The 72,089-nt window shown below is 41.3% G+C and overlaps 4 protein-coding genes across 4 annotated transcripts; 3 read left to right on the forward strand and 1 right to left on the reverse strand.

The window, feature by feature from the left end:
- The first annotated feature begins 8,462 nt into the window (after positions 1-8,462).
- vcana (versican a) lies at positions 8,463-22,279 on the forward strand. Its single transcript, XM_084729197.1, has 8 exons — positions 8,463-8,702; positions 10,268-10,331; positions 12,799-13,182; positions 14,343-14,517; positions 14,686-14,813; positions 17,396-17,689; positions 21,568-22,096; positions 22,225-22,279. The coding sequence occupies exons 2-8, from the start codon at positions 10,268-10,270 to the stop codon at positions 22,277-22,279; spliced, it is 1,629 nt and encodes a 542-aa protein (XP_084585323.1). The 5' UTR covers positions 8,463-8,702.
- A 5-nt stretch (positions 22,280-22,284) lies between these two features.
- Positions 22,285-36,269, forward strand: LOC146320677 (uncharacterized). Its single transcript, XM_084729198.1, has 8 exons — positions 22,285-22,785; positions 26,894-28,755; positions 29,569-30,794; positions 30,912-31,654; positions 31,772-34,870; positions 35,588-35,806; positions 35,972-36,084; positions 36,237-36,269. Exons 1-8 carry the CDS (start codon positions 22,371-22,373, stop codon positions 36,267-36,269), a joined length of 7,710 nt encoding a protein of 2,569 aa, XP_084585324.1. The 5' UTR covers positions 22,285-22,370.
- A 6,604-nt stretch (positions 36,270-42,873) lies between these two features.
- On the forward strand, positions 42,874-56,453 carry LOC146320678 (uncharacterized). Its single transcript, XM_084729199.1, has 9 exons — positions 42,874-47,425; positions 47,771-48,679; positions 48,784-48,897; positions 49,009-49,122; positions 50,402-50,560; positions 51,166-51,248; positions 53,860-54,004; positions 54,147-54,329; positions 54,440-56,453. Exons 1-9 carry the CDS (start codon positions 42,874-42,876, stop codon positions 54,598-54,600), a joined length of 6,420 nt encoding a protein of 2,139 aa, XP_084585325.1. The 3' UTR covers positions 54,601-56,453.
- Positions 56,454-61,153: 4,700 nt separating this feature from the next.
- On the reverse strand, positions 61,154-72,055 carry hapln1a (hyaluronan and proteoglycan link protein 1a). The gene is made up of 4 exons (XM_084729006.1): positions 71,738-72,055; positions 65,731-66,075; positions 63,810-64,109; positions 61,154-63,111 (listed from the first exon to the last, which is right to left on the reverse strand). The coding sequence occupies exons 1-4, from the start codon at positions 71,826-71,828 to the stop codon at positions 62,822-62,824; spliced, it is 1,026 nt and encodes a 341-aa protein (XP_084585132.1). The 5' UTR covers positions 71,829-72,055; the 3' UTR covers positions 61,154-62,821.
- Positions 72,056-72,089: the final 34 nt, after the last annotated feature.

The raw sequence follows: 72,089 nt of genomic DNA on the forward strand, positions 1-72,089 counted from the left end.
ACATCTTATGTGTGAATATATCATCAAATACAGAGTAATGAGTAACAGTTTACTCACCCTTCAGTCATACTGAACCACTTCCACTTCTGATTATTGCACTTACAGTCCTCCTAATTTGGCTTTTCAGTAAAATTTTATTGTGTTTTTAAACATGTAAACATTTTCAACACTACTTCATCTGTTGACTTTTTTTCTCTGACTGTAGAAATCGAATCATTCTTATTGGACCAGTTGTGTCAGACTGCATCACCTGTTACTCCTTTTTCTCAGAGTGGGCAGTACTGCTGGGGTACTTTCTGCTGGGAGCGGCACACATGGAGGAAAAGCGGTGGGCAAAACAAAACCAGCAGTGAGCCCTCCTGCTGAACCACTTTGAAATGTTTGATTTTTCATGGGTGTATGAAAACTTGAAAGAGATTATATTTCTTAAAGTGTAGGTTATTATATAAGATATAAAATTTATTACAGGATAAGGGGACGGTGAAGACCTGAAGACAAGCTTCACTCTCCAAACAGCCTCATCTTGCATTAGAAAAGTACACAGTTAAAACAACAGTGTCAGGGAGAAGCCTATTAAGTCTGTATGATTGTTAGAAATTTCAAAAGCTACATAATAAAAAACGGGTAAAATGTAAGAATCTTGCTGCTGAACCAAACAAAGATCTCCACACCAAACATTTAGTGCTGACCTCTCTTCCAGTTATAGAGTCTTTCCTGCAGTGGTCTATGAGTTTTGCCGGTGGCAAAGACCATTTGCTTTGTTTCACCCTGCTCATTAAAACAGCCTTTTGATCGTTACAAATAACGAGTGGTTCCTCTTTGAGATGCTGGTGTGAACTGATTGGTCTCATTATTGGAATTAAACTAAATGTTCTGCAGCTTGTAAGAGGATGGTAGTTGAACATTAAGTGTGTGATAATGACAACCTGCTGCAGAGTGTGCCGGAGGGAGACTATATTATTCATGTGTTCATAAAATTGTTCGACTAAGCGTTCTACTAATTGTATTTAGCTTGTAAGTATGAGAAATTTGAGATCTGAGTCACATTTGTGCTTGTTAAGATGAGCTGTTACGTGGGCTTGTGTCACCATCATGTTTTTTCATGTTTTTGCATGACCGCTTGCTACTATAGGAATGTACAGTAATGTACAGTAACCACAAAGCAATTCTTACTGCAGTACGTGCCACCCAAGCATTTTGATGGATAACCAAAATTGATTTTCATTGCAGTTTTACCAAAACATCCTTTAAAATGGTAATTGGAACCAAAGAAACCAAAATGACTTTCTACAGTTGGCTTGATTTTCTCTCATGGCTGGGAATGCATTATGTGATTATCTTGACTTCCTCTTGGTCAGAGACCAAAGGATCGACGAGCTGTCCACATTGCCTTCTCTCGTGTAGGCCTAATTGCTGACTGACTTAATAACTGACTGTCTCACACACCCATTTTTTCTGTGGTTAAAGTACAGTGAGAAGCATGACTCCACCAGGATTTCTACCATATGGGACACAATAATTTTTCACATAGTCTGCGCAAATGTCATAGATCACACATTTTTAAATACCTTGGTGATAAGTTGTCAAATATAACACTTACCGAATTTGAAATATTGTAAACCCGAGTTCCCAGAGGTCATGTATAGGCAGATTTCAGCAGAAGGGGTGAGGTTGGACAATTAAATGTTTCCCACAATCCTGCATTATGTTAACTGCAATAGGCAAAGACGTGACGTGGGAACGGTCTGTTTCTGGTTACCAACCCCCACCACCTTCCAGTGGTTTCCTAAAAGGTGGCAGATGCAGTGATTCATAAAGTTTCAGTCTGCTGGGCCTCTCAAACAGTCACTGTTAGAGCTTGATCCTATCACAGGGGCTTTGACACTGAGATTTGCATTGGTTGGTTGAATCACAACCTGATGAAATCTTGTAATCAGTAGGTACACACTCGAGTTTTGCAGAGAACCATCTGTGTGTGTGTTACATTTAGAAAAACAGACAGACATTGTTGTCATAGTGATTCAGCCTCACCATAGCACCTGTGCTGTGATTTTGCCAGTCATGCCTCAGGTGATGAGTAAAGTAGTTACTGAGTAGTTAAAAACATCTGCGTTACATATTATCTTTGCTTACCTGAACAGATTGAATTGACTATGAGGGACAGGGAGAGACACAAGGATCCAGTCTCTTTCGTAAAACTGGATTAGCACAGACCAGCCTGGTCTCATTCCCCCAACGTTTTGTTCCCACCCATCAGCAGCGCATATGTACGGCACACGGTAGAAGATGCACCAGGCTTCCAATGTAGTATAATGGCTTGATTTTCACCAGACACGGCTGTGTCACATTACGGCTGCACCATGTCTGCTGGAGCTGATTGCTTCTGTTCTGCACATTGCCTGTGATTTTACCAGCAGTGCTGCAGTTTATCTCAGAAGCGACTCTCTGCTCTGCTCCACTTCAAATATGCTCCAAGTCAATTTTTGATAGATGCCGTGTCAATCAGCACTGAGCAGATAGAGCTGGCAGCAAGTCAGACATAGAACCGCTATAGAGAATTCTGGCAATTTTCAAAATAAAATTCCCTGTGCTCTGCTTGTAAAGACATATGAAATCGTACAGACATAAGTGTGGGGAAAAGTGGAGCACCTGATGAATAAAGAAACAAAAGGTAGAGCGGGTCAGTGGCTCTCACTACAGGCATCAATTAGTAGACAACAGAGCAAACATGCATATTTCTGTTACACCCCTCAAACCACTTGACAGTCCACCAGCTGTCACCACCATGACTGACTCCTGCCTGCTGATTGACACCTGGTGCCTACCTGATTGACATCTGGTACAGAGGACTCCAGACAGTTGTGCCACTTGTGCAGTCGTCCTCACAATAGTCGTGTGCAGCTTTTTTCTTTTTTCTTTTCCTTTCAATTATATTTTATGTTGTTCGGAAGTCGTAGAAACGAGTGGGTGTGGTTGGCTGGGAAGAAGAGTGGCATTCTGCTGCTGTCTGCTTATGTTTCTGTTAAAACACAGTTCATAGATATCTGTAATATTTCTTCTATTGACCTGGCTAGCAAACTTTGATACTACCTGCTTTGTTTATATGTGGCCGACATTTTCCTTTGTAGTATGACTGAAGCAACATTTTATGGACAGTTTCATAGACCAGTACAGTACAGTAGTAGCCTGTGTGAAAACCTGAACAATAATTTGATATATAACATAACATATAAGCAGTTCTATCAATTTTTAATGTGAAAATTGAACATTCCCAGACAACATATAAATATGTGAACCTAATTCATTCATTCACTTACTTATATTTTACAAGACTCTCATCTTCCATGTTGTTGGACTTCAATGGACCTCAATACAGAGGACCATGCAGGAACAATCTACCTCTATCACTATGATTAACTTAAAATCAGAAATTGTAATTGTCAAAACATATCTGAAAAGGTCTCTAATTGGCAATGGCTGGCTGTACCTCTTTGATCTCATTGTAACGCATCTCAACTTGCTTAGTCGTGACACTTTGATTAAGTATTACTATTGTTTTTTATATAGGTGAGATATCTTTCCAGGCCAATTTTGGCTTCCACCTTCTCCTGAATGTTCTAACTTTGTTTCTTAGTCTTAGTGTCTTTTATATATGTATGTGCAAATAAGCTAATAAAAACACACCAAAATGACTTATCACAGGTATATAAATATTGATCTCTATGTTGGCGCATATTACAGTAGAGGAAGTTTTTATAGTATGTACTTTTGACAACCTTTTTCCTAATTCAAGTTAAATATTTAATATCATTGTATTTAGGTTTTAACTTATGATTATTGGTTTATTGTTACAATGTACACTCACCTTCCTGTTAATGTCATGTTTCTTATTAAAGTCTCTTTGTAAACTGTAACATCCTTCCTCACTACACGACTTTGTCATAGTTTTATGACTAGAAGAGGTCAGTGGAGTGTAGGCAACCAGAGAATAATATTCAGATGTAAGCCCTTTGTAATCATCAACATTTTGATTAATGACCGTAATTTAATTCCACGTTTTTTAACTGTAATGAATTACATGGAATTAAATTATAAAATGAATGTAATGGTAGCTAGTTAGATGCAAGTAGTTATTCTCCAGCACTGCTAGTATCATCTTTGACATTTGTGTGAAATTCTGTCATAATTAGGGTATGAATTGTTGAGTTATGGCAAAAAACATCTTTTCTGAGCTCACAGTGACCTTTGTACACCGTACTCTATTCAGTTTATCCTTGAGTCCAAGTAGACGTTTGCACTGAATTTGACTAAATTCCCTCCGGGCGTTCCTGAGATATTGTGAGTGGGATGGACGTGAGGTTATAGTGATCTTTGACCTTTGACATCCAAAATGTAATCAGTATATCCTTGAGTCCAAGTGGACATTTTTGTCAGGTTTGAAGAAATTCCCCCTTGGCGTTCTCAAGATATTGCGTTCACAAGACTGGGATGACCCAAAAAGCACACAGCTGAACACAACTGTGTTCGGTGTGATCTTGAAAGTTTTTCAAAAGTTGTGAATCACAGAAGTCCTGTAGTTTACAGTCATAAATTTGCTCCAAATTTGGTTGGTCCAGTAGTGTTCCAGGTTACAAGATCCAGGTTCATTGACCACACACGTACACATGCACAAAAATTTCCAATCAGTCAGACTCTAGCCCATCTCCCCAATTATTTTTTTTTATCATGTTTCCCTCATAGTACTCTTTGCTTGAACAATATGGCTAAATAAGTTACATTAAATAGTCATATCACCATTTGATGAGTTTTAAATTGAACGCCTGCCTTCATTGCACCATACACCCTGATGAAGACCCTGAGTGGAAACCATATCCATGATTTAATAAAAGTGCCTCTGATTCCTTATAAGCTGCCGGCCAATACCATGGACTTCCTTCCCTGTCCTTGAAGAGAACCTGATTTTCTTCTTCGGTATTGTTGACCCAGTGACCCAGTGACCCAGTGCGGCGCTCCCTATGTATAAATACATTTTTTCATCACTAAATATGGTTTCAGTAAAACAAACAAAACATACATTGCCCTGATTTTTTTCTGAGGAAACATGATTAAAATCAGCTCCTGTGCTGTTGCTCACCTCTCTCAGCCTCTCACTAAAGCTGAAGGGATCAACCTCGGTGGTCTGGGGCTCCACACTTGGCTCCAAAGGATCAGGGTTCACGTCTGTCCAGAGGCAACTTCATTTTCCCACATCTTCTGCTCTAAATAGGGGGTTCACTCACAAAACACGCACACCACAAGCTTGTTTCCTGCTACCCTGGGAAATCACAGAAAGCTGTTTTTTTCTGTGTGTGTTACAGGTCTGGCTTTTGTTTGACACTTAAATTGTAGAGCTTGTTTCATGCTGTTATTTATTAATTATTTTTTTCTTCTAGCAATACCCAGAAGAGTAATTTTGTAATACTGATGTGTTGTTGGATGTTTTTGGTTAGTTTATTTATACAGGAGCAAACATTGTCAAACACATCAGGTGACATTGCAGTGATTCCCGCCTTTCTATATTCCACATATGCTTGTAGATATTGGATGATTTCCTTTTACAGAACAACAAAAACATCGTGATCTGGGGGAAACTGTCCACTGTATGTAATCAATAAAGTGCATTAAAAAAAGAGGAGCTTGGCCTACAAAATTGGAGTTTCAGAAGGACAGAACCCTTGGGGTCAGAGAAATTTAACGCCCCTTTTATCCTGTCTGAGGTGGCATGGGGCCGGAGGTAGACCACCTTTATAGGTCATGTGATATGTGGGTCATCTTGGGGCCCGCACAGCAGATCGCCAGGATCAAACACTCCTTGACTGGCTCTTTGACTCATTGATTTATGGGCACTGAAAGGCAACAGGACATCTACGGTTACACATACAGTACAGACGTTTTACACGGCAGTAAGGGACTTGCGACTTTTAACTTAAAGATGACTCAGTTAAGAAGGCAAAGCAGTAAAATGATTAAATGATTCCCATAACTCTAAAAGTGAGTAGTTAATTAAGCTGGGGTCAGGTGGCAAATTCCGCCCAGAATCAGGTCAGTTTGAGCTCTTTGTCAAGTTGTTTGGTCAAATTATGAAACCTGTTTCCTAGAGCTTTGACATCAGAATGCAATGTGTCTTTGTCAGGGACTATTATTGATTGCGGTACTCACATATTTGTTTCCTCTGTACACTCAGAGTTCAAACATGTCTCAAACTTTAACGCTGAAAATGTGTTTGTGTCATTTCCTAAATTTGTATATATTTACTGCCTAATAGAGGCTTAATGCTGCAATAAATTGTAGGTTGTGCATGTCAGATCGGAAGTAAGTTAAGATTGACAGCCTGTTAACTCCAGCCTTCCCGTTCTACCTCATTCAGTGCTTCCCTCGCCTCCTCTCTTTCTCAGAGTCCGGCTGTCCAGACCAGTCCAGCCTTGCAGGGGAAAGATGTGCTGTGGCTAACTGGTGTTGAGACGCAAGATGATTACAATGCACGCAGGTATGGAAAAGGCACCTACGACTTTTTACAAGGGCCCCTGGGCTTCAGGGGCAATCTTCTCTGTCAAAGGCTTATCACCTCTGCTCCCGCTCTCAGAGGGCAGCACCATGATTTTGAACAATTAGTCCACCCAGCAACCAGACCTACCTGTCAGTTCTGATTCACGTGCAGAAGCCAATATGTCTGCTCAGGCTGTCATTAACACTATGAGCATTTTACTATTGTGTAAACCTCTGTCGAAGCTATAAGCAAGCCCACACCATCCTGCTGCCTCTCACCATGGGCAACTCCAGAGTAGAAAAGAGTCCAGCCTGGCATTGTTCTCTGTGAGTTGGGTTCCAGAGTCCCGACTGTATGTGGAGGTGAGCCCGACTATCTCTAGCCAGGACCGCTCAACCTCCCGCACTAGCTCAGGCTCCTTCTCCCCAGCGAGGTGACATTCCATGTCCCCACTGTGAGATTCCATGTCCTGGGACTGGGTCGTCGGGGCTCCCGCCCACGACTGCCACCCAAACCACAATGCATCGGCCCCTTCTGAACCCTCCTGTGGGTGATGGGCCTACAGGAAGGCGGGCCCATGTCACTCATTCGGGCTGGGCCCGGCCGGGTCCCGTGAGCAAAGACCTGGCCACCAGGCGCTCGCCTGCAAGCCCCAACCCCAGGCCTGGCTCCAGGGTGGGGCCCCAGTAACGCCAATCCAGGCAACGTAGACATCCCTGATCTTAGACTATTCATTTGTGGCAACGAATAAACAAAACAACATTTAACATAATATATAAACAATACTGATATTTGCATTGAGCAGAGTTCTGGTTTTACCACAGACAGACAACAAACTGGACTAGTGTGTGTGTTGTCACACTATGAATGCACACTTTTTATTCATTCAATATCAGACATATTAACAATACCTGCTGTTCTGTTAAGACAAAGTGGAAGATACATGTCCAATCCCACAATGCTGGGAGGTATAGTCACTGCCACACAGAAGATTACCTACCCCACCACACACACACACACACACACACACACACACACACACACACACACACACACACACAAGCTCAGCTCACTCAGCTAAGCCCTCCCACCTATCTAACAGTAGCCAATTGTGGTGATTATTAGTCAAAGAACTGATAAAGTGTGGTCCAGCCTCTCCCCCGTGTGGAAAAGCCAAGCACAGATGTTACAGTTAACCCTCTGCATCAGTCAGGGAGTGGTGTTAATCATCATCTATTTCCAATTCAGATTATTCACTTCAATAAGCTGTTCTGTAGACAAACTCTCATTTCTAACTTCATAATGTAAATATACAAACCTCATCCCAATTAAACTTGGGTCTGAAATTAAATTAATTATTAATTATTATTAATTTCCAACTGTTGTAGAGACTTGTGACTTCGAAAACTGGTCTAAAGTTGCTCATTGGGGTGGAGGGAGAACACCCTCATAATATTGACAGAAATATGCTTCTGGAATAAACAGGCTGTGACTCAGTTTCAACCAGAGACATGTCTGCACCACCCCGTTTCCACTGCGCACTCTTCAATATGCGCACTACTCAGGGCATCATCTTAATTGATCAATCAAAGGTAGTTGATTAAATCCGTTACTGATTCGGCAAGTGATATGAACATAAAATAGCTGTGATAAATATTTGAATTTGGTGTAAGTTATGTCTCATTTAATTCACTTTAGACTATAAATAATCAGATTTGAAAGTCTAAAGTGAAGATGCACTCTCTTTAAAATGACAGAGGTGTTACCTCCACAAATGATCCGCGTGCTTTCGGAGCAGTCTGATTGGATGAGGATGTATCTCTCAGGCACAGGGCCAAATTAAGTTTTGTTTCCCCTCCCCAAGGTGTCTCATTCACTTTTCGGATGGGCACTCTGCCCCTCCTCTCTGACACTGACGAAATAACAGTGTGTGTTAGGCAAAATTGAACTTGTTGCTTGCCAGCACTTCACGGTTTGAGTCGCTCTGTTCAGAACCTGCAACTCTGGAGCATCAAGAAGAAGAAAAGGGCGCACCGGGGAGATAAGTGCTGCTGCGCCGACTTGGAGTGGACATACTTGGGCACTTTTTACGCACGCATGTTACACACTGGGACTAACTGGATTTAAGGACATATATCAATATTTGTACATTTTATGGAATAAAACACCTTTAAACGTAAGTATTTTTCTGTTGATTGTTTGAACTGAAGTTTTAATTAAGACTGTTCCTCTTGATCAGCAAACTGGATATCTGTGCAATATTATGCACATGTTGGCTTGATCTTTTCTCCATTTGTAACATTTAATTCTCAAATAAAATGCATCAGTCTTTTAAAGTTAACTTTTCAGTCTGCAAGTGACTGAACACGAATGCACCCAGTGATGCAGCGTTGTCCTCAGATAACCCACACTGGTGCTTCTGCAGAGTGAAGCAAGTGAATTTCCTAAATCAGCGCTGCGGATTGGCGATTACTCCACAGTTTCTTAACTTAATACTTTACCGTTTGAAATTAGTATAATAAATACAATGCAATCCTGTCACAATTTCTATCGAGCATCCACAAGCAACAGGTGTCTGCGGAGGAAAAAAGAAACGGCACCAAAATAGAAAGTCAAAGTCTCAATAAACTCTTGGCTACTGGATGAATACTTAAATTTACAGTAGTTGATAATTTTGTTTCACAGCAGGTAACATCTCCGAGCTGCACACGAGCTGACAAATGGATCCAGAAATCTACTATCAGTCAAACGTCTGTGTGATGCTCAAGAGCTGATCTTCCATGAAATGACTTTTTTCGATTTCCTAGAAATCTTTCTGCGAGTGCATGTCGTTTACGCACATCTTCGTACAAATGTATATACTCCAGATAGTTTTAAAACATGTTCCGTGGGATATGTAGCATTATTAGTCCCGTAAATCTTTATCTTATTGTCCCCCTAAAGTCTCATTACATTTAGTTTCCATTAGGGTGGGTCTGTTGACTCGGGATAGACTTGTGGGAGTGCTGGCATTAAGTCACAGTCATACCCACCCTGAAATATTTTAGATGGTCTTTTATCACTGCCAGTTGCCATTAGGCTATATGAGTGTCTCGTTTTAATAGAGAACAGCTCCCACTGCGACCCACCACTTGTGTTTACACAGTGGGGTTTAAATGAGGACGGTGGGCTCATTGCTTCTGTCTCCAAAACTCTGTAGTTCAAGGAATTCAGGAAGTTTTACTTCTCAGCCTCGTCACCCACAAATTCACTGCAAACATGAGGCAGGGTCATTACATGTCTTTTTCTTTGTATCCAAAATTTATTTCTAATATGAACAATTAAATGCAATATGTTTTTTGCTAGGGAAATATGATTTCTCCTGTATTCAATGACTTTTTAAAATGTCATCATATAAACAGGGGGGTGAATCCATTATTAGCCAGAAAAATGTGCATAATTAAAGTTCATTTATGATGGTTATATATGATTTTGCAATCCCAGTTGTGTGTTAATTTGTTGAAAAGATTGTAGGCTGCACTAATAACAGATATTTCATATTTTTGTCTTATTTTTTACAATCTTTAGATGAATATATGTTTGCACTATTGATTTTTTTCTGAAACCTATGCATGATAGAAAAGCTCTGAAGCAGACTTATCTCTGTTATAACTAAACTAATGTATGTCTACCTATACCTGAAAATGTATATACACTAAAAATTAGTTGTTTCTTAATGCACCTTTTTAATTTTCCCAACAGATGTTACTTAATATAAAGCATATCCTGTGGTTATATTGTCTCTGTGAAGCTGCAACTGCAACAGGTAAGTTGTGAATGAGTGAAGACCTCTCTCTTTTTCTCAGTCACTCCTCTTTCCCACCCTCCTTTTCTCCACCTACCCTTCTCTCTCTTCTTTTCTTCATCTTTCTCCCACCCTCTTTACACCTCCCTCCTTCTTTTCCCTTCCTCTCTCCACCACTGTGTGTTGGATCAAACACAAAGTCATCTGACATGGTCACATTCAGCTGGCACCCAAACTGTACAGTTTATCTGATGCCAAATGACTGATGTGTCTGTTGCGCCTCAAGCATTAAAGTGACAATACATCCCAAAAGCAAAATTTTTTTTTTTTTTCTCTTGAATATAATATGACTAAATGGTGTTTGGCTTCTGGTGCTCAAAGTAACTGAAAATATATTTGAAATCTCAACAGCAATGTCTCTTTCCAGAAATCATGCCCAGATAACTCAAGACAATCCTCAGACCTTTCTAGGAGAAAGAAAATAGTTTCTGTGATTCTACTGCAAATAGAACCTAGACATTCGTAGACAGAAATGTAAGCAGGTCATTATTTCTGGAAAAAGAAAATAGTTTTGAATTTTTCCCCCCAAAAAAATGTACTGGAGAAAAGGCTGAGAACTCAAAACCTCTGCGAATTACACCAAAACAATCTAGATGTATAACTACACATTAGGAGAGCAATATATATTTTTGAATTTGGAGTGAACTGTCCCTTTAAGGCTTTACTCTGTTCCTAGAGTAGCAGACTGTGATAACCTTATTCCAGTCTTCTGCCTGTGAAACCTGTGAGACTTAACTCAGTGGTAAAGGTGGCAGTGTTGACCACAGAGGTTTGCATCTCAGGCCCCTCCGGCCCCCCTGGCTCTCCTGGCCCCCCTCGTCCCTGGACTTGTCTCTGGGATGGATGGACACCTTTCAATTAGACTGGGCTCCTAGTCTGGAAATAACAGCTGGTTTCACCCCACATCCTAATAAGGCCTTCTGTTAAAGCACCCACACTCATGCCTCGGGGGCTGTCCCACCACTGTTTCCAGAGCATTCCCCACATTGTTCTCTGTGAATGACCCCCTCACCTCAAAAAAGACAAAAAAAGGTACATGTTCTTCCTGTCCACGGGGCTAAGTGTGATTCAGCCTGTTGCCATTCATTTGTGTCTGGCGTCCTGTCTGAAATCCTCTCTGCTTTGCCTAATCACATACAAGTGGAGTGAGACTGAGGTACAGTCAACAGCCTGAACTTCAGGCAGACCTCAGGGTTGGGTGGAATTAAGCATAGTAACAGTTAACCTTGTCTGGTTTTTGTATTGTAGGATTAACTTAAATACACTTAACTTGTGCTTCAGTGTAGATGTGCAATATCAGTAGTAGCTTTTCAGCTAAGAATAGAGAAGGACAAGGATCCCCAATTTTCCATACCAAGGCCCCCAAATAGCTTTAGCTTATGGCCAGCTAACCCCCCCCCCCCCCCCCCCCCTTTAAAAACCCAGTTGATTTTTTTTTGCCTCTATAGGTTGCTTTTGTTTCAAATGGTGCTAAAGTATATACAGTTTTATACACTCATTTGAGAAGGTCTTGAAGCAGAGAACACATTTTGGTAACTTGCAGCCATTTTTACGTGCATCATACAAGTTTTACTTGGCCAGGAGTTCTTTGGATCTTTTGCATCTGAACTTTTCTCATCTCGACATTTGGTCTGCTCATCAGGTCTTTTCTGTTTCTAAAACATGTCCATTTTGTGAGTTAGCACTGAATTTCAAGAGCAGACCAGCTTTGTGGCAGGCGCATACCAGTCAAGCTCAAATATGACACCTTATGATGTGATGAATGATGTTTTGTTTGGCAGGTAATTAGAAAGATTGGCTTGGCAAATAAGAATCTGACATGTTATACATTATAACAACTTTTTATTTGTTTTAATTAAAACTATGATAATTTGCTTTTATTTTCAAAAATATTTTTTTGCTGAGGCCCCCAGCACTTCCTGTGTGCCCCAAAGTGGGCCAGGGCCCTCACTTTGAAAATCACTGGTGTAGAGTCAGTTGTTATGTAGGTAAAGATGGGGTTATTTGAGATGGAAAACTAACATACAGCAAGCAGTGGCATAACATGAAGTGATGCATGACCCTGCTGTTTAACCAATTATAATTAACTTCATACAAACATGCTGCAGTTGACATACACTACAGTCAGTGTTAAACGTGTTCCCACACCCATCATTTCAAGGATGAGGTTTGACTTTCCAAGAGCCATTTTGAGGGCATGATGCATGTTTCTTTTTATTAGACTGGGTGTAGTTGTCACACCCCGTCAATGTAAATGAGACGGGCAGTTTATGGTGTCTACTTGCATCTGTAAGAATGAGAGTAAACATGAGAGGCCTGGATTTGTCTGGAAGAAAAAGATTAGCAAAGATTAAACAAAAAAAATCAGTAGTGAATGAATTAACATGAATTGAAAATACATTTAATCCTTTCACTTTTTGCTTTTCAGCCTCCAACGCATTATCAATAATCAGACCAGTCACTGGGTCCCTCTCAGGGAAGGTAACGCTTCCCTGCTTCTTCTCCACAATCCCAACCTCAGCACCAGTCATCAGTCCCAATGGAACTGTCGTTTATAACAGAGATTACTTGCGGATCAAATGGAACAAAATAGAGGGAGAAGTAGAATCCACAGTGCTGGTTGCACAAAATGGGGTCATCAAAATAGGGTCCAGCTACAGGAACCGTGTATCAGTGCCCAGTCACCCTGAGGATGTAGGCGATGCCTCACTGACGGTGGTAAAGCTGCGTGCCAGTGATGCGGGCACTTATCGCTGTGAGGTCATGTACGGCATCGAGAGCACCCAGGATACAGTTAACCTTGATGTTGACGGTAAGAGATTCATGATATCCTTCCCACGTCATGCTGGAATCTAACAAAAGACTCTAAAATTGCTTCCCCAAGACACTCTCTGAATGTCGAGGGGGGTTGCTGCAAAGGCTAAATAATAGTGAAATGCAATACAAGTGGTGATAGAAATGTAAACCATATAGAACTTTGGGCGCCCTTCTGCTTACTTTGATAGGAACAGCTACCCAGTAGTTATACAGAGTAACCACAGTTTTCAGGGCTTATTTTAGAGGCGATACACTCTTAAAAAGAGTCAGATGAGACTTTGGGCCCCTATCCATACCAAGCACTGCAATGTTTTAATTCCAGTGTTCATCCATCTAACCCAATAAGCCATCAGAGCCCAAATATGGATGGTAGTCCACATGCTGGTATGGGCAGAACAAAGTTATTTTATAACGTCATCCATCCCTGTCATCGTGGGTGCCACCTTGTCAGGAGGGATTTTCCTCTTGGTGGGGCACTCGGTGGGTGTTACCAAGTCTTTTTACTTTGCCATCACAGTGCAATAAAAGTATTCCCCAATGTCCCTCATCAAATTTACACAAGTGTTAAATTATGTATATAATAATGTAACATTACTGCAGCACCTCCAACCCACAATTTATAGTCTCCTTGGGGGTCAGGGAACTACCCTTCCTTACCTATTGTCATAATGTGCATTTGACATGTCTCACTTGAGAAGTATTCTGGAGATATAATTCATGTTTTAGGGATGTAGAAAACATGGGTGGGGTGGGGGGATACTGGGATAGTTTTGGTTTTCGCTGCTTTACAATCCGCATAACCTCTTCTCCAACTATCTGCAATGTTAATTAGGACTATCAATCATATCTTCTGCGTCTGTTTACTGTCCACAAATATGGGGATTTCAGGGCCATGGCAACATCTGCAGTTATCTTGTTCATTTGTGGTGAACTGTAGAGTATTTCGCGTATCCTCTTGGTTTATTGCAAAGTTCCCCCTTTTCCAAAGAAGCTGAGAGACTCAATTATTTAACTCATGGTGTGTGCTTCTTAAGACATTAGCTATAATTTATAGTACTGAAATTATGCTGATGAATTCCAGATCACCATGGTTCTATACAAAACTTCATTTTGTTTCATTTTTGGATGGTTAATATTTGTCCAATTTGTTGCCAGGTGTTGTGTTTCACTATCGGGAAAGCACCAACAGGTACACTTTGGACTATCAGAAGGCCATCCAAACTTGCCAAGATATTGGAGCAACCATTGCTACATATGACCAACTGAAAGCAGCCTATGAGGATGGATTTGATCAGTGTGATGCTGGCTGGATTGCTGACCAGACAGTGAGGTCAGCTGCATTTTAATTCTCTGCTATAAAGTCATTTCTTTTAAACAACGCTGCTATTCAATGATATATATTTGATTGTACTCTGATGGGATGCAGAGTGCTTGTAGACAAAGGTTTGATGGTGTGACCTATGTGTTATAATGGCTCTCTTTTTCTCTATCTGTACAGATACCCAATCACAAAGCCAAGGGAGGGCTGCTATGGCAACTTAAAGAGTAAACCTGGCGTTAGGTCATACGGGACCAGGAAACCCACGGACACCTATGATGTATACTGTTACATAGACAGACTCGATGGTAAGTAAGCAGCAAAATTAGGCTTTCCAAGTTCAGAGTAATGAGGTGTCATTGAGAGGCTCTGACACACCCTCTGGCAGAAATGACAAAACCTCCCAATTATCACAGTGCCAAAGCAAATTACTTTTACACCTCCTAAGACTGCTGTGAAAATACATTTAATTGTTTTTTTTAATACTGTATTGGTAACAATGTGTGATTTTTTTAAAATAAATATGAATATTTTTTGCCAAACATTTTCACATTGTGGAAAGGGAATTTGGGTCACAGAGAAACTCCAAATAATTTGACTCTTAAGCAGGAATTGAAGTTCATTCTCCACCACAGTGGTTTTTGAAAGTCGCCAACAAAAATGTGATAATGGGAGTTTTAAACGTCTTTGGCACTGCTTATAAGAAGTCTTCTCTTCTCAGCCAATGCTCTTTCTCTCTGTTCATTATACAGCCTGTTACTGCTGATGGACTCAACTCCACTCAAAAACGCTTTATGAGTGTTAACATCCCTCTTGACACATCTTAACTCCAGTCACCCCTCTGTAGTTACTCGTCTTGTCTTGGGTTTGTACAGTGGTGCTCAGCTGCAGCATACTATATAAGTTTGAATTATTTCATTCAGTTAGTTGTTAATATGAAGATATCAGCCAGAACTGTGACATTTGTGTTATTAGATATTGTCTGCAGATGTAGACAATGGTGTCAGCCAGTAAATGTCACCCCACCCCACAGCCACCAGGGACATGTACGTACATCTTCCACTTAACTCTTCAGTCTCTCCAAGAAACTATACAAGCATCTTTAACCTCACTGTATTACGGGCCATGATGTGTATGTTCTCAGTAGGCTGTGTTTCATAGACTCACAGTTGTATTTCCATCACTCCAGAGGACATTACATCGACTTACATTAATTTTCTTGAGACATACTCTAACCATACCCGTAACCACGACTTTCCTAACCCTAACTTAAACCTGACTTTACCCTAACCATAATCATGCGGATAGGGTAATCATACTAACCACAACTCTTCACCCTTAAATGATTTATGTTAAGGGGACTTGCATTTTGTTTCCATAAGTAAAGTGACTGTGTCAACAGATTTAAGTTCCAACATGAGTAATACAATTACTTACTCATTCATAGGCATTTTTGCCTCCATTAGATAGTTTACAGTAGAGACAGAGAGGGAGAAATGACCTGCTACAAAGATCTTCCTCTGGATGTAAATTGGGGACATTGTGGTTCCATTGTTATGTGTTTTAGACTCCTGACCACCACAGACACCACAAAACACAAGGAATCCCTTAGTAGGCTATAGATCAGGTTTCAAAAATTGTAAACTCCTGCACACTGTCTAACTTTGTAATTCTACATTTATTTGCAACATTTTAGTACTAGATTTTCAATTTTTGACTCACTTTTTCCTCCTCTATATACCTGTCTCATTAAATAGTTTTGTTTTGGGCTGTTCAGGTTTGACATGCTTTAAAGATGAATGGAAATGGCTAATGCTTTAAATTAACCATAAAAATTCACCTATAGCTTTACGGTGCACGCCTAAAAGATGTTAATTTAATTCAATAAGTTAATTTGGCTATATTCACATAGTCTAGATGAGTTTGAGATATAGACGAAATCAGGCTTTGACTAATATAAAACGTGTGCTTACAAATAACTTACTGAAAGTCATAATTGCAGTTTAAATGATGGAAAATGTCCAATAAAACATGTAAATTTGCGAAGTTGAAAGTGACCATGGAAGATTTCTTGCCTGTTTTTAAGAGGCAAGGCATTTATGGGTGGATAATCTCAATGCCACTGTAAATCAATGGGATGAAACCAACATGGGAAATTTGAGACACTACGCCCAAGACTAACTGAAAACATGTAGTTCTCTCCTGTAATGTTTTTTTGGTTTCAATTAAGACACTGTCTTTTTGTATTCTTCCATTTATATTACATGGCGAAGACAACTTGTTGTAACTGTCATAGTGCAGTGACCTTTCTGAATGTAAGATCGTTACACGAACAACATGAAGGAAAGAAGCAGAGAAGGTGTAATGTAGGCCACTCACTCCGAAGGGAAACCTAATGTCTTGAAGTACAGATGCATTCATTGACAGGCCAGGCACATTGTCTGAATTGCTATCCCACCTCAGATAAATATAATGAACTACTGTTTTCCTAAATATGATCAGTGGGAGGTGTTTTGGGTCCATGCCCTGCACAGCTGTGACTTTTGTCAGCTGTCAGTTTTCTCTTCTGAAAGGACACAATGATCTAAAAATCTGTAGCTTGAGATTTATCTAAATAAAAGGCTGTTTAGCTCTGTTTTCAGTGCAGATAATTGAAAATGAAATGTGAAATGATCGTCCATCTGTTAGCAATAGAGTACTCATTTGTGCCAAAGTTTATGGAATTGGTTGAACTAATTGGTTAAAGTGAATTGAAAACTTTGCCCTAGGTGACTGCATACTTACTGTAATTATATTTTGTTGCCATGATCACAGATGATTTATTGCCACACTGCCTTTGAGTTAGTGCTTTTTATTAAGACGTTGTGACATGTTGCCTTCTGCATTTCAGGTGAAGTGTTTTATGCTCCTGTGACCCAAAAGATGACTTTTGAAGAGGCCAGTAAAGAGTGTAAGAAGAGGAATGCTGTCCTGGCAAGCCCTGGCCAGCTCCATGCTGCTTGGCGACAAGGTCTCGACAGGTGTGACTATGGCTGGCTGTCTGATGGCAGCGCACGGTATCCTGTTGCAGTGCCCAGAATGCAGTGTGGGGGAGGCCTTATCGGCGTCAGGACCATGTACCGCTATAGAAACCAGACTGGCTTCCCAGAACCAACTAAGAAGCTTGGAGCTTACTGTTTTAAAGGTAAACCCACCCATAGTGCCTTATTGTTAGTATTTAGTATGTCATGGAACAAAGTGTTATCTTGCTGCATATGTTGGGTCATATGGCGTATATGTTTATAGTTTTGTTTAGACAGTGGCAGACAGTGACTAAAGGCGCAGACCATTCCCTGTCAGAAACAGGCCTGGGCTGTGAGGAGCTATGATCTCATCTCCTATTTGCCTCTGCTCCCCACCCTTTGATTTGCTGCTGCTCTGCAACACTGTACACATTCCCACATCTGCCCCAGCCCAACATTTAAAAATCTTTTCAACCTGTCTCATCTTCTGGTCACTGTGTGTCTGTCTTTTGCTTACATAGTTCCAATGACAACAACAACATAAGCAAAGCAGAGCAACGATTTTCTCATGTGTGTTATGCGCCAGACTAGTCATATAGATTGCAGTGCCCAGCTGACCTCCCTGTCTCACATTTTAGTTTCCTGCCCATTTCTATGGAAACAAAATTAGCCAAGAGGCGAGTAAAATCATCGTGGTAAACTGTTTACTTTAAACGCAATGGACAAGGCAGTTCTTATTCTAATGGGGAGAGTAATGACCAATGCTTTGCTTGAGAGTTTGTGAACAGTCAGTATCTGTCTGTGTTTTTTTTATCTTTATTACTTCCAGCTGGGCTAATCAAGGCTCCTTAAGCTTTGTCCTTATTCAACCTCACTGTTGATGTGAAACAAACGAAAACAGTTTATGTACTTGAGTACTATTCAAAATTTCATCATCAGTTTAGATAATTTTACCGCACTTATAAAAGGCCAAATTAATTATTCCAATCATAATGGATTAAATATTAATCTGAGTAGCCTAGGTGTGGGGAATGAGGAAATTAATCAGTTGTGACTTCTGTGTGTGTGTGTGTGTGTGTGTGTGTGTGTGTGTGTGTGTGTGTGTGTGTGTGTGTGAGTGGTTGTGTGTGTGTGTGGGGGGGGGGGGGTTGATGTGGATCTGGATAAATTAAAGTTTGCTGATGCTAAAAAAAAACACCTAACGTCTGACTTTGGGAAAAGGTACAATCAGCATTCACTCCCAGGTCAAACGACTCTGCAGTAGTCACTTGTAGTTTTCAGCTCCAGCTCTGATCGGCAGTGATGAAAACATCACACTCAGGAAGACAGCCTAATTGTTGCTCTCTTTCCGTATGCAAGTCCTGCTTGGCTTGACTTTGTTTAACTCAGTGCATCAGCACAGTGGAGTTTACATCCGCTTGAATGCTGTACTTATAATCCTTTCGTCTTTAGTTCAGTGTCTGTAAAATGGTGGATGATAATGATTTTATTTACTATAAATTCCTCACAAATAAAGTCTCCTTTTACTTTGGTATCTAAAAGCTCTTTTATTATGAAGCAGCAAAAGTGGGTTTTCATCTGCAGTAACTTGGTGGGGGCGGGCATGACAGAGAAAGTTTGAGAAGCACTGGTATAAACAGTGACACTTTCACGGTTCACCGGAATTGAACAGAATTAAGCTAATCCTTCAAAATGTGAGTGTTTTTAACTAATCAGTATCCCTGGGGCAAACCCAAATGACAGATGATATTTGCCATCTAGAAAAGCAGCAAAAGTAACTAATACCACACCTGTCAGCCTTTGTAGTGTCACTATCTAACTCCCTTTTTCGCCCTTCTCATCTCATTTCCGCTGTCAAAGTTTGCCCTCTGTCATTCTCACTTGTACTTATCAGAGCAGACGTTTGGATAATGGACAAAGCTACTGCTGGACTTCTAAATTCAGTCATCCTCGGTGACCCTTGACATGGCCTTTCCATCTTTACAAATGAGAGGTTGGACAGATAAGCTGGCCCCTGCCTGGCCATTTAGTGCCTCTGAGCTATGCTAATTCTTGCGGTGATAAGTCCCCATGGAGTTCAGAGGGCACACAAACAGGCCACCCTCACCTCCTGCTCTGTGTATTCTATGTCAGCTTTCTCAGTCCTGTTGTATTTACGCCCCTGTCTAAGTGCTTTTCAAGTGCCCTTGTTTGATGGGATTCACTCCATCATTTCCTGCTTTCCCACTCCCAATAACATCTTAAAAATGAAATATTTTGTAAACCTATGTCAGTTAGACTACACAGAAAGACTGGGAGAAAGGAGGCTGGTCCAGAGGGAAAGGGTGAGAATTGGACTCTGATTGGTCTCTGGATTCTGAAGAAAACAAAGGCCTCTGTAACAGCAACAGCTCAGACGCATTGGTGAGATAATGCAGTCCCTCTGAGAGCAGGCCCTTTTTTTTTCCTGTTAGGGAAAAATGTGTCTCACACACCTTACATCAGAGATAGTTTAATGAAGAAAGAGGGTTAGTACGCAATGGTCAGCAGCTTGTTTTACACAATCTGTCTGCACCAGCAAGGAAAGCTTTCTAAAGCTGTACCACTGCTTTTTATGGATGTGAGGAAATGAGAGAGCATGGGAGGAGAGAGGGGCAGAAGGGAACAGGCAAGAGAAACATACAAGAGGGATTTAAGATATTAAGTCATTAATGAAACCGTAAGAATAAGCAGACAAGTTCATGAGTGAGAATTTGAAGATTATTACTGAGAGATGAAAAGAAGTAAGGAACTGTAAGAGGAGAGACTGTGCAAAGAGAGCAAGATAGGACAAAAATAATCAGGGCAACTCTAATAAACTCAGAACGCCAGATTCCTTAACGTTTATATGCTGTTTAATTTCTCTGCCACAAGCATGTGAATCCTTTCAGGCAGATCGGGACATGTTTAGAGAAACAAAGTGCACTTAAATTAGAACACTTTGAAAATGACATCATCTACCACGAGCTGATGACAAACAATCCAAATTCATCAGCTGCAAGAGACAGACTATTGAATGGAAAATCAGCATGATGTTGGCCTCACTGATACCGGAGGATAAGTGAGATTTTTTTTTTACCAACAATTCTAGTGCAGATAAAATCCTTGTTCCATATTTAGTATTGGTTCCACTGTTGGCTTGACATTGAGTGAAATAATGTTAGTGCAGGTTATAAACAACATTAAGAGTTATGAGAGGAAGTCCTTTACCCTGAGGTTTCTAGGAAACTTTTAACTCTGGGCACTTTAATGTTATGTGTCACACTGGTATTTTAGCTGTTGCATATTTCTGCTTGACTGCCATTTGACTCATACGGCTTGTCTCACCAGCTGCCTGCTTTACATGCTTACAGTATGTAAAGATGCAATATTTCACACATCATGATTTTGTAATATTTGATTCAAGTGAGGTGACAGACCTTTCGACTGTCTTTGGACCACACATTTGTGGTATCTGTATTCTGTAACACTGTGTGCATCCTGGCTACTTAGCTTATTAATGTGGTATATGTGGCATAGAATCTAAGATTCAAGAGAAGTGATTGAGGTGAGGTGATTTTCCAGAGGTGAAAGTGTTTGTCACTCAGTTTCTTGACAATAATCATACTATAAAAACTCTGTTATATATTTAAAGCTAGTCATTATATGTTTGGCCTTATTGTTCAAAAGTTTCATAATATCCTTTAAGAATAATGTAAGTCAAGGTGTGGGGGAGAAAACTTGAATTCTACTTCTCCACTTGGCTCTGTTTTCAGGCTTTAGTAAAGCTAACTTTTGGACAATCACAAGTCGTGAAGATAGTTAATTGTTGAGTCTCATTCCCAAAATGTGATATTTTGACAACCTCCTAATGAGACTCAACAAACATCCATCTTGGAACCACTAATCCAAAGTTTTGCGTCAGTAGTTTGACTACCTGGGAATGAAACAAAATAATTAACTGTCTTTCTCCAGAACTAGTTACTTTAAATGAGTAATGGTCAGATCATTTTTATGATGTTTGTTTATTTTCATTTTTGATGTGCTTGTGTTTGTTTCTTAGGGAGGAGAGAGGTGATCAACCAGACTTCCTTTGTGGCTATGTCTGTGGTTAAAATCATCACCACCACCACCAGGAGCGCCACTACCTCCATCCCCCTACTGGAAAGTAGCCCTACTACGCTAACTCCAACATCTGAACCAGTATCAGAGGCAGAAGAGTCTCCAGACTCATCAGTTCCAACAAATCCTCCATCTATGTTCTCTACCAGTATGGCTCCACCTCGTCCCACTCCCCAAGAAGAAGAATTAATAACCACGGTCGCACCCACCATCAAAGAAGAGCATGAGGACACTGCTGATGTAGCAGACTTTGATGTTGAAGACTATACAAGGGAAAATGAAAAGGATGAGGACTTCTTTCCTCAACGTGGTGACACATTCCCAGAAGCCCAAAACACTACAGAAGGCACCAGCACCACAGAGTCAGTGTCCATGCCCACTGAGGAGCCAGATGATCACTCAGTGATTGAGATCAACACAATCCAACCCGATGTCCCAATACCTGATGCGTCTCTTATCACAAAGCCAATGTTTGCTGAGGGAAAGACTGAGGAAACTATTGTGGATTCTGCGATCACCACAGCGATGGCCTCTAACCTCACTGACACTTCAACAGAGTCATCTGAGCTGATCAGCGAAGAAACGTTCAGCCTCTCAGACTCAACACCCTCAACTGTCGGGCTTCATTCAACAACACCTTTCCCTGGCTATGATGATGAGATTGAGATTTATTATCCTCCTGAGGCTGTGCCTGCTCAGCCATCCCAACAGGACCTCTCATCCAGTCCACCAGACACTACCTTTATGTATGATGCCAAACCCGAGTTCACCACCACAGGACCACCAGAGATTACCAGCACTGCAACACAAACCACACCTCAAATGCAGGATGTAAAGACACCAGCTGTTGTCTACAAGGGAGAGACCACATCTGCAGCTGTGACAGCCACTGACGTCTTGATTGACAGCGAGACATCCACTGAAGATATGACATCGTCAACAAGTGCACACGTCTTTGATGAGTCCACCACTCAGTTGTCAGAGCACAGCAGAGACACCCTGACAGAAGACGACACAGCGACAGAAATTGGCACAGAGTTCTTTACATCTGCTCCCATGGCTTCAACTGTGTCTGACATGACCACCACCCCTGGTGCGGTGGTCTCTGATCAACAGTCCACCCAAGTGACCGCTGTCATTCAGAGGCAGAATGTATCAGGTAAGAATTACAAACAATACCTTAAAGGACAAATATGTAATATGTTGTACTAAAACAAAATGACCATGATATGTCATCAGAGATTACGGGAACATGCTAAATTGACGAAGTTGGCTTCTACGACAACAGCACTACAGCCAGCATGGTCTCCTTTGAAAATTCCAGAACGTCTGTTTTTCTTTGCCTGTTTCACATTTGTTAGAGTTAAAACGTATAAATAGTTATTGAACTCAGACTGTAGGACTTGTTGTCGCTTGTCATTGTCAAAATATGATGCTGTGCTCATCTTGCACTCATGTCCCTGCAGGGAACCTGCCTGTGCTTAGAGTCTGGGAACAAGGGGGCAGAAGGAAACAGTTCACTTTAACCATAGATTTTATATTAAATAGTGATTCAGTCTATTTTTTATACCATCTATGGCCCCAACTCACTATTTAGACTGCAGTACTCATTTTTGAAAACTGGAGTGTTACATATTGCTCCTTGAAACCTTGCAAGGGTCATTTGACATATGTAGATTCAATGCATATGATTCTAATTTAAGCATAAATCAGATTTGTCATGCTGCATTACTTGGGAGTTGGAGAATGCTGTGCTGTCCAGGGTGCTGAAGTGGAGAGAGAGCGTTTGATTGTCTGCCTATAAGAATGTATAGTGGTGGGAGTGAGGTTACATAACCAGAGAACAGGCAATGTATAGTGACTCTGCTGTTGGGAGAAGTTTGAAATCCTTACCCAGGCCATGACTTTCAGGTCAGCAGCACATGATTGCAAATAGCAGCTGCATCTTTTTTCACTCCTTTAATTTGCTCTCACATCTGAGCTGCAAACATTGCCATGGTGACTCATTACTTGTCCCTGAAGAGCAGCTCGTGTTGGAGAAAAGGTGAATGAACTTCTCATTAGGCAGTTTTTTGGAATTTGGTCTGGCTTCCTGGTAGGTGTGAAATGTGCCTGAAAGAGCAACAATCTGTACTCCAGATTATACACACTCAAACTGCTGTATCAGGAAAGGCAGATACAGAGTCTGTGTTTCTCTATGCTTTGTGTGTATTTGTACTGCAAATCACTAAGCATTTGCAGTATTTCTCTCCTCGTGTGTGCGTATACCACCTTACTGACAGCCAGCCTGGCAATAACAGAGTTGTGTTGGCAGTCCACCTGAGTAAGCACAGATGCCTGTCTTCAGCACAGACTGGACACCACCACAAGAGGTGATGTCATCGCTAACTCAAAGTCTCCCGTCTCTGTGAGGACAGCTGGAGACTGCTGGACCAAAGCGAGTGATTATAGCTACATTTACTGCATCATACATCATGTGATGTGGCTCAGCTGAGATACTTAAGGTCTTGTTTCTTCCCTCCCAGTTTGTGTGGGAAAAAGTTCTTGGAAAATATTGTGGCATAGGGAGAAGTGTGTTGTCTGGCTGCATGGTAACAAATTGCACAATAATATCAGGATGTTAAAAAATGTCCATGTGTTTCTAATTAATTGAAGAGAATTAAATTTACTACTTACAAAGTGTTTATGTGACATATTATGACTTGAAATATTGATACTCGAGGCATGCTAACCACAAATGTCACTAAGCAATGCACAGAGCCACCAGCAGTACTTTGTTACTAAAACCAATAAAATATCAATTTAAAATAGAGTTTACATAAGATTAGAGTTTGCTAAACTTATCCTTAACAATGGAATAGTTTGACATGATTGGCTGGCGACTGGTTCTGGCCAAAAAACAGTCTGGCATGTAACCTCCAACAACTCAACTAATTGTTTTTATGCTTTTTTGTGCCAATTAAACAAAAGCGAGATGTTAATTAATGAGCTTTAGAGGTGCTGGTATGTGAATTTTTAATCTATTGGACAGACCCAAGCTAGCTGTTTCTTTGCTGTCTCCAGTCTTTATGCTAAGCTAAGCTAAGCTAAGCTAAGCAGACTGGCTGCTGGCTGTAGCTTCATACTGAACAGAGTAAACAGACATGAGAGAGTTATCCATCTTCTCACATAACCCAGCACTAAAGCACAGATAAGTTTATTTCCAAAAATGTCAAACTGTTACTTTAAATACTTTTATAGCCTTCAGTCTTAGACCTAAAAATATTAGCAAGAATATCAAACAGTGGAAGAGTGCATATGTAATTGCTGAACTACAGTTAGTCTTTTTTAAACTCTTTAAAATCTAATGATACACCACAAACCTTTTTGCCATCTTCCATTAATTACCTTCATCCAACTCTAAAATATATTCTGTACATTAATAAATTAATCACAAATAAGTGTGGATGGTCATAAACTAATCACTTTATAGTTTATAAAGTCAGGTGGGTTCATTGCCCGAGTTCCCAGGCCTGGCCTGGTTTTTAAACAGGTGTCTTTCTGCAGAGCTGAGCTGGTGCAGGTGTTCTTGTTTGCAACCAATAATCTTATTAAATCACCCTTTGTGGGAAACAGAGATGGGGACAAGGGACACAGAGGGATAGTGTGAGACAGAAGTAGGAAAGTTTGCATACCAAAGGATTTCATGTTGTTTTGTGTGAATATTTTTTTCCTCCTCTTTGCTCAAACTACATTATGCAAACACTAGTAAACAATTCAGGCCCAACAGGACCAAACTGCTCATTTTTGGATCAACCATTGCTATGCCTTTTTTTCCACTTGCCCTGACTTGGATCTAAAGCTTGACGCTACGGCTCACTCTCAGAGTTTTTTTAATTAATAAAGGACTTGCAACAAAACTAGAATGCATGCTCTTGTAGATAGGATAGCCACATGAGTCAAAGATGAAAATAATTTACTGAGACAAAGGGCTGTTGTCTTCAATGGGTGCCATCAGGGTTTTTCCTAACACAAATGCTTATTTATTAAAGACAGGGACATGGACTCTGACCCTTTTCTTAGCTTTTAAAGTTATGATTGGCATCTATTAGTTCACTAAATTGAGCTGCAATGTAACAGCTTAATATCTTGATAGTTTGGTTTGGTGTAGTCATTTAAGACAACTATCTTTTGGTAGAGGTGGATTATTTCCAACCAGACAACATCTTGTTTATTTATATAAATACATAAATCCATCTGAGGCAACATAGTGTAGGTGGATGATTATAAAATTGTAACTTGCATGCTGTTGGGGAAATTGAAAGCTGCCTCTGTGTTCGACTTAAAATAAAGAGCACACATTTGCTGACATCTGAAATCACTTACTCTACAGAGGACCCATATATTTAGATAATATAAGATAATATACAGGGAGTGGACTTGATAACAACATTTTTACTGCATAATGTGATCCACATTCATAGTCTTCTATGTCTGTTAGCTATATGAAGGTTATAATATTTATTTTTATGAAGAATAGGAAATCCAACATCTCTAATATTTTAAACTGTAGATTATGATGGTGTTGTTTTGGATTGTAATAGGTTATATGAAATGGCACTGGTGTAGGATTTTTTACTGTATATCCTTTATACATATGAATATGTTCTGAAAGGTCTTTATAAAATGGCCACACTATTGTTGCGTATTGTATATGCCATAGATTTTTGGTATTCTGATTTTGTAAAACATATTAGTAATACTTTTAGTTGATCAACAGTTGCAGACTTTGTTAACTTTGTTGAAGGACTGGTAATGTCTATGTTGAAGTGGCCTCTTGATCATATTTTCACATCAATTTAGAAAAGATATTTTTGAATTATGGTTTGGATGAGGTTCAGACACCATCTCAGATGAGGCTCACAAAAATGTTGGAGAGGCTTTATTTGCAGTATTTTGCAGTGTTTTTTCAGGACTTCTTTAGGTTTAAAATAATTATTTTGTGAGCATTTGAGAAAACTGAAAAGTGGAGGATGCTGCATTGACTGTTGTATTATGATGGTGATTCATACAAGGAATACAACTTACAGTATGATATTTAATGTGCTAATTTATCTGTGCAGTGTATATTTAGGGTGTTTAAAAAAACAACTGTCAGTTTCTTTGTGGGTTAAGCTACAATACATTGGATCCTGCAGTTCCATTAATGCAATGCAACAGACTTTTTTGATAGACCTGTCTGTCTATTAAATTGACAGTCTTTCCTTTTCTTTTTGTTTTCTTCACAGTTGACCAGACTCTACAACCACAAGACTCTCAGTCTTCTGCCATACCAGTTGTGCCTGACCATCCCACCCCCTCCATAGCTGATGGTGAGCCCATCTTGCAGAGTGGAGACCCAGACCTTCTCTCCCAAGCTGCTGTAACCATCACCCCAACTGTTAGCTTTATAAATGGGAAACAGGAGATAACACTGGAGCCACAGAGCCCAGAAGAAGAAGCCAAAGGTACCCAGGTTTTAACAAATGTGACAACTCTGGGAGCAAGTGATGAAATAACAACTGTATTTGATTATAGTTGGACCGATCTTCCTGTTGATAGCACCACTGAATCTACAGAGACACCCACAGCGATGCAGACCTCTACAGAGATCCCAGATGATGATGACTATGACCCCGATTTAATCCCAATAGATGAATCAACACCTTCCCACACATCCCCCAAAGTAGTTGAGCTGACCACAAAGGGCCCCACACAGGAAGATACAACCTCTGTTATGGCCCCACTACTGGAGGACACTGCTCAATCAAAAACTACACAAAAAACTGAAGCTGGTCCAGATGCCACAGAGGGGATGAGTGATGTCACAGCTACCTCTGCCAACTTTGTTCGTACAGTAACACCAGCTGAACCACAGGTCACCAAAGCAACTGAAGAAACCCAAACAACAAAGGCTGAGGAAACCACCACTGTCATCACCACATCTGTACAAGAAGAGGTAGGCGAGTCAGGGAGGACTCCCACGTATGTGAAAAGTGACTCAGAAGTGATACAGACAGATAAAGCTAAGGACCAATCCCCTGTTACTTCTTCAACTGAGATTTACACAACCAGAGATAAAGCTGAAACCACAGTGGAAACAAAGAGCACATCTGCTGCTCCAGCTGCTGAAGACAGCACTCAGTCTACGTTACAGACTGTGTACACGCCCTCCTTTGATGACGCTGATGGGAAAACACCAACATCAACAACTAGTGACTCACAGACCTCTACTCAAGATGTGAAGGGAGGGAAAGAGACCCAAACCCCAGAAGAATTTGCCTTCAGGACAACAGCTCCTTCAGTATCTATTAGTTCAGCCTTTTCTGAACAGACGGACAAGACTGAGATAACACCAGCTATAGATGTAGCCAGCTCTGAATCATCAGCATCTGTAGCACCTACCCTGGCTGAAACTTCAGAGGGTACACTTACTAGTCAAAGAGGGAGTACAGACAGCCAAATGCCTTCCATCTCACCTACTGAAAAACTTGCCACTGATGCAATGTCTACACCGGAGGAGGAGGGTTCAGGGGATCAAACAGTAAACATGTTTACAACTGGCTCACCACCACATACATCTGCAGGGATTGTGACATCATCTTCAAGTTTGAGTGCAAAAGATCAAGCGACATGGGAGAGTGAAGTAACATCACAAACAGTACGAGCAGCAGAAACAGATAAAACATCCATTCCTGCCACTGGTGAGTTGGAAAAATCATCAGCACCCACCACTGTACATGAGGGGTGGAAACAAGATGAGACAACGAGTCCTCCCTCTCATGAATCCATCGCAACCACTGCTTCCACTTTATACAGTGCTATTGAAATTATCAAAACAACAATGGCCTCATTCACTGAATATTTCAGTCAGTACTCAACACAGAGTGCTTCACTGATGACTGAATTGCCTGACCAAAAGGTAGATACAAGTAAGGAAACTGGTGGGACAGATAAGGACACTTCAACAGATCAAACCTCCTCACCTGTGGTCACTTCTACTTCTCCAGTCATTAGCACAGTTGAACCGGATGAGTCTATTTCAATCACAGTTTCAACACTGGAAACGTCAAGTGTAACTGAAGACACAAAAAAGAAACAAAATCTGACGGTGACCCCAGTCAGTGGCATTACGGAGATAGGTTCACTGCATGCTAGTACAACCAGACAAATTATAGATGACCAAACCTCTGCTACAGCATCAGCAGGAGATATTGCAACAGTACAACCAATTGCTACAACTAGAGTAGGAGATAAAATCTCATTAGTAACTTTTGTACACGAAGAAAGCATGGCCAAACAGACAACTGAAAGCTCACATAAAGAGGAGGAGACAACTACAGCCTCCTTATGGTTTAGCACAGAGGAGCCAATAGGACTGCCAGTTATAAAAGAGGAAAGCGCTATCACAAGTCTGACAGAAAGCCCCTCAGTGACTTCTTTTACTGGCATGATAGAGGAGAGCTCTGTTATGACTCCAACTGATGAAGATGGTTCAGGTGATGTAACCCAAGAAGTTTTCAATCAGGGCTCCTCTGTCACAGCTGAATTATCTCTCTATAACACTGAGGCACCAACAAAAACGTCTCCTGTTACATCATCTGCTGTTTCAGATATTGAGTTTGAAAATATTACTAGTGCAGTTATAATGACAGAATCCAGTCCTTCATCCAGTAGATCAACCATAAGACCTGAAACAGCATCAGTCCACATCTTCTCCAATACAGAGAGTCCTGGAGATGGCACTGCCAATTTCACTGAGGAATCAGTCATTACAACACAAACTGTCTCTCCAATGTTTGGGATACAGTCAACATCAGACACAACATCAAGTGAAAGTCAAACAAGTGATACTTCAAAACCAGCTTTTACAACAGCATCATCACTCTACAGCACTGAGACACCAGCATCAATGCTACCTGAGACACCAGAGAGTGTAGCAACAAGTCAGACTGAAGAAACATCTTTGACACCAGAAACAAGTTCTGGTTTTCCAACAACAGAAAGAGAGAGCTCAGGTGACCAGACAAGTGAGATTTCCAGCAAGGAGACAACATCTCCCACAGCCTCCTCACTGTTTAGCACAGAGAAGCCAACAGCACTGCCAGTGGAAGAACAAGACAGTGCTGTCACAGGTCAGACAGAGAAGCCCTCAGTCTCTCCCATTACTTATATGACAGAGCAAAGTTCCATTCACTCTACATCAGAGGAAGTTGGCTCAGGTGACCAAACCCAAGACATGTTCACTCAGACTTCTTCTGTCACTGATACATCTGTCCTCTACAGCACAGATGCACCAACATCAATGTCACGTGAAGCAACAGAAGGTCTTAAAACAGATGAGACATCACTGTCATCAATTACAGAACAACCATCTGTTTCTCCAGTCTCTGACGAGACACTAACAAGTTCAATCACTATGCCTCCAGATATGGCCTCTGTTATATCATCCACACTTACAGACATCTGTGACGATACTATTTCAACTGAGCCGACAATGGTAGAGTCCATTCCATCCATCAGTGGATCAACCATGAGCCCTGAAACAATATCACTGAGCACCTTCACCAATACAAAGAGTTCTGGAGATGGCACTGCCGATTTCACTGAGGAATCATTTATTCCAGCAACTACTGTCTCTCCAATGTTCAAGACACAGTCAACATCAGACACAGCATCAAGTGAAAGTCAAACAAGTGATACTTCAAAACCATCTTTTACAACAGCATTGTCACTCTACAGCACCGAGACACCAACATCTGTGTACGCTGTGACGGGAGAGAGTGTAGCAACAAGTCAGACTGAAGAAACATCTTTGACACCAGAAACAAGTTCTGATTTTCCAACAACAGAAAGAGAGAGCTCAGGTGGCCAGACAAGTGAGATTTCCAGCAAGGAGACAACATCTCCCACAGCCTCCTCACTGTTTAGCACAGAGAAGCCAACAGCACTGCCAGTGGAAGAACAAGACAGTGCTGTCACAGGTCAGACAGAGAAGCCCTCAGTCTCTCCCATTACTTATATGACAGAGCAAAGTTCCATTCACTCTACATCAGAGGAAGTTGGCTCAGGTGACCAAACCCAAGACATGTTCACTCAGACTTCTTCTGTCACTGATTCATCTGTCCTCTTCAGCACAGATGCACCAACATCAATTACACATGAAGCAACAGAAGGTCTTAAAACAGATAAGACATCAATACCATCACTTACAGGAGAAACATCTGTTTCTCCAGTCTCTGAAGAGTCACTAACAAGTTCAATCACTATGCCTCCAGATATGGCCTCTGTTATATCATCCACACTTACAGACATCGGTGACGATACCATTTCAACTGAGCCGACAATGGTAGAGTCCATTCCATCCATCAGTGGATCAACCATGAGCCCTGAAACAATATCACTGAGCACCTTCACCAATACAGAGAGTTCTGGAGATGGCACTGCCGATTTCACTGAGGAATCCGTTATTCCAGCAACTACTGTCTCTCCAATGTTCAGGACACAGTCAACATCAGACACAGCATCAAGTGAAAGTCAAACAAGTGATACTTCAAAACCAGCGTTTACAACAGCATCATCACTCTACAGCACTGAGACACCAACATCAATGCTACCTGAGACACGAGAGAGTGTAGCAACAAGTCAGAGTGAAGAAACATCTTTGACACCAGAAACAAGTTCTGATTTTCCAACAACAGAAAGAGAGAGCTCAGGTGACCAGACAAGTGAGATTTCCAGCAAGGAGACAACATCTCCCACAGCCTCCTCACTGTTTAGCACAGAGAAGCCAACAGCACTGCCAGTGGAAGAACAAGACAGTGCTGTCACAGGTCAGACAGAGAAGCCCTCAGTCTCTCCCATTACTTATATGACAGAGCAAAGTTCCATTCACTCTACATCAGAGGAAGTTGGCTCAGGTGACCAAACCCAAGACATGTTCACTCAGACTTCTTCTGTCACTGATTCATCTGTCCTCTACAGCACAGATGCACCAACATCAATGTCACGTGAAGCAACAGAAGGTCTTAAAACAGATGAGACATCACTGTCATCAATTACAGAACAACCATCTGTTTCTCCAGTCTCTGACGAGACACTAACAAGTTCAATCACTATGCCTCCAGATATGGCCTCTGTTATATCATCCACACTTACAGACATCGGTGACGATACCATTAGCAGTGAGCCGACAATGGTACAGTCCATTCCTTCCATCAGTGGATCAACCATGAGTCCTGAAACAATATCACTGAGCATCTTCACTGGTACAGAGAGTTCTGGAGATGGCACTGCCGATTTCACTCAGGAATCATTTATTCCAGCAACTACTGTCTCTCCAATGTTCAGGACACAGTCAACATCACACACAGCATCAAGTGAAAGTCAAACAAGTGATACTTCAAAACCAGCGTTTACAACAGCATCATCACTCTACAGCACTGAGACACCAACATCAATGCTACCTGAGACACGAGAGAGTGTAGCAACAAGTCAGAGTGAAGAAACATCTTTGACACCAGAAAGAAGTTCTGATTTTCCAACAACAGAAAGGGAGAGCTCAGGTGACCAGACAAGTGAGATTTCCAGCAAGGAGACAACATCTCCCACAGCCTCCTCACTGTTTAGCACAGAGAAGCCAACAGCACTGCCAGTGGAAGAACAAGACAGTGCTGTCACAGGTCAGACAGAGAAGCCCTCAGTCTCTCCCATTACTTATATGACAGAGCAAAGTTCCATTCACTCTACATCAGAGGAAGTTGGCTCAGGTGACCAAACCCAAGACATGTTCACTCAGACTTCTTCTGTCACTGATACATCTGTCCTCTACAGCACAGATGCACCAACATCAATTACACATGGAGGAACAGAAGGTCTTAAAACAGATAAGACATCAATACCATCACTTACAGGAGAAACATCTGTTTCTCCAGTCTCTGAAGAGTCACTAACGAGTTCAATCACTATGCCTCCAGATATGGCCTCTGTTACATCATCCACACTTACGGACATCGGTGACGATACCATTAGCAGTGAGCCTACAATGGTAGAGTCCATTCCATCCATCAGTGGATCAACCATGAGCCCTGAAACAATATCACTGAGCATCTTCACCAATACAGAGAGTTCTGGAGATGGCACTGTCGATTTCACTGAGGAATCAGTTATTCCAGCAACTACTGTCTCTCCAATGTTCAGGACACAGTCAACATCAGACACAGCATCAAGTGAAAGTCAAACAAGTAATACTTCAAAACCAGCGTTTACAATAGCATCATCACTCTACAGCACTGAGACACCAACATCAATGCTACCTGAGACACGAGAGAGTGTAGCAACAAGTCAGAGTGAAGAAACATCTTTGACACCAGAAACAAGTTCTGATTTTCCAACAACAGAAAGAGAGAGCTCAGGTGACCAGACAAGTGAGATTTCCAGCAAGGACACAACATCTCCCACAGCCTCCTCACTGTTTAGCACAGAGAAGCCAACAGCACTGCCAGCGGAAGAACAAGACAGTGCTGTCACAGGTCAGACAGAGAAGCCCTCAGTCTCTCCCATTACTTATATGACAGAGCAAAGTTCCATTCACTCTACATCAGAGGAAGTTGGCTCAGGTGACCAAACCCAAGACATGTTCACTCAGACTTCTTCTGTCACTGATTCATCTGTCCTCTACAGCACAGATGCACCAACATCAATGTCACGTGGACGAACAGAAGGTCTTGAAACAGATAAGACATCAGTGCCATCAATTACAGAACAACCATCTGTTTCTCCAGTCTCTGACGAGACACTAACAAGTTCAATCACTATGCCTCCAGATATGGTCTCTGTTATATCATCCACACTTACATACATCAGTGACGATACAATTAGCAGTGAGCCGACAATGGTAGAGTCCATTCCATCCGTCAGTGGATCAACCATGAGCACTGAAACAATATCGCTGAGCACCTTCACCAATACAGAGAGTTCTGGAGATGGCACTGCCGATTTTACTGAGGAATCAGTTATTCCAGCAACTACTGTCTCTCCAATGTTCAGGACACAGTCAACATCAGACACAGCATCAAGTGAAAGTCAAACAAGTGATACTTCAAAACCAGCTTTTACAACAGCATCATCACTCTACAGCACTGAGACACCAACATCAATGCTACCTGAGACACGAGAGAGTGTAGCAACAAGTCAGACTGAAGAAGCATCTGTGACACCAGAAACAAGTTCTGATTTCCCAACAACAGAAAGAGAGAGCTTAGGTGACCAGACAAGTGAGATTTCCAGCAAGGACACAACATCTCCCACAGCCTCCTCGCTGTTTAGCACAGAGAAGCCAACAGCACTGCCAGTGGAAGAACAAGACAGTGCTGTCACAGGTCAGACAGAGAAGCCCTCAGTCTCTCCCATTACTTATATGACAGAGCAAAGTTCCATTCACTCTACATCAGAGGAAGTTGGCTCAGGTGACCAAACCCAAGACATGTTCACTCAGACTTCTTCTGTCACTGATACATCTGTCCTCTACAGCACAGATGCACCAACATCAGTGTCACGTGGAGCAACAAAAGGTCTTGAAACAGATAAGACATCAGTACCATCACTAACAGGAGAAACATCTGTTTCTCCAGTCTCTGAAGAGTCACTAACAAGTTCAATCACTATGCCTCCAGATTTGGCCTCTGTTATATCATCCACACTTACAGACATTGGTGACGATACTATTTCAAGTGAACCGACAATGGTGTCCATTCCTTCCATCAGTGGATCAACCATGAGTCCTGAAACAATATCACTGAGCATCTTCACCAATACAGAGAGTTCTGGAGATGGCACTGCCGATTTCACTGATGAATCATTTATTCCAGCAACTACTGTCTCTCCAATGTTCAGGACACAGTCAACATCAGACACAGCATCAAGTGAAAGTCAAACAAGTGATACTTCAAAACCAGCGTTTACAACAGCATCATCACTCTACAGCACTGAGACACCAACATCAATGCTACCTGAGACACGAGAGAGTGTAGCAACAAGTCAGAGTGAAGAAACATCTTTGACACCAGAAACAAGTTCTGATTTTCCAACAACAGAAAGAGAGAGCTCAGGTGACCAGACAAGTGAGATTTCCAGCAAGGACACAACATCTCCCACAGCCTCCTCACTGTTTAGCACAGAGAAGCCAACAGCACTGCCAGTGGAAGAACACGACAGTGCTGTCACAGGTCAGACAGAGAAGCCCTCAGTCTCTCCCATTACTTATATGACAGAGCAAAGTTCCATTCACTCTACATCAGAGGAAGTTGGCTCAGGTGACCAAACCCAAGACATGTTCACTCAGACTTCTTCTGTCACTGATACATCTGTCCTCTACAGCACAGATGCACCAACATCAATGTCACGTGGAGCAACAGAAGGTCTTAAAACAGATAAGACATCAATACCATCACTTACAGGAGAAACATCTGTTTCTCCAGTCTCTGAAGAGTCACTAACAAGTTCAATCACTATGCCTCCAGATATGGCCTCTGTTATATCATCCACACTTACAGACATCGGTGACGATACCATTTCAACTGAGCCGACAATGGTAGAGTCCATTCCATCCATCAGTGGATCAACCATGAGCCCTGAAACAATATCACTGAGCACCTTCACCAATACAGAGAGTTCTGGAGATGGCACTGCCGATTTCACTGAGGAATCCGTTATTCCAGCAACTACTGTCTTTCCTATGTTCAGGACACAGTCAACATCAGACACAGCATCAAGTGAAAGTGAAACAAATGATACTTCAAAACCAGCTTTTACAACAGCATCGTCACTCTACAGCACCGAGACACCAACATCTGTGTACGCAGTGACGGGAGAGAGTGTAGCAACAAGTCAGACTGAAGAAACATCTTTGACACCAGAAACAAGTTCTGATTTTCCAACAACAGAAAGAGAGAGCTCAGGTGACCAGACAAGTGAGATTTCCAGCAAGGACACAACATCTCCCACAGCCTCCTCACTGTTTAGCACAGAGAAGCCAACAGCACTGCCAGTGGAAGAACAAGACAGTGCTGTCACAGGTCAGACAGAGAAGCCCTCAGTCTCTCCCATTACTTATATGACAGAGCAAAGTTCCATTCACTCTACATCAGAGGAAGTTGGCTCAGGTGACCAAACCCAAGACATGTTCACTCAGACTTCTTCTGTCACTGATTCATCTGTCCTCTACAGCACAGATGCACCAACATCAATGTCACGTGAAGCAACAGAAGGTCTTAAAACAGATGAGACATCACTGTCATCAATTACAGAACAACCATCTGTTTCTCCAGTCTCTGACGAGACACTAACAAGTTCAATCACTATGCCTCCAGATATGGCCTCTGTTATATCATCCACACTTAAAGACATCGGTGACGATACCATTAGCAGTGAGCCGACAATGGTACAGTCCATTCCATCCATCAGTGGATCAACCATGAGCCCTGAAACAATATCACTGAGCATCTTCACCAATACAGAGAGTTCTGGAGATGGCACTGCCGATTTCACTGAGGAATCCGTTATTCCAGCAACTACTGTCTCTCCAATGTTCAGGACACAGTCAACATCAGACACAGGATCAAGTGAAAGTGAAACAAGTGATACTTCAAAACCAGCGTTTACAACAGCATCATCACTCTACAGCACTGAGACACCAACATCTGTGTACGCTGTGACTGGAGACAGTGTAGCAACAAGTCAGACTGAAGAAGCATCCGTGACACCAGAAACAAGTTCTGATTTCCCAACAACAGAAAGAGAGAGCTCAGGTGACCAGACAAGTGAGATTTCCAGCAAGGACACAACATCTCCCACAGCCTCCTCACTGTTTAGCACAGAGAAGCCAACAGCACTGCCAGTGGAAGAACAAGACAGTGCTGTCACAGGTCAGACAGAGAAGCCCTCAGTCTCTCCCATTACTTATATGACAGAGCAAAGTTCCATTCACTCTACATCAGAGGAAGTTGGCTCAGGTGACCAAACCCAAGACATGTTCACTCAGACTTCTTCTGTCACTGATACATCTGTCCTCTACAGCACTGAGACACCAACATCAGTGTCACGTGGAGCAACAGAAGGTCTTGAAACAGATAAGACATCAGTACCATCACTAACAGGAGAAACATCTGTTTCTCCAGTCTCTGAAGAGTCACTAACAAGTTCAATCACTATGCCTCCAGATATGGCCTCTGTTATATCATCCACACTTACAGACATCGGTGACGATACCATTTCAACTGAGCCGACAATGGTAGAGTCCATTCCATCCATCAGTGGATCAACCATGAGCCCTGAAACAATATCACTGAGCATCTTCACTAATACAGAGAGTTCTGGAGATGGCACTGCCGATTTCACTGAGGAATCCGTTATTCCAGCAACTACTGTCTCTCCAATGTTCAGGACACAGTCAACATCAGACACAGCATCAAGTGAAAGTGAAACAAGTGATACTTCAAAACCAGCTTTAACAACAGCATCGTCACTCTACAGCACCGAGACACCAACATCTGTGTACGCTGTGACGGGAGAGAGTGTAGCAACAAGTCAGACTGAAGAAACATCTTTGACACCAGAAACAAGTTCTGATTTTCCAACAACAGAAAGAGAGAGCTCAGGTGACCAGACAAGTGAGATTTCCAGCAAGGACACAACATCTCCCACAGCCTCCTCACTGTTTAGCACAGAGAAGCCAACAGCACTGCCAGTGGAAGAACAAGACAGTGCTGTCACAGGTCAGACAGAGAAGCCCTCAGTCTCTCCCATTACTTATATGACAGAGCAAAGTTCCATTCACTCTACATCAGAGGAAGTTGGCTCAGGTGACCAAACCCAAGACATGTTCACTCAGACTTCTTCTGTCACTGATTCATCTGTCCTCTACAGCACAGATGCACCAACATCAATGTCACGTGAAGCAACAGAAGGTCTTAAATCAGATGAGACATCACTGTCATCAATTACAGAACAACCATCTGTTTCTCCAGTCTCTGACGAGACACTAACAAGTTCAATCACTATGCCTCCAGATATGGCCTCTGTTATATCATCCACACTTAAAGACATCGGTGACGATACCATTAGCAGTGAGCCGACAATGGTACAGTCCATTCCATCCATCAGTGGATCAACCATGAGCCCTGAAACAATATCACTGAGCATCTTCACCAATACAGAGAGTTCTGGAGATGGCACTGCCGATTTCACTGATGAATCATTTATTCCAGCAACTACTGTCTCTCCAATGTTCAGGACACAGTCAACATCAGACACAGGATCAAGTGAAAGTGAAACAAGTGATACTTCAAAACCAGCGTTTACAACAGCATCATCACTCTACAGCACTGAGACACCAACATCTGTGTACGCTGTGACTGGAGACAGTGTAGCAACAAGTCAGACTGAAGAAGCATCCGTGACACCAGAAACAAGTTCTGATTTCCCAACAACAGAAAGAGAGAGCTCAGGTGACCAGACAAGTGAGATTTCCAGCAAGGACACAACATCTCCCACAGCCTCCTCACTGTTTAGCACAGAGAAGCCAACAGCACTGCCAGTGGAAGAACAAGACAGTGCTGTCACAGGTCAGACAGAGAAGCCCTCAGTCTCTCCCATTACTTATATGACAGAGCAAAGTTCCATTCACTCTACATCAGAGGAAGTTGGCTCAGGTGACCAAACCCAAGACATGTTCACTCAGACTTCTTCTGTCACTGATACATCTGTCCTCTACAGCACTGAGACACCAACATCAGTGTCACGTGGAGCAACAGAAGGTCTTGAAACAGATAAGACATCAGTACCATCACTAACAGGAGAAACATCTGTTTCTCCAGTCTCTGAAGAGTCACTAACAAGTTCAATCACTATGCCTCCAGATATGGCCTCTGTTATATCATCCACACTTACAGACATCGGTGACGATACCATTTCAACTGAGCCGACAATGGTAGAGTCCATTCCATCCATCAGTGGATCAACCATGAGCCCTGAAACAATATCACTGAGCATCTTCACTAATACAGAGAGTTCTGGAGATGGCACTGCCGATTTCACTGAGGAATCCGTTATTCCAGCAACTACTGTCTCTCCAATGTTCAGGACACAGTCAACATCAGACACAGCATCAAGTGAAAGTGAAACAAGTGATACTTCAAAACCAGCTTTAACAACAGCATCGTCACTCTACAGCACCGAGACACCAACATCTGTGTACGCTGTGACGGGAGAGAGTGTAGCAACAAGTCAGACTGAAGAAACATCTTTGACACCAGAAACAAGTTCTGATTTTCCAACAACAGAAAGAGAGAGCTCAGGTGACCAGACAAGTGAGATTTCCAGCAAGGACACAACATCTCCCACAGCCTCCTCACTGTTTAGCACAGAGAAGCCAACAGCACTGCCAGTGGAAGAACAAGACAGTGCTGTCACAGGTCAGACAGAGAAGCCCTCAGTCTCTCCCATTACTTATATGACAGAGCAAAGTTCCATTCACTCTACATCAGAGGAAGTTGGCTCAGGTGACCAAACCCAAGACATGTTCACTCAGACTTCTTCTGTCACTGATTCATCTGTCCTCTACAGCACAGATGCACCAACATCAATGTCACGTGAAGCAACAGAAGGTCTTAAATCAGATGAGACATCACTGTCATCAATTACAGAACAACCATCTGTTTCTCCAGTCTCTGACGAGACACTAACAAGTTCAATCACTATGCCTCCAGATATGGCCTCTGTTATATCATCCACACTTAAAGACATCGGTGACGATACCATTAGCAGTGAGCCGACAATGGTACAGTCCATTCCATCCATCAGTGGATCAACCATGAGCCCTGAAACAATATCACTGAGCATCTTCACCAATACAGAGAGTTCTGGAGATGGCACTGCCGATTTCACTGATGAATCATTTATTCCAGCAACTACTGTCTCTCCAATGTTCAGGACACAGTCAACATCAGACACAGCATCAAGTGAAAGTCAAACAAGTGATACTTCAAAACCAGCGTTTACAACAGCATCATCACTCTACAGCACTGAGACACCAACATCAATGCTACCTGAGACACGAGAGAATGTAGCAACAAGTCAGAGTGAAGAAACATCTTTGACACCAGAAACAAGTTCTGATTTCCCAACAACAGAAAGAGAGAGCTCAGGTGACCAGACAAGTGAGATTTCCAGCAAGGAGACAACATCTCCCACAGCCTCCTCACTGTTTAGCACAGAGAAGCCAACAGCACTGCCAGTGGAAGAACAAGACAGTGCTGTCACAGGTCAGACAGAGAAGCCCTCAGTCTCTCCCATTACTTATATGACAGAGCAAAGTTCCATTCACTCTACATCAGAGGAAGTTGGCTCAGGTGACCAAACCCAAGACATGTTCACTCAGACTTCTTCTGTCACTGATACATCTGTCCTCTACAGCACAAACGCACCAACATCAATGTCACGTGGAGCAACAGAAGGTCTTGAAACAGATAAGACATCAGTACCATCACTAACAGGAGAAACATCTGTTTCTCCTGTCTCTGAAGAGTCACTAACAAGTTCAATAACTATGCCTCCAGATATGGCCTCTCTTATATCATCCACACTTACAGACATCGGTGAGGATACCATTTCAACTGAGCCGACAATGGTAGAGTCCATTCCATCCATCAGTGGATCAACCATGAGCCCTGAAACAATATCACTGAGCATCTTCACTGGTACAGAAAGTTCTGGAGATGGCACTGCTGATTTCACTAAGGAATCCGTTATTCCAGCAACTGCTGTCTCTCCAATGTTCAGGACACAGTCAACATCAGACACAGCATCAAGTGAAAGTCAAACAAGTGATACTTCAGAACCAGCGTTTACAACAGCATCATCACTCTACAGCACTGAGACACCAACATCAATGCTACCTGAGACACGAGAGAGTGTAGCAACAAGTCAGAGTGAAGAAACATCTTTGACACCAGAAACAAGTTCTGATTTTCCAACAACAGAAAGAGAGAGCTCAGGTGACCAGACAAGTGAGATTTCCAGCAAGGACACAACATCTCCCACAGCCTCCTCACTGTTTAGCACAGAGAAGCCAACAGCACTGCCAGTGGAAGAACAAGACAGTGCTGTCACAGGTCAGACAGAGAAGCCCTCAGTCTCTCCCATTACTTATATGACAGAGCAAAGTTCCATTCACTCTACATCAGAGGAAGTTGGCTCAGGTGACCAAACCCAAGACATGTTCACTCAGACTTCTTCTGTCACTGATTCATCTGTCCTCTACAGCACAGATGCACCAACATCAATGTCACGTGGAGCAACAGAAGGTCTTGAAACAGATGAGACATCACTGTCATCACTTACAGGAGAAACATCTGTTTCTCCAGTCTCTGAAGAGTCACTAACAAGTTCAATCGCTATGCCTCCAGATATGGCCTCTGTTATATCATCCACACTTACAGACATCGGTGATGATACCATTTCAACTGAGCCGACAATGGTAGAGTCCATTCCATCCATCAGTGGATCAACCATGAGCCCTGAAACAATATCACTGAGCATCTTCACCAATACAGAGAGTTCTGGAGATGGCACTGCCGATTTCACTGAGGAATCCGTTATTCCAGCAACTACTGTCTCTCCAATGTTCAGGACACAGTCAACATCAGACACAGGATCAAGTGAAAGTGAAACAAGTGATACTTCAAAACCAGCGTTTACAATAGCATCATCACTCTACAGCACTGAGACACCAACATCAATGCTACCTGAGACACGAGAGAGTGTAGCAACAAGTCAGAGTGAAGAAACATCTTTGACACCAGAAACAAGTTCTGATTTTCCAACAACAGAAAGAGAGAGCTCAGGTGACCAGACAAGTGAGATTTCCAGCAAGGACACAACATCTCCCACAGCCTCCTCACTGTTTAGCACAGAGAAGCCAACAGCACTGCCAGTGGAAGAACAAGACAGTGCTGTCACAGGTCAGACAGAGAAGCCCTCAGTCTCTCCCATTACTTATATGACAGAGCAAAGTTCCATTCACTCTACATCAGAGGAAGTTGGCTCAGGTGACCAAACCCAAGACATGTTCACTCAGACTTCTTCTGTCACTGATTCATCTGTCCTCTACAGCACAGATGCACCAACATCAATGTCACGTGGAGCAACAGAAGGTCTTAAATCAGATGAGACATCACTGTCATCACTTACAGGAGAAACATCTGTTTCTCCAGTCTCTGAAGAGTCACTAACAAGTTCAATCACTATGCCTCCAGATATGGTCTTTGTTATATCATCCACACTTACAGACATCGGTGAGGATACCATTTCAACTGAGCCGACAATGGTAGAGTCCATTCCATCAATCAGTGGATCAACCATGAGCCCTGAAACAATATCACTGAGCATCTTCACTGGTACAGAGAGTTCTGGAGATGGCACTGCCGATTTCACTCAGGAATCCGTTATTCCAGCAACTACTGTCTCTCCAATGTTCAGGACACAGTCAACATCAGACACAGCATCAAGTGAAAGTCAAACAAGTGATACTTCAAAACCAGCGTTTACAACACCATCATCACTCTACAGCACTGAGACACCAACATCAATGCTACCTGAGACACGAGAGAGTGTAGCAACAAGTCAGAGTGAAGAAACATCTTTGACACCAGAAACAAGTTCTGATTTTCCAACAACAGAAAGGGAGAGCTCAGGTGACCAGACAAGTGAGATTTCCAGCAAGGAGACAACATCTCCCACAGCCTCCTCACTGTTTAGCACAGAGAAGCCAACAGCACTGCCAGTGGAAGAACAAGACAGTGCTGTCACAGGTCAGACAGAGAAGCCCTCAGTCTCTCCCATTACTTATATGACAGAGCAAAGTTCCATTCACTCTACATCAGAGGAAGTTGGCTCAGGTGACCAAACCCAAGACATGTTCACTCAGACTTCTTCTGTCACTGATTCATCTGTCCTCTACAGCACAGATGCACCAACATCAATTACACATGGAGCAACAGAAGGTTTTGAAACAGATAAGACATCAATACCATCACTTACAGGAGAAACATCTGTTTCTCCAGTCTCTGAAGAGTCACTAACAAGTTCAATCACTATGCCTCCAGATATGGCCTCTGTTATATCATCCACACTTACAGACATCGGTGACGATACCATTTCAACTGAGCCGACAATGGTAGAGTCCATTCCATCCATCAGTGGATCAACCATGAGCCCTGAAACAATATCACTGAGCATCTTCACCAATACAGAGAGTTCTGGAGATGGCACTGCCGATTTCACTGAGGAATCCGTTATTCCAGCAACTACTGTCTCTCCAATGTTCAGGACACAGTCAACATCAGACACAGCATCAAGTGAAAGTGAAACAAGTGATACTTCAAAACCAGCGTTTACAACAGCATCATCACTCTACAGCACCGAGACACCAACATCTGTGTACGCTGTGACGGGAGAGAGTGTAGCAACAAGTCAGAGTGAAGAAACATCTTTGACACCAGAAACAAGTTCTGATTTTCCAACAACAGAAAGAGAGAGCTCAGGTGACCAGACAAGTGAGATTTCCAGCAAGGACACAACATCTCCCACAGCCTCCTCACTGTTTAGCACAGAGAAGCCAACAGCACTGCCAGTGGAAGAACAAGACAGTGCTGTCACAGGTCAGACAGAGAAGCCCTCAGTCTCTCCCATTACTTATATGACAGAGCAAAGTTCCATTCACTCTACATCAGAGGAAGTTGGCTCAGGTGACCAAACCCAAGACATGTTCACTCAGACTTCTTCTGTCACTGATTCATCTGTCCTCTACAGCACAGATGCACCAACATCAGTGTCACGTGGAGCAACAGAAGGTCTTGAAACAGATGAGACATCACTGTCATCACTTACAGGAGAAACATCTGTTTCTCTAGTCTCTGAAGACTCACTAACAAGTTCAATCACTATGCCTCCAGATTTGGCCTCTGTTATATCATCCACACTTACAGACATCGGTGACGATACTATTTCAAGTGAACCGACAATGGTGTCCATTTCTTCCATCAGTGGATCAACCATGAGCCCTGAAACAATATCACTGAGCATCTTCACCAATACAGAGAGTTCTGGAGATGGCACTGCCGATTTCACTGAGGAATCAGTTATTCCAGCATTTACTGTCTCTCCAATGTTCAGGACACAGTCAACATCAGACACAGCATCAAGTGAAAGTCAAACAAGTGATACTTCAAAACCAGCTTTTAAAACAGCATCATCACTCTACAGCACTGAGACACCAACATCAGTGTTCCCCTTGACTGGAGAGAGTGTAGCAACAAGTCAGACTGTGCCCAATTCTTCTTTTTCTTCCATGTTCAGAACAGCAACACCACCAGCAGTGTTTGCAGAAACAATAAAGAGCACTGCACTGGATGAAACATCGGTTTCTTTAGCAGCAAGGAAAGCTGCCAAAGTAGATTCTGTAGTAGTATCTTCAATGATTTACACAGAGAAGCCTTTATTAACAACACCAGCACTTGAAACTGAAACAAGAGAAGTTTTCAAATCTCCTGTAACAGGAGCTTCTTCTCTCTATAGTACTGAGAAACCAACACCAGTCCCGCCAACTGCCTTCAATGCATCTCAAAGCAAATTCCCATTCTCTGCGGTAACAGATGAAAGTCAGATCACTGACACTCAAAGCACATCACAGCCTGGTTTTTACTCATCAACCCCATCCTCACAAGAGTTCACAACAGAAGAGTCTACAGATGCTACCCAATTTTCTACAACTGAAGCAATGACAGCGTCAATGTCTGAGTCAGGAAGTGGTGATTATACAGAAGTAGAGGACACAGGAGATGACACGTCTGCGCCCACAGATGAAACTTCCCTAGAAACACCAACCCTGGCTGAGCAATCCTCTGTGGAACAAAGAACCTTAGCATCAACCACATTTAGACCATCAATTGCATCCACATTTGTTGAGGAAGGAAGTTTAACTAATAGAGAATTGACAACTGTCACAACAAGTCCCTATACACTTAAAACATCTCAACCCATGGCAGTCCCCAGTGTCACAATGTTTACCTCAAAGGAAACCTCTACTTTCTTTGACATGGAGGGTTCTGGTTACTCATCTGAAGCGGATGATTTGGATTCAAGTGCAGATGGATCTGGTGAAGAGGTATCCATTGAGACTACCACAAAACCCCAAGATGAATTTTCAGTGGCCACAGATGAGACTGAAATAGCTGAGACTAAGAGCCCACCTGACATGTTAAATGCTGCATCCTTGACTCAGTCCAGTACACAGCTTACCAAGGAATTTATCTCATCAACCCAATCTCCACATATGACCACCACAGAGATGTATACTGCTGAGCAGGGCAGTGGGGTCGTCACAGATGATTCTGCAGCTGAGGAGGACAGTTCAGGTGAAGATGTTTTTGATGGGTCAACTACATTTGTACCAATCACAAGTTCTTCAGTGAAGTCCACTGTTGTAGCAGCTACAAAACATATGATTTTGTCCTCTAGTGATCTTACTGTCACTGAGAAGAGTTCAAGTGACCAAACAACAGATAAGTCCACTGACAATGTTGTTACCCAAACCCCTACTGGCACCCCAGCTTCATCTATTTTTAGTACTGAGAAACCAAACATAACAATAGTATATGCTGTTACATCTGCACAGTCAGTAAGCACGTCTACAGAGGGAGAGAGTTTTAGTGACCAAACCACTAAGACGTTCACCTCAAAGCCCTCAGTGATGGAGAACATCACATTTGGAGAAGCAACAGGTGAAACTGAAACATTTGTTTCAATTACACCAAGCTCTGATGAGCAGGTTTCCTCACAGGAAGGTGAAATTGCTCCAGAAACAGAAAGCCTCATCACTTCTGAAGCAACAGAACCTCCTGTTTCAAGCACTGGGAAAAATGAGATCACTGAAGCTGAGCACATAACACAATCCTCCCATACAACTATGTTCCCTCATACAGTTGGAGCTTCAGTTAGTGACCACACTGCAGGTGACTTCACCTCACTAAGTTCCAGCAGTGAACATAAGCAAGAGGAATTCACATCAATGTCCACCCCAATTCCCTCCATTATATATCATAGTGTTACAGACCAACAGGTTGTGATCGTCACTCCCAGTAGCAGCCAAGCTAATACTGACCTAACTGAACAAACACCTACCATGGTCCTGCATGTGTCTAAACCATCAACCAGCACCACCATCATATTCACAGAAGATGCAAAAAATGAAGATGAGCTGTTGTCTGCAGTTACAGAGAGTATAAGGCAAAGCAACCCCACTCCTGAGCTTTTTACCAAAGATGATGCGATCATTGACGCAGATACTATCTCCATAGTTCCCTCTTCTTCATTTTACCCAACCATCCAGACAGAAGAAGCTGGAGGTATCACAGCAGTTACAATGACGCAAAAATTTGACATAACAGAAGAACCAGAAGGTTCAGGGACTAGTAGTGACAGCTTCTTTTCACCTACACCAATAACTTTTCATGCAACCTCAGCCACTGATTTGTCGTTAGCCTCATCCTCTGAGTATTTATTGCCTACTTCAAAACCATCGACTGTGGAGGATGATTCTAGTATGGGGACATCCAGTGAAGAGATGGACACATCTGCACCACAAGCCACCCCAGCTACTACTGTGTCAAAGTCAAGCTCTGAAGAAATATATAATTTAACTACACCACATACCGTTTTCCCAATAGAGACTCATACCAAACTAGTTCCAGAGGTGGTGACAGATGATTTATCAGGTGAGGACACTGATAAAATCACTGAGTATGTCACTGAGATCGTAACCTCCTCATCTTTGCCTTCTCAAGTCTTAACTAAAACAACTGACACAAGCTCAATTATTCCGCTGTCTAGTGTGGAATATACGGTCAACGTTGTTGAAAAAGAAACAGTGAAACCGTCTGTCACTTCTGTGTCAGACGTTACTGATACAGACCTCTCAAGTGATCAAATTTCTGGTACACTAACAGCTTCAACAGTAAAGGGTGAATCAGTCACATTTTCAGTGACCTCACCTGAACCTGGCACCAGAGATACTGAAATACCATTATCAAGTGCTGCTTCTAGTCTCTATAGCACTAGGAAACCAATTATCACATCCTCTCCTGATGTTACAGGGAAGGATAGATCAGAGCAGACAGAGCCTTTGACACAGACTGCTGCACCTCCACACAGTACATTGAAAGTGGACCAAATCCTATCCACAACAACATTATCTCCTTCCCACAGCACTGATAAACTTTCGAGGGCAAGTAACACAGATACTGCAGTTATGGAGGGCTCTGGGAATGAGATCTCAGACACCACAACTACATCACGTAAAACAGTGACATCTGAGAGTGAAAAGACTGTAGCCACTCCACTATCCCCTCTGTTCAGCCCGGAAAACCCCACCACAATGACCCAAGAGGATGAAACTCAAAAGAGTGAGATAACCTCAGGAGTAGAGAAAGCAGCATTGTCAGAAACAGTTTCATCCCCTACCAATGGAGCATTAACAGAGTCTTCTGAGATCACGTTCACCCATCATCCCAACACTGACATCTCTTCTGAGAAAACTGTGTTGGCTACAACCAGCCCAATGTTGCTCAGTAAGGGGTCAAGCCAGCACTTTGAACCTAGTGATGTGACTCCCAAGCCTGGATTATCAACCACATCAATGGAAGATAAGACAGTTGAAGCACCAACCCAAGAACCTATATCCATATCCATAACTTCACATCCTGAAGATGAAACAGTAGATTCTGACAAGACAGCTGTCGTTGAAGTCATGACTCCAACACTAGCAAGCTCAGAGACTAAAGTAATGGTCACCACAATGCCAGCCGAACACATTTCCTTTGAACGTACTTCAGATGTTCTTTCAGCATCAGCACCATCACAGCCTGATGTTATGGTGCAATATGTCACAACAGTTTCCCCTGTACAACACCTAACAACCACCCAGAAGTCATTTGAACAAGCCCGGTCAGAGATTGCACTAACACACCGCCCTCCCACAGATCTTTCTTCTCAAGATGTATCCCCGACCACAACTGTGTTTGCAGGTCATGAAACAAACCAGGTTACAGAATCAACAGCTATGCCTGCGGTCTCGTTTTTGACTAAAGCTGTATCTGCTTTGGTGGAAGATGGGTCAGTTGAACCAACTGTTGATCACGTTTCAAGTGGTGCAGAGATTGATTTATCTTCAGCTGCAGATATCCCTTCTCCAGGTGACAATCTCTATAATGATCTAGATCCAGTCCCAGATTATATAGCACCAAACCTCGACATGCTTGAAGCACAGGTTCCACAAATCAATTCTAAAAATGCAACCATGTTACCTGTAGTGGCCACAGCTATCACTTTCTTGCCTTCTGCCTCAGCTCCTGTCAGTTCAGCATCATCTTCTAGTTCTGTGAGTGGTTCAAAAAGCACCAGCAGTTCAGAAGAAAGCATGTCCACAGGAAGCACAACTGAGTCACCCTCTGTCCATAGCATGGGAGCTGAGAGTGGGTCAGCCAGTTCTGAGAGTGTGTCTGGAGAGATAACAACCACAAAGAAACCAAAGATTGACAGTATAGAGGAACAGTCTCTGCCCCCGGGTGAAATCCAGACCGTATTCAAGGTAGATGCTACCACAACTTCAAAGATGGAGTCCACTAGTGTTGATAGCAAAATTGACGGAGATGTCACGCCTCACTCTGAAATACCCACAGTGACCAATATAGAGGTCACAACAATGCCACCAGCTCAAGGACAAACCCAGCCAGTAACAGTTGCATCTGTAACTACCACTCCATCATCTTCTGTTTCTGAGGTGGATAAGGAACTGGACAGTGACATCACAGCACCTCCATCAGTCACTGGAGGAGAACCACGACTAAGAGGGGAGGAAACAACTGTGCTGCCTGACACAGATTTGGGGCACACAGTGTTTGGAGAGACTTTCGAAATTCCAGGTATGTTTCTTCAAATGGCAGTCATTGGAATACAAAATTTGTGAGCTTAGAAAACATTCCATTAAATATATATATATATATTGCTTTTTTCTATCTTTAAACAGAACTTCACTCGTGTTCAGAAAACATTTGTCAGAATGGAGGATCTTGCTACAAGAGGGGCAGCATCTATATATGTAGCTGTGCTCCTGGTTACAGCGGTGAGCACTGTGAAACAGGTAAGATACTGTGTATTACAAATCCTCTCTGATCTCACTGCCTTAGCTTTCACCCAAGAATTGGAATAAGGACTTGTTGATTTTCTTATGTTATCCATTATTTGTCTGTAGATATTGATGAGTGCCAGTCAAATCCTTGCCGCAATGGAGGTACATGTGTTGATGGGGTGGCTTCCTTCACATGTGTATGCCTCCCAAGCTACTCTGGGCTGTATTGTGAGGAGGGTAAGTTTGTGGTTAATTTGAAATACTCTTTCCCTTACTTCTTTCTGAGTATTCTAGTTCAAATTAATAAAAACTTTCCATCTCATTGCTGTTGTAACTGGGTCCAGCCATCCTTCTAAACTGTCTAGACTCAGCTTAAATTATTTTCAGATGACATGATGGTATAAACAATTGCTGGTCTTGCATTTGATAATGTCTTTAGACACACAATCACTCACCTGAGTCTCCGGGAAATAAACCAGAAAAATAGAGCATCGCCAAAGATTTCTCCCATGCATTAGCTGAGTCATAAACTCCATATTTATCTCATCACTACAGTCATTTTTTTCAGCCTGTTTAGTATTGCCTGAAAGTTTGCTATGTCTGAAAAGAACTGGGTTACTTCAATAAACCTCAAGCATTAGTTTCCACAACTTTCAGACACACAGACAGTTACATTCAGCTTTAAGTGCCACATCAGATGTGGTGTACACTTTTCCTGCAGGTCTGCTTGACTTCAATCACTTTTTGATATTTCGATCAAGGACACCACAATTAGACTGGAAATTACACTGTAGTTTTTGAGTACTTAGCAGGTAACCATGCCTATCGACAAAAGGCATTTCTGTAATAATGTGAATGAATTTATTCTGAAGTTCCCATTTCCCCATCATTTTATTTGAGTTTCTCAGCTGCTCCCCATTTTCATCCCAAGTGTGTTGAACCCAGGGCATCATCTGCCTTGGCCGATTTCTCTCGACCAGGGTCTAAACCCTAAATTTTGTCGGATCACTCATCAGTGAATCACAGCCAGATTGTGTATTCAGATGCAGCTGCTGCATTAGAAAGTTTTGCCAAGAGAAAGGGAGAAAAAGTAACTTGAAGAGGAACAGCCCAGAGAAAGACTCTGTCCCTGTTTGTGTCAGTGTTTGGAAGCTCGATTGAGGGCGGAAGAGAGGAACAAACAGACAGTAAATTTAGTTGCTGTAGTATATATTTTGTACAGACACATACATACCATTGGTTAGGTCAAGATGAGGGCACTATCAAGGTGTGTCAGGGAAAATCTGCTGTTTGGTGAAATTATGTAAAATGTATGTATACCTATTTTAAATCAGTTCACCTCTCAAGTTTCTGGGCTGTGACATTTTTACGGCTGTGTTAACTTATGCTCCATGTATGAGTCTGACTCTAATTTGGAATCTTAATTTACTGATTTTTACATCAGAATAAACCTCATGAAGAATAATCAGCAGTTTTTCCCATGTACCTTATTCCCTCTCGCTTTCTATCCCATCAGATACAGAAACCTGCGACTATGGCTGGCATAAATTCCAGGGCCACTGCTACAAGTACTTCCCCCATAGAAGAAACTGGGACACAGCGGAGAGAGAGTGTCGCATCCAGGGGGCTCATCTGACCAGCATACTCTCCCACGAGGAGCAACAGTTTGTCAACCGTAAGTTTATGATTGTAGTTGTAGAAAATCTATCATGAGAGTACAAGAATGTGCTCAAGCTCTGCTTCATGAAACCTATAGGATAAGACTAAAATAGTAAAAGTCCTTTTGTAAAGTCACATCCATTATTATGCATAGTTTATTTGATAGGGAAAGACACAGAATACAGATCTGATGTATTTATCAGTGTTTTTTTCTTTTTCTTTTTTTTGCAACACCTGTGCTTAGAAGGGCTTTTATGACAATAAGAAATTGAAAAAGCAAGGTAAAAAGATTGTAAACTATCATAAAGTAAATAAAAAGCTGAATACACCAAGACACAATAGATCACAGAGTTGAAGACATTACTGTTAAAAATTAAATGTGAGTACAGATTTGTTGTTGAATTAACCAAGATTTGCTTGCTCTCTAAAAAGTGGTGAAGTCTGCAGCATATTTCAAGTGACCAGGTTGTTACACACTTGTACAGTAAATGCACTGCAGTGATTCATCAAAAATGTCATGCTCTCATCCTCTTGCACTATGTGTAACTGAACAGTCCAAAAAAGGACATATAGCAACAGAGAAACATAATCTACTGTGTTTTACTCCTCCCCTTATGGCAGGTCTTGGACAGGACTACCAGTGGATCGGCCTAAACGATAAGATGTTTGACAGTGACTTCCGCTGGACTGACGGCAGCCCTATGGTAAGATAGGTTGCTTTCTCACATATTTTTGTCTCAACAAACATGGCAGTGAGACAGTGAAAATATTTAGAAAAAATACAGATGGGAGATAAAGTCATCTAGGGAGAGTCACTCTTTTCAGAGGCTGTGGTGACTTTCTCATGACGTACCCTTGCTACACCCTGGTGGGTGACTACTCTGGTAATAAATCTGATGTATAACATGCTATGAGGCACCACTGGATCCTTTTTATCAATGTGAGCCCAGCGCTGGAAAACTGATAGCTGCAACTATGCAAGATGATTACACTAAAATGTAAAAGAGGAGGCAAGCAAGAGAAATGCACACTGTTCATATAATAAGTGTTTACAAAACAGCACATAAGTGGGAGTGCATTTGCTATAGTGGCTGTAGCTGCTGAAGATCCCCCTCACTAGACAGGAAAGTGGCTAATTACTATTTGCATCCTTGTTGTACAGACTGATGTCCTCACTTCAAAGATAGTCCTCTAGGACCTGATATAGAGAAAACACAGAGAGACAGCCTAGGGGCACAAGCCACCTATGGAGACTTTTGCTCAGCTGAAAGATTGAGGGGCGATGGGGGTGTGAGTGATGCAGTGTGGAGGGGAGTTTGGCAGGCGTGGACAGGTATGGTCCCCCTACAACCCCCACATGTATCTGAAGGCTAGGCCAGAAGGCAGCCACACAGGGAAAGGGCCACCAGGCAAGCAGACACACAGATGGACAGCACCTGTGCTTTGAGAAAAAAAGTGGACAGAAACAGCAGTCCAGGGGGTCTGGGTGGGTGGTCATCTGCAGTGGATTTAAACATTATATATGAGACTACTTTTAAACAACTATGAAATGTTTACATTTTGGAAAATGGCAAGAAAGTTGATTCATATTGACAGTAGGGCACTGAGACACCCAAGCTGGTGTATATCTGGTTGTGTGTGCATGTGTGTGTGTGGGCGATCAAAGTTTGTTTGGGTATTTCGAGGAGGATGCAGGCCTGCTGCTGTGCAGTTGATGGGTCACCCATTTGTTGACTTGAAGTGAGCAGAGCAGGAAGTCAGTGTGTGTTTGCTAACCATAATGACAGAGTAGCTGAACCTCAGGGCATGATTGGAGGAGTGGGGGTGTTCATAGCTTTGAAGAGACTGTTTGAACCCAGAATACGCTGAAAGACTTCAGGTAGCATCAATTCCTGGGTTGAATGCCCCACAACACTACAGCTGTGTGTATACTTAATTAATGTGTAAGTGTTCATGCATGTGTGTGTGTGTGTGTGAGGGGGGGGGGTTGCCTGCAGGATTACACATGTAATGCTAGGCATGCAGACTATATGATGTAATGGCATAGTTTTCCATTATGATGAAGCCCCCTCATCCAGTACCTCTAGTATTTCCTGAATACTGATCCTGTCTAAAATATATAATATGTGTGATTATTGTTGCTCATGATTATCTTGATAAAAATTTACTGGAAAATTGTGTGTTTTAAAAATCCCTAGTCAATATAATAGCTCATTGTGTGTGAGACAGGTAACTGCCCGTTATCTGAATAGTTAGTTTATGCATTTTATAAATGTGTTGGTTTCTGTGCCTTGTGCGAGTCATACAGAGCCTGCAAGGTTCCCTCAAAGCTGAAGTAATGATGAGGTCACAGTTGGCTGCTAGAAAGATACAGTTGCTCCCTCTTGTGGTCATTCATTAAAATCTCAGTGATGGGAAACTGCTGCCAAAACAGCACAGCATCTCTATTTTTGGGATCACTTCTGTAGAAGGAGATAAGATCATAGTAACAGTACATGTTCTGACTTTTTAACCTTCATCCTATTTGTGTCTCCAGTGTGATGCCATACACTTTATCAGGCAAAATAAATTTTATTCGCTTATCTTATTCAAGTTCCAGGAAAACCCTGTCATTGCTCCTTTTGTTTTTTGTTTTTATCAAGCGTATTTTATATTTTATTATATTATTTAAAGTAATACACATTTAATTTGATCTTACATGTGCACGAAAAGTGAAACACTCTCTTGATGTGTTTGTATGTATGTTAAGGGTATTATGTGTTGACATGGCACAAATATCTTTAATACATATTTAATCAGATAAGATAATCCTTTGTTAGTCCCATAGTGGGGACATTTTTGTTACAACAGCAAAGTGGATAGCAAAACAGAAAGCATTTGTAGCAGTAAATAATAATAAACAAGTAAACAACAGTATAAAGAAGTGTACATGTAAGATATAGGAACAATTTAAAAAACAAAGGAATCATTTAAACAACAAGAAATACAAAAAATAGGAACAATATACCCAGTATACACAAGAAACAGAGAGTTGTGTTTGCACATAGGATTTATTAATTACACATAGAAAATTCTGATATTGCTTCTGTCTGTCTTTGTAATATCTGTTATTTTGTTCTATCACATAAGCAAGTAGAGGTTTAAAAGAAAAATAGGCTACATCAAGCTGCTCCAAGTGACATACATGAGAGGGCCTCCAGTATATTTGCTATCTTGTCAGTGGTCCTTGGCTGACAAAAAAATTAAGTACCTCTTATCTAAAAGACAAAAAGCCCATCATAATGTCTTACCCTTCATGCCTTCCTCTTATTTCAGCAATATGAGAACTGGAGGCCCAACCAACCTGACAGCTTCTTCTCTTCTGGCGAGGATTGTGTTGTGATGATATGGCATGAGGACGGCCAGTGGAATGATGTTCCATGCAACTACCACCTCACCTTCACCTGCAAGAAGGGCACAGGTACAAATACTACTGAAACAGTGTTAATCAGCTCACACTTAACTGAATGCATGACTTGAGAGAGAAGAAAATATAAATCTGATGGACTCTTCTACCACTGAATAATTCCTCACTCAAACATTGTTGTGATTTCTGCTCTCAGTGGCCTGCAGCCAGCCCCCTCTGGTGGACAATGCACGTACCTTTGGTAAGAAGCGTGATAGATATGAGATCAACTCGCTGGTGAGGTATCAGTGTCGGCAAGGCTTCATTCAGAGGCACATCCCAACTATTCGTTGTCGTGGGGATGGACGATGGGACGTCCCTAAAATCTCCTGCATGAATCGTAAGTATTGCTCTCAATGGATTGCCATTGTTCTATGTGTCTTCCACTGTACAGTGCTTAAACAAACACTATCATCATTTTTGAGCTAATGCATGATTTTTCTCCGACAGCATCAACATATCAGAGGACCTTCATCAGAAGGCATCAGCACAATAGTCTCTACAGCATCCACAACTTCCAGAGATGGCCAGATGAGGCCGCCCGCTTTCACAATCAGCTCTATCGGGGGAGGAGAGACAGGACTGAACACAAGAGACAGAAGAGACAGTGATTGCCATGTTAACATGGCACAGCTTCGCTGAGACGAGAACACATGGCTGATGCTTGTGTGGAAAGAGGAAAAGGATTCTCAAAGGAAAAGCACAAGAGAAAACTCATCAAAGAAACCATGAAAATTACCTGCAGTTTTCTTGCATTTTGAATGGCAATGGAATCTTATGAAGTGCCTTTTAAAGAGATGTTGAGACTTTTCTTGTCAAGGGGCACTGTTTTATAACAATGCCAATGTGGATCAAATACTTTCAGCTGGCTACTGGAAAAGCAAAAAGTACACTCATCATTCTTTTTTTTAAACTGCGGAAGATTTGTCTTTGTCCTCAGCTTATCAAATAATACACTGTGTTCCTTATTCATAGAGAAAAAAAGCTGTTGTCAAATTAAAGCGCTTATGTTATGTAAAGGAATCCATTATGTTGTCGTGCTGTTTTAAGCTGGACTTCATTTTAATGAGCATGCATGCATTTGCATATATATTCAAGTCCTCAGATTTTTAACATTGTTTATTCTATGTCAAGTTTGGCTTGCCAGTACACAATGAAGACATCTTTTCCAGTGATTGATCATGCAATGGACTCATCTTGTAGTTAACATTAGTAAAATATAATAAAACATATTTATGGAACTGTAAACCTTTATAAAGAATCTTTCTCCAGAAGAGGTACAAACCATATTCCGTAACAATTTTATAGCTTTGCTACTTATAGTTACTCAGAGTCCAGATTAATAATATACCCAAGTGTGGGAAAATTTTACCAAATCACTCGGTTAAATGTTTGAGACCTTTGTAGTGGCAGCTGTCAAAGTACCAAATTACCACCTTTCATTAGCTCCAGCTTTCACTGGATGGCATCGATGTCTTGTCAAGATAAATGTCCGAAGATAAAAACTTACTGATTTCTTTCTTTTGTATGGGATTTTGCCATTTATTATGAGAGTGCTCTCTAAGTACTTACCGACAAAGCCTTTATCCACAGATGGAAATCGTTGTCCATCAACTATTTTTAAAATGAAAGAAGGGAAGTGTGGCTTAAGTAGCCTGTATTTTCTGCTCATGTGTGTTCAGTGTGTAACGAACAATTATTGGCTGCAGAATGTTTACAGTAACTGTTCATGATTACACACCAAATGTTCTCATCTGTTGCTGTTGTGCTGTAGCTCATGATGTTTTTTTCTAATTCTTTACTTCTGCACACTTAACTTTTCTGTTATTGTGGTCAATTGGAATCCGCCATTGAGAGAATGTATTTTGTGAAAAACTCAAAAAGACTTGAACGTAAAGGCTGTTTAGGCAGAGATGCGTGTAATTTATTTTCAAGCTGCTCTTGATCTCCTTACGTGTTTTATAATCACAGGTAAAATATGATGATGTCACTCGGCCCAGCAGTGGTCTTCATATGTTTTTATCGTTTGTACAACAGGAGACCAGCCACAATCACAGACTGTATAAATGGAAATGCAATGAAGATGGCAAATTAAACACAATGGATCTATATGTCTTTTTACATCTTTAACGCCAGCAGTGGACCAAAGAATATGGAAGGCCCCATCGGCTGCAATAATGTTCTTTTGTAACATTAACAAACTATTTGTACATGTGGATGGTTACGTGTGTCTCCAGCATTTTTTAAAATGGAAAAAAATGTTTGTTTTGTTTGCCTGTGAATGTTAGTATGTGTGTTTCAGCCTAAATGTGCATATAATATCATTTTATATTTATAACAGTATGTTTTTTTATTTTACAATGTGAATGTCTGGGATGTTTGTGAATTTTTTAATGAGATCAAACTGTTTCTCCTGCTTTAAATCACCAAAGAAATAAAATATATGGATATTATATACTAATAACATTTAATTTGGACTTTTTACAGAAATTCTGAGTTAGGCATTGGAAATACTGCATGGTGTGTGAGTGTTGTGTATGTTCCCGTATGTTGTGTGTTTGTGTAGGTTGTGTGTAGGAGTGGAGAGTCTCCATCAAAGTGTATGTGACCAGACGTCCTGAAAATGTAAATAGTTATCTGAATCTCAAACCCTGTCAGGTGCAACCCCAATTCCAAAAACAGTGCAAAGACAACATATTTAATGTTACAACTGATAAACGTTTGTGTTTTTTGTAAATATACACTCATTCTGAATTTGATGCCTGCAACATGCTCACCACATTGTGGAAAACTACACAGACAAAAAGTGCAGCAATTTAAGAAGGTTTCTTAATACACAGTTTCACCATTTCCAGAGTTTTCACCTTTTACAATTCATAATATATCCAAAATACTCACAGAACTGGGAGAAATCTCTGCATGTAGGGGCCAAGGCTGTTAACCAGCAATGAACACTTGTGACCTTTGACCCCTCAGGCAGCACTGCATAAAAACTGCATTAAACACCCACATAATTGTATAAGGGATACTACATGGACTCTGGAACTGTTGTCAGCAACATATGTTAAGACGACCATACAAAGAGAAAGCCATATGGAGTTCATATCCATATCTGTGATGGACTGAGGGGTTGGTTAGGGCAAATGGCATTATGGGTAACTGTCATGACTCTGACAGCACCATTAATGCTGAAATGTACATCCAGGTTTTGGAGCAATACATGCTGCCATCCAGACAACTCCTTTTTTTCAGTGAAGTTTGGTGACAATGCTAAGAAACATTCTGCACAGTTGGGGTACTAGCCTGACCAGCCTGCAGTCCAGACCTGTCTCGCATCGAAAATGTGTGGTGCATTATGGAGCACAAAATACAACAACGGAGATCTCGGACTGCTGAGCACCAGAATTTGTGTACCATGTACATTTTCAAAACTTTAACACTTAGTTTTCTCAGATCCCAAACAATTTTCGAGTGTTGTTCCAAGAAAAATGTATGTATGATATAAAACAGTGGTAAACATGCCCTTGTCCCAACATTTTTGGAACATTTTGCAGCATAATATTTGTGTATTTTCAAAACAAATGTACAAGATATTGTCTTTGTACTATAATCAATTGAATATAGGTGGGAAATTATTTGAAAATCATTGCATTGTGTTATTTTACACAGCATCTCAACTTTTTTTGGAATTGTGGTTGTCATAGTTAATATAAACACCATATGAATCGATAAAATATTCAGATCAAATCACTTATGTAGGCTATAATTCCTGCTTTTAGTTATTAGGAAATGCCCTTTTTTGTTTTTTGATTTTTTAACATGTGAGAACATGTTGTGTTTTCAGTTGTAGACTATAAATAACAGACTGTTATTATTTGACCTGTTTCAAACCAGATTGCAGAGTCCAGCAGCCACTGTGGGAGGAATTTGTGATAAAAAAAATATCTACAAAAATGTTTTTGTAAGTTCCTACAGCTTGATGACAATCTTATCATGTGAAAAGACTTTTCGAATGACACACCTGTCACCTGTGCATATGGTTTATGCAACTTGTAAACACCCACAAATATTTGTTAGAGTCTGATTTTACTCAAAATGATTCTCTATATCTTAATTCTTCTGACATGACACACTCACCCCCAACTCCACATCCCAAATTTCACACATTCTCATTTGGTCAGCCCAGTCAGTGTTGGTGGGTCCTCTTATAGGAAGGTCAATTTTGAATTGAATAAGTAGTGCAGTGGTTTCACCAGTAGGTAGTGCTATCTGACAAAGCTGACAAAAAGTCATAAACATGACTTTTTGTCAGCTCAAAATGCAGAAAAAGGGGTAGGCCTGGATGTTTCATTTCATTCCTTAAAGCACCCACACATCTCATGGAAACTCAAACATGATGTTAAGAATAACTATACAGTGAATTCTGTGAATCACGATCGCTCTCTGTAGAACGTCATGCCAATGTCCCATTTTCAAAGTATTGCAGTGTCTTGCACACGCGTCAGGCGCTTCTGAAAAACCTATCAGACATGCTCTTCAATCCTCTTGGTAGACAGACGGTGCTTTCAGGGGGAGCAGATAGGAAGTGGCTCTATGAATTATAGCAAACATATGGAGTTAGAACTGGATTAGGGAAAAGTGATGCATATGCAGAAATGGCTGATGCAGCAGAGCTGTGGACCTACATACCACAGCACAGTTTTTTTCAGTCCATAGCAAGGCTGTAGGTGGCTCATACTGAATGTCAAATACTTCCTATGCCTACATGGTGGTGCATAACGAGAGCAGATGAATTCACTTGGTGTGAAAACAGAAGCTTTTTGAGTACATTACAATTCACCACTATTCCCAGAGCGCCTCCTTACACAGCACTGACATGAAGTTCACACTGACACAGCCTAATGCTACAAAGCACCATTACCAGGGTAATAACGTCAAGTTAGTCGATGTAATCTTTGTGTAAATTGGGGTTTGCTGTGGTTTTCACTGTCACCGCGCACTCTGTTATTAGAGAGGACTTGGCTTGTGATTAAAGGCTGCTCCTGGATGCCCCAGTGAGAGTTAAACCTACATTCTTGCCTCATGAAATGCAGATGTCTCATGGGTGATCAGCGGAAAAACCTAGACCTTTCAGCCAAGGTCTCTCGAGGGTTTAACAAGCTTTCTAGGTTTGTTTTGGAAAGGAAATGCATTCTGGCTCTTCCTGATACCTTCTTTGGATTGACAGGCTCCTCAGACTATGTCTAGTCTGGTGCAGTGTCTATCACTCACTCATTATCCTGCTGTTTTCCCATATTACTCTCTGGCGGGGGTGCATTTAATCACTATGGGGCCTAAGGCAAACAGACATGGGACCCTCCACATCCCCCCTTTTCAATTCACATCATGGTGGAGTTTGGAGGATGGAGTGAGGAGTCTCACAGCCTGAGGAAAGAAGCTGTTCTGTGGTGTGGTAGTATGGCAGTGGATACTTCTGTATCTCTTGCCAGACAGCAGCAGTATGTTCAGGCCTCCTCCTTTTTTCAGCACTGATGCCATTTTAGCATAAGGATAATTAGAAAGACATAAGTAATCAGCAAAAAGCTTTCTTAGCCATAAGTTTATAAGGTGTTTCATGTAGCGCCTACCTTTGGGTGTAGGGAAATTGATCATTCACTGAGCCCCACCCTCCTTAGCCCCTGTTGCTACACGTCAAGCTTTTCATTCTCACACTGCACGTATGCAGATTACAGTGATAACAGTTGCACACACTGATGAAGGACAGATGGACAAAAATGTTTTGTGTGATTTTTTGCCAGACACAAGCAAGGAAAAGCTCGTTGGATGATATTACTCCTTAGTGTGGCCCTCTTTTCTCGATACAACGATGACAGATTTAACATCAAAATTGTGAGTCATTTTTAAACACTTGGTCTTAGATGCTTTGAGATTCGGCTGAAATGATGACTCTTGACAGCAGATTTCATAAGCTGGCTAATGTGAGCTAATGCTAATGCTTAAACTCTCTGAGTGAGTTGAGAAGTACCCTGTTAAAGTGTCTTAAATGTATAAAAGTACTCAGTTGCTGCAGACATGATATAAGATAAAAGACTGAGGCTAAAGCTAGCTTACACCACGGCAAACACTGGGTGGATGGTGAAACATGTCATGTATATGTACACTATAGACGACAGAAATACAGTCATTAACTTGGGAAAGGGAAGCACAGGGACTAGATTAGTGCAGCAGACTAGGCCACGATCACCCAAGGAAAAGAGCGAGGATAAGATCTTAGCTAGATCAGCTCAGACCCTCAGAGGGCGAGAAACTGAACTGAACTTTTTTTGGCTCCTAAAGTGGGGCGCACCAGATAAAGTTTGGGAACCACTGTGTTAGCGCCCCATGGGCACCTTCAACATGGAGACAAAATGTAAAGCTTGACAGGCCTGAGGCACCCTAGTTACAAGTGCTGCTCTATAATTGGACAGTTGCTGTTCACAGGAGGGGTTTAGTGAAGGGTCAACTGCTAACCCTTGCATAATGGTAAGTCCCCCCCTCCCATCCCATCATCAGACTATTGCCTGCTTTTAGCATAAACCAACCCAGAGAGAAAAAAATGCTCATTTTATGTCACAAGTGTACAAAATATAAATGTTTTCTGCAGTTTTTATCAACTGTCAACTTGTCTAAATTTTATTTGAGAATTCAACACTTTAATTAACATTTTCTATGTTAAGTTCTGCAATCTCTCTTTTTATTCTGTTGCTATCTTCCCCAGCTTCCAGAGAACTAAAAGCTTGCATCAATGGACTTTTCTCTGTCACACACATTTACAATTGTCTGGCATTTCACTGCTGAATCAACCTAAATCTGACCCAATTCCCATGCATTCCCACCAGCACTCTTAAAGACTGTGGTACTGTTCCCTTTGTCTAACATAGTGGTGGGCTGGCAGCCTGGCACTGAATTTTAAAAATGCCAAAGAATAAATAAATGTGAGGAGACTAATCTTAAGTCCTCTCAGCGACATGGGCTCATGCCAAATACATGGCCTCAGGCCATGGCAGTTTTAACAATACTGCTTAAATTTCTGCTTAAACCTCTGCATCTCCACATAATACATGTTGATTTGGTTCCTTTAATAAAATGTAAACATGTTCATTGTTGAAAAAGGGACAAAATACATTTAAAGGTTGTATTCTTTATTTCAAACTGCTTTGTTGAAAAAGGTACATGGCAATAAGATACAAAAATACCTTCAGCCTTTTTTCATGCATGAGTGTGTAACAGACATTTTTAAGTTTTGCTTTTACAAACAATGCATCACCATATTACCACATGTAACCTGCAGTAAGTACCGTATGTCAGTGCCTAGGATTAGAAAATGTTTAAAGGGACAATATAACAAAAATCAAAACACAAAATATCAAATTATTGTTGTGACTGATATCTCTGTCTTCTGGCTATGGCATACCTTTAGATTATCAGCTCTCTAGGTCCCAAAACATGCTCACTGTGGTGCACAGGAAATTATTAGGATTTTTTTGTTGATATTACTTAAGAGTTTTTCAGATCTAGTCTCTACAGCATGACTATCCCTGAACTCTTATTAAGGAGTGTACGTGATAATCAATATTACCTAGGTCTTTAAAAGAACAGAGCGCCAGTGGAAGTGTACCATTTATAGCTCATAACCTTGTGAACTTGTGAAATTGCAGTCAGAATGGATTTCAGCCCATTCATTTGTTAGTTACGTGTAACTACTGTGATATTAGAGTTCTTGTCTATCTTAGGGAACTCCTTCAGCTGTAAGATGATCAGGGTTATGTTAGATTAAAAGGTTATATTCAGGGCAGCAGTGGAAAGTCTGTACTTATTCTGCATTCACTGTCTTGCTGTTTTGTATGTGCCAGATGTAAGATGTCTAAAAACTACACGTCACAAAAAAAGAAATCTGCAAATGACAATATCTGTATTTCTCTTTAAAAAAAGAACACTATAAAACATGTAAAAAAAACAAAAACAAAAAAACTTTAGTGACAAACAAAGAGTGAAAAAAAAACATTTTTTTAAAATAAACGAACATACTGCAAAAGGTTACAATATAAAAAATGTCTTTCAAATTGTAATTGGGAGTTGATCTAATGGGAGCTATCAATGCAGAATAGATCACAGTCCATCAAGACATTTACATTCATTTCCTTGTTAAACAGTAAATTTGATCTCAACTCCTCAAGGTGAACAAGGAGCCTGAACTCAGATTAGAGAGGGATCCAGTTGAATACTTACTGCAATATAACATGTAGATACTTTATGTATAGCTCAACAGTGGTAGCCAAGTTATGTTCATGAGTCTGTTATCAATCTAAGGTCTTGATTGATGCGATTCTTGATAAATGCATAAAATATCACACTGTTTTATTTTAAAGCAGCAAATATCATCTGCATGTGAGCATAAATGCTCTATATTCTTAAACTTCATACATCTAATCATTCTGTGGAGGACAAAATAAACTTTGATGCTTCATAACCATCAAGTTCTTGTCTCTGTCACATCACTCATACATTAACATTGTTGTCTTTTCCCCAAACATTCTGTGTAAAATTAATGAATGCACAGTTAGAGAAAAACAAAACTTAATGGCTACAAAATATTTTGTCATTCATTGCATATGGATGTATGATGTACAGTATTTGTTTTTAGGCGTTAAAAAAGGTTATCACAGTTTCAGAAAGGTACTGAGTTCATGCTAGTTAAGCTCCAAAGCATGTAAGCTTTATTATTTGATTTTAATTGGTTGTGGTTGTTGCTGCTCTTTGGTGGTTATGGCCTCCCTACTCTCATCTACCCACTCACTGCTCAGCCTTGAAGCAGTAGACACCGTAAGACTTTTGCAGCTTGTCTGGGAATCCAACAAAGCGCACTGCAGCTTCTGTGGGGCTGCAGTTCTTGCGCGGCCTGGAGATGGGGTAGCGGACGCTTCCGTCAGCCAACCAGCCGGCATCGCAGCGATCGTAGCCCTCGAGCTTCCAGGCGGAGTATATCTGGCCGACCTTGGCGATCTCGGCGTCATCGTCTAAGCATGCCTGCACAGCCTCATCAAAGGTCAGCCTGTCGGGTTGGACCAGCCAATAAAAACGTCCTGACAGCAGAGAAAGTGAAACAGGCGGTCAGGAGAAGAAAAATATTTGCTTGATAGAAGAATTCAATCAGCAGAATGTATTTTCTATTTTTTACACACTGGTCAAGAAAAGTAGGTCACAAACTATAAAAAAGAAAAAGTTGATGAAACTAAAAATTTCAGGGCAACTTACATCAATAGATTTTTGAGTTTTGAGCAGAATTCAAACTCTTATGTTTTGAAAAGTTTTTACCCACTAATAATGTTTTGTTGAGATAATTTACTTTTACATAAATTTACATGAAAGTCAATAATGTTGAATAATTTAATAGTTTCAGTTGCATCCATTTTATTTTCATGCATCAAAATAATGACAAATCAGGTTCACAGCTCACTCTGAACAATTTTTACATACAATTTTTTTTTGCATTTCTAAAATTTAAATGTATCTAAAGAAGAAAACTAAATCCTCTCAACAAAAGATTACAGGTCAGCTAAACTTTATTTTGTTTTATAAAGTCAGTGTTTAAGTTTGAGTTAAAACTCAAAAATCTAGTGAAGGCTGTTGCGTTGAAATAATGAATTTTCTTAACTTATTCTTTTACAGTGTATGGCAATTATTTTTCAAAGTTTTAAATTTGCTGTTTTCCCTCCAGCAAGTCCACTACAAGAACAGTGAATAGCAAAAAGCAGTGGGTTAACAAATTTTAAAAGCTCACCCTTCAGTGCAGAGGCAAAGCAGAACACGTCATAGTGGCTCATTTTGTCACGGCGGCCATAGCTTCTGACTCCGGGCCCAGCGTTGGAGCCGCCACAAGGCCCTCTGGGTTTGGTGATGGGATACTGCACTGTGCCGTCAAGCAGCCAGCCAGCGTTGCACCAGTCCAGGCCGCCCTTCCAGGCATCAAACAGCTGATCAAATGTGGCGATTGTAGCATCCTGTCCCAAACAGGCCTGAATAGCATTGTCGTAGGTCATGTCATAGCGGCCCATATTGGGCGAGTATGGGAACACAACACCTGAGAGAGACAGAAGAGATAAAATGAATGTGAAATGTGATAATATGTTAGTCAGTTGGTGTCTAGTTTTACGTTTAAATGTAAATGTATACCTATTTATTGTCAAACAATAACAAAAGGCGTCGTTTGATTATGTCGTGAAGTGGTGTGGGATCATGGGAGCTGTTGTCTTCAATTTTAAACAGCCACCTGATGATAGCTGATGAAAATCTATGACTCAGAAAGAAATCATGTCCATGGACGAGGTAATATTTAAGTTTTATTTGTGTTACATTTAGTCACGTAGCCAGTGTATCCCATGTTTTCACAGAAGTAGCAACTAACAACTAGCTAGTAATGGCTAGTAGGAAAAAAAATTGGATTTCTCTGCGTTTGAACATTGTTTGAAACATTTGTGACAATGTAAGTACAGCTCAACAAAATTTTAACATAAGTCTAATGTTTTCAGACATTTTAATGCAGAAATATTCCATATTGTAGCTTTAATTTCAGTTGCATTAAAGATCAAAGCAAAATACTTTGAATATTCTAGCCTGAACAGCATGGATCCAACAAGAAGTAATAATGTATGTAAAGTAATTTTCAAGGACTTCAAAAGTGAATCAACTTATCAGCACAGTCCAGTTCAGGAGAATATGGATATAAGGCTGCAGAATTAATGGTAGAAATGCTCTAATAGTTCACTGATAATGGTTCCTTTCTTATACCAAGTTTTACCTTAATACGTTACTGTATTTCATTGTTACCCATAGATTTAGCTAATTTCAACAGCTTTAGGTTAATATTATTCTTTTCACAGTGGTTTTGTCTAAAATTACATGTGCATGCTTAGCCTCCACCCAGTTTGATCCTTCACACATGTGAAAAACTATCAACAAAAGGTGGGTGGAACCTGCCCTTTGGTGCAGAAGAGCTCTAATATACTGCAAGGATTTGGTGTGTTACCATGCAAGCTTCAGGAATCTATCTATAAATATGTAAATGACACTCACTTGCATGAAAATCAGTTTCTCTTTGAATGGCACATTTTAAAACAGTAGAAGTCATTATAAAGTCTGATGAGTAAGTCAGATGAACGAGTATATGGACCGCAAAAGATGGAAAATGTGTTTCTGTTTACTTATGTTGAACAGTATTCAAATGTAATCATGACTGAATCATTACAGCGGTTTGGATAGATCAGGACAAGATGTCTGTTCTGTTTTCCTTTCCACAAGAAAATAAAATGTGGATGTTTTCAGTAACTAGAAACAAAACTATTGCTGAGGAAGATGATTTATCCTTTAAATATGCCAAAAGGACACACATATAATGGCTGGTGAAAGTGCTCCAGCTGTCATGTTAAAGGACCAGTGTGTAGGATTTAGTGGCATCTAGTGGTGAGCTTGCAGATTGCAAACACCTTGTCACACTCTCCACATGGTGGTGCAATATGGTGGCCTCCATTGAAGAGGAGCTACGGCCACTGTAAGTTATAAAGGGCTCATTCTAAGGCAAGAAAAATATGTATGATTATACCCTAATGAAAACATATTTAAATATTATACTGTGCTTCTGCCATATTCTGCCAATAAATACCCTTAAATCTTATGCTAAGTTTCTTTATAGATATAAAAATTACCATCTATGGAAGTGCCTTCCACTTCCAAGAGAATATCTTGGATGGTGTCTTCCATCCCATTGATGATCTCACAGCGGTATCTTCCCATGTCTTCCTTGGAGACCTCAGTTATCACCAAGGAGGCATCTTCAGTGTCGAGCTCCTGCAAAAACACACGGTCCTCGAAGTTTCCGTAGGTCTTCTTGTGGAATCCCATTGAAAGCAGCACATCCTCATTCAGTGATTCATCATCTGCCAACTTGGTCCATTTGACTCGGATACCAATGTGACCAAAGGACATGGCGTCCTTGGACATGAGCCGGCAGGGCAGGGTGACATTGGAACCTAGTTCAGCAAAGGCCTTAACTGGAAAAGAGGAAAACAAGATATAATCTTATTAGGGTTTGGTGGTGATTAGACTTATGTTATCTAGACTCAAATAGGATCATGTATAAATTATATTCATATCTTACAAAGTGATTCCAAAGATTACATCCAGAAACTTTTGCTTTGATTTTGTGCTTGGTGTGGAACTGATGAAGCAAACGTCTGTTTGAGAAAACACCAACAAAGGAAAAAAAAACCCCTGAAAACTTTGACAATTCTCTCTTCTTTGCCTTATCTTTACATAATTGTTCAGAAGTATGTTTTTTGCATTTGAGATTGTATATCATATTTAACTGCACATGAACAAAGTTATGCAGTTAAAGGCATTCTCATACACAAAACTATCAAAGAGTCTGGGTATCCTGTTTGGTTTATTAGATCAGTGTTGGACACCAGCCAGTCTTCATCCCCCGGAGCCAATAACCGTCCTCCTCAGTCTCCTTCCTGCTCTTGTCAGTGCTGGCACTTATAAACCTTTGGTTCCTCAGGATTAACCCTCAAAATGAAGAGCTTATCTTTCATCTGCTCCATCTGATTTGTGTTAAGAATGAATAACAAAAAAGGCATAAGCAAATAATATAGTTAATGATTTGCAGAATCTATCTGCCATCATTACCTTTTCTTCTGTGTATTTAGTCTGTGCACTTCGTGCTCAATCTAGGCCACCATTTAACTCAAAACGGCAGGTCATTTATGTCTCACCGTGGGTTCCCACAATCTCCTTGACCTCCATGTTTAGACCTCACAGGGCTTGCTTAGTTAAGAAGACCCCAGCCAGCAAGGGGTCGCCTGTGCCAGGCAATAATAATAAGCACCAGATGGATAGATGTACACGGCCCCTGACCTCCACCACCACAGGTACAGCCTTGAAAAATCAGCCTTGTAAGTAGAGTAAGTGCACAGGACTTGTAAGATAATATGGTAATTACATAACTGAGCAAATAAACTGGCCTTTAGCTATAAGTGGTCTGAAGACATAACTATTAATCTTGTGCAACCACACAGTCTTTGGCTGATTCCAGGTTTAGTGCTTCAAGAGTGTCTCTTGAGTGTCTAAATAGCCCCAAGCTGGTCTGTTTGTGATTTATTCTCTTCCCACTCACTCAATATGGATGATCTGCGTCTAAACCAGTCTGTCTCTCCTTTCTGACTAAGCATGCCAGCATTTGTGCAAAGGCGCCTCACTTTGAGCAGCAATACCAGAGCCATGACCGGAATACTGTCTCACATGCTCTTCAAAACGTTTCCCACATGGGCAATGCAGGGAATAATTGGAGCCACTGGTTGGCTGCCTTCCGCTCTGACCAACCCTTAACTTGCCCCCCTCCCCCGACCCTTATGTATACACACAGAGGAGTGACACTGAGACGACTTCTAATCAACCCCCATCTCTAAACTGTCCCAATCTGCCATTCTAACCACACAGTAGACGCGTGTCTGGACTTTGTTCAGTGGCGCTCAGATCATTAGTATCGAGCTCTCCTGCAGAAGGATTTAATTAGCAAAAGCACTGCTGACAGACCTAATCTACCCTTCAGTCCAACTTCATGCCACTTTTCTTCCATGTTTTCATTTCTTTCATTAGACCGCAAAGCTTCTCATATGCCAGACGCTACTTTTCTACTTCTATTACCCAATCACCTCACCCAGTAGCCTCACTTGCCTCTTGACTGGTCAACAAGATGCCAGGTACTTTACAAGGAAACGCCCTTTTGCCACCACTAATTACCAAAGTCTTTAAGAGCAGACTTTAAAAGTAGTTTGGACAGGGTTACTCTTTGCCTGTTCTGTCAGTGATGAATGAGTCACAGCTTTGCTGTGCCTCATAAATTCTCTGCATGGGTTGAAGTCGCATGAAGTGTGATTGAAACCTGAGTGACCCATGATGACTAAACTGCTCATCAAACGCCCTGGCAAAGGTGAGGGCGATGGTGACGTCAACTCTAGCTCACCAGATGTGATGCCATCCAACATTTACGCCTAGAAATTTCCAAATTTCAGGAAAGTAGAGTAGAAAGAATAAAGGGCTCATTGTATGTCTTATGGAAACATTGTTCTGTCCAGAGACGAAAACCAAATGCTGGATGTGGTTTGTAATCCTGAAATGTGAGACGGAAGGAGGGGATTGATTGATGCTGAGGAAAGAGCTTGTAAATCACTGTATACACACCGACCAAGTACCTTATGGATCACTAAATAAATGCACATAAGAACTCTATCATATATTCTTTAGCAACCTTGAAGCTAATGATGCCTGAGAGACAGTAGCTGCAGACAGGCATGCTGAAAGTAATTCCACACTCCTTCCTGCTCCTGCGGTTACCGGCAGACACATGTCCCACAGGAGAATGTGGCCCCGGCCATGTGGGGCACACCATACTCATAAAGCAACAGCCTGTTGTGTGTATTTAACCTTTGAGGAAGAGAAGGGAGCCTTTCTTTTCTTTGTCACACCTCAAACTACATCCTATTTATATAAGTCTCTCTGAGGCCAAAGGTCAGGTCTAATTGTCACATTTAACATAAAAATGGGTTGTCAAATGATTCACAACGGTTCTTATCTGCAATATGTTGTGGAGTGCAGCTGGGAATGAAAACATGGCAAAAGAAGTAAATGAACACATGTGTGTGACAATAAAAAAGCACTGCAGCTGCAGCCAAGACCCACTGCCATTTTATGACCGAGCACAATTCTCCCTCACTCTGTTAAAAGTTGTATTAGCGAATGATTGAAACCATCTGCTTCTTTGTAACACTGTTAATTTACAACAACATTGCAGCGGTCCAACAATGTAAAAATAATTGTGCAGAAATTTAGTGAAATCAAGTAACCTTTTCTCATCAATTTAATGTAAATATACAAGTTGGATTATACATCACCTTGGACTTTAAAAAATGGGAGTGCATTTTCCACTATTTTATGACATTTTATAGATGTAGAATGACAATTAACTTTAGTCTTTGTTGTTATTTGATAAATGCTAAGAAAACAATTTGGGCAGATAGAGTTCTGACCCTAAAAAAAAAGTTTATTTAATTTGAATCATTTCAAAATCACCCCAACTTGTCTTTTCAACTTCAGTTAACTTAAAATTTTAAGGCAGTCTGGTCACTTACTTTCTTTTAAGTTGAAACGAATAGTTTTTTTGTTTTTTTTTGCAGTGAAGTCTACTCATTGACCTATGTATTCTGAAACTACAAGAGCTAAATATGCTGTTAAATCCCTGAACATAATTTGTGCTTTAAGTTATTGACTGAACAAGGTGTTTTATTGGCTCGCACGCCTCCTCTGTGAAAGGATGGAGTGCAGTCATAGCATGTTTGTATCAGTGTGTGCACAGTGTGCCACGCCCTCTAATAGAGCAGCTACACATGAGACGCTATGCAACATCCCACAGTTTTATTCTCCTCTGCTGCTGCTGGCCTGTTTGTGTCAATATGGAGAAAGAATTAACAAGCACAGCTGGGACAAACAGAGCAGGCCAACTCCTACACTCTAATTCCCATAAACTCTTTCCTGCTTTTTGTCATGCAGAACAAGCACAAACACAGAGGGTGGGTGTGTATCACTTAGGGCTGGGAAATACATTGATATTATATTGATATCATGATACGAGACTAGGATTTTGAAGATTGTTATATCATGATGTGGCATAAGTGTTTTTTTTTCTCTGGTTTTAAAAGCTGAATTGCAGTAAAGTGATGTAATTTTCTAAACTTACCAGACTGTTGTAGCTGTTCTGTTATGTGCCTTTATTTATGAGATTTATGTGATTATAACCACATTTCTGCTGATTATTTATCTAAAAAATCCTTGTGCTAATATTTTGTGGAGGCGCCAACACTGTAAAAAAGTGAAGAGGTCATCCGCCCTCTTTAGAGTTTTGAGTTTTGTTTAATTAAAGATTATAGTTTATCTGAAAAAGAAAAGTAAATTATCTGAATAAAACATGATCAGTTGGTAAAACCTTTTTCAAAAGTTAAGAGTTTGAGTTGGGCTCAGTCTATTGAAATAATTTGAGTTTTCTCAATTTTTTCATTTTTACAGTCAATAATCATCTCCACAGATTTGATATGGAGGTATTTGGTAAAAAAAAATATTGTGATTTTGTCCATATTGCCCAGGCCTAGTGTTACTCACACAAGGTCACATGTAATCCTTAGTACACTGTCATCAGCATCATTTGTGAATTAACACCAGTACAACAGCAGCAAACTTCCCATCTCCTTGCCTGAACACATTTTCAACTAAGACCCCAGCCTCATTTCCAGCCAAGCTCCTTTTCCCACCCAGCCCTAGCAACGGGGCCAAGCCTCAGTAACCAACAACTACAGTAAGCATTAGACTTAACAGACTATTACCTCACAGGGAAAAACAGAGTCATTTGGCTGCTGTTCAGCATGGGGCTCTATACGTTTGGCTGTGGGTCGTTAATCTTAACTCTGCTCCTGTCAGGGTGCCTGTTACCGTGGCGGATTTCCAAAAGGCTCCCTGTGCCAGAGTGAGTCAGTAGGTATAAGGACAGGCAACGCCCCGTGAGCAGACGGAGAATACACTGCTCATATGGCTCATATAAGCTGTACTGTATAGAACAATGATTGAGTTGAGCCAATGCTTTTACATAATGCACACAGTGAGGTCATGTATAAATATACATATACTTTTTACATGCACACCTGTGACATCACTGGCCAATGGGACCAATATCAATGTTTGGTTTAAAAAAAAACAGAATCTCCTCCCAGAGTGAAATTGTTCTCCCCACAGCCAAACCATTTCCTCCCGTCTGGGAGGAGAGAGCAAGCCCAGACATCCCTAATTTGACATCTACTGAGTCAGCTTGCAGGGCTGCTGAAAGCGCATCGAATATCACTCAAATAACACAAGAGCGTCTACTGTAGCTAGCCCTTTTTTTCCCCCCCTTTCTCCACAGCGGTAGATCTATTCTGGTATTTCATAGCTCGAGGTTTCAGCAACCATCTCAGTGTGTCATGCTGTTGGCAGGTGTGAATTTGAATTATAACAGCCTCATGATGGAGTGCAGGTGCTGTCTGATGTGGCGTCTTTCTTGGTTTTCATTTTCTGTCTGCCACAGGAAGGTGAGGACTGATAAAATCACAGAAAACTGGCAAAAGGTCAAGACTGTGCTGTGGAAAACTCTTAACTATTTTTGCACATAAGTAAGAATATACACCCAACAACGGAAAGCAAGCCCGGTTTCAACCACCTGTGAGACATTTTAAGGCTACAGTCCACCAACAAGTAGTATTAATGGTGTGGTTTCCATTCAGTAGTACAGGCAGTACTTCTGAATGAATGACAGGTTGATTTACAGTTTTCAGCAGCCAGTCCATGCTGTGGTAGTCTGTATGCAGCAAGTCAGTGAGTCAATGGTGAGTCATACTGTGTCTGTGTGCTATGTTAGACAACTCTGTTACCTACTGCTACAATGACCCTGTTGTTACGCAAGCCTGAGCTCTGGTACCACTTTGCCCTCACATAGATCATCCTCTGCTTCTTCCTCTTTTTTTTCTCCATGCGTGCGCACATGCATTCAAAAGCTGGTCACAGACACACACACAATCAGCCACATACTTAAAGACCAAACTTTTTTTTTTTTTAACATAAATGTGATCTTACCTGTTGGTGGTGAGGGACTGGTCGTCACCTGACTGTATGCACTGGCAGCCAGGGTCAGGGAGATTATTGTGATGCACAGCAGACTCGTCATTTTTCTCTTTTTTCACACAAAGGGCCCTGTTCAATAAAAAAAAATATAAATATATAAAACTTGATAAGAAAAATCTGCACTAAGTTATCTGAGCTTTAAATATTTTAGGAGAAACAAATGTTAACAATTTTTCTTCTTTTTCAATTTTAATGAATCTAGCTGTCCCCTCTTTCCGTCTTTCTTTTGTGCAGCAGCCGCCTGTGGTGCTACTGGAAAGTTTGGGCTCCTCAGAGGTCTAGACAAGTGCCTTTTATTGTAGCC

Source organism: Lutjanus erythropterus, chromosome 10 (assembly GCF_056507025.1).
Source record: "Lutjanus erythropterus isolate fLutEry1 chromosome 10, fLutEry1.hap2, whole genome shotgun sequence".
Taxonomy (NCBI): domain Eukaryota; kingdom Metazoa; phylum Chordata; class Actinopteri; order Lutjaniformes; family Lutjanidae; genus Lutjanus; species Lutjanus erythropterus.

Bases quoted from the DNA above. Each gene is read 5' to 3' on its own strand.
- vcana (XM_084729197.1), top strand. From the start codon at position 10,268: ATGTTACTTAATATAAAGCATATCCTGTGGTTATATTGTCTCTGTGAA. The intron at 14,518-14,685 runs GTCAGCTGCATT...CTATCTGTACAG, and splicing joins ATTGCTGACCAGACAGTGAG to ATACCCAATCACAAAGCCAA. The intron at 22,097-22,224 runs GTTTGCTGAGGG...TCAGCCTCTCAG, and splicing joins TCTCTTATCACAAAGCCAAT to ACTCAACACCCTCAACTGTC.
- LOC146320677 (XM_084729198.1), top strand. From the start codon at position 22,371: ATGTATGATGCCAAACCCGAGTTCACCACCACAGGACCACCAGAGATT. The intron at 22,786-26,893 runs GTAAGAATTACA...TTTTCTTCACAG, and splicing joins TCAGAGGCAGAATGTATCAG to TTGACCAGACTCTACAACCA. The intron at 34,871-35,587 runs GTCAGACAGAGA...TTCCAACAACAG, and splicing joins ACACGACAGTGCTGTCACAG to AAAGAGAGAGCTCAGGTGAC.
- LOC146320678 (XM_084729199.1), top strand. From the start codon at position 42,874: ATGGTAGAGTCCATTCCATCCATCAGTGGATCAACCATGAGCCCTGAA. The intron at 47,426-47,770 runs AAGAACCTATAT...CCCCGACCACAA, and splicing joins GACAGTTGAAGCACCAACCC to CTGTGTTTGCAGGTCATGAA. The intron at 49,123-50,401 runs GTAAGTTTGTGG...CTATCCCATCAG, and splicing joins TGGGCTGTATTGTGAGGAGG to ATACAGAAACCTGCGACTAT.
- hapln1a (XM_084729006.1), bottom strand. From the start codon at position 71,828: ATGACGAGTCTGCTGTGCATCACAATAATCTCCCTGACCCTGGCTGCC. The intron at 66,076-71,737 runs GTAAGATCACAT...CCTCTTTTCCAG, and splicing joins CAGTCCCTCACCACCAACAG to TTAAGGCCTTTGCTGAACTA. The intron at 63,112-63,809 runs GTGAGCTTTTAA...CTCTGCTGTCAG, and splicing joins CTTTGCCTCTGCACTGAAGG to GACGTTTTTATTGGCTGGTC.